The 72089-nt window shown below is 52.1% G+C and overlaps 1 long non-coding RNA gene across 1 annotated transcript; it reads right to left on the bottom strand.

Moving 5' to 3' along the window:
* Positions 1-32719: 32719 nt before the first annotated feature.
* On the bottom strand, positions 32720-38196 carry LOC146177182 (uncharacterized). Its single transcript, XR_014701271.1, has 4 exons — positions 37823-38196; positions 37076-37160; positions 35849-35957; positions 32720-33040 (listed from the first exon to the last, which is right to left on the bottom strand). It is a non-coding gene; the product is annotated as an uncharacterized LOC146177182 (long non-coding RNA).
* Positions 38197-72089: the final 33893 nt, after the last annotated feature.

Genomic DNA, 72089 nt, shown 5'->3' with positions numbered 1-72089 from the left:
TGCGCAAACTATTCGTCCCCCATTTGCTAGACTGAGTGAGAGGGCGGGTGGAGAAGCTCAACACCTGACGCAAGCAGAGTCGGTAAGACCCCCGACCTCGCCAAATGCCAAACTTCCACCAACGTCACACATCAGCTTTGCCTATAGAGGGCGAATACTTTGCTCATAACAACTGTCTCCCTCGACACGCCCTGGGATCAACAGCTGTAGTAGGCATCTCGCCCCAAAGACGAGACGCAAAATGGTTTATGTGGTGTAATGCGTAAACTACTCGTCCCGCATTTGCTAATCCGGGAAAGGCGGGCGGAGAAGCTCAACACCCGGCGGAAGCCGAGCCGGTAAGACCCCCGACCTCGCCAAATGCCAAACTTCCGCCAACGGTATTCCATTTCACCTATACGGGGCGAGTACTTTACCACCACGGGGGGTAAATGGACGCTCGCGCGCGGCGCCCAAACGGATCCCTGGCATCTCTCTTCTGAGTGGCACTCCCCATTGTGAGAGCAGAGGCGGGTGGAGAAGCCCAGAGACCAAGTGAAAGCCGAGTCAGCGTGCAAACCCACGCCCCCGACCGCAACAAATCCCAGACTTCCACCAACGTCCAACTCTCTCGTGCACTCTCCGATCGAGCCTCACCGTTCGGGCATCCCAAACCGCAGCGTTCACGTCAATAATAATATAGGCGCTCCCTCGACACGACTTGGGAGGCACCGGTGCACAAACTATTCATCCCCCATTTGTTGGCTTGAATCCCTTGAGACACTGTATCCCTTGCAACACTTTATCCCTTGCAGCACTTGAAATGGAGGCAGTCCCTTGTACACTTGGATCCCTTGAGACACTGTATCCCTTGCAGCACTTTATCCCTTGCGGCACTTGAAATGGAGGCAATCCCTTGTACACCTGGATCCCTTGCAACTGTTGGTAAACGCATGCACGTGCCCTCGGAGTAGTGAAACACTTGGAAGGTATAGAGAAAGATGTTCCTGTACTGTGACCGAAGTCGCGTAGCTCGGAACGAAAATGATAAATGTGACAGAAAAGATGTTCCTGTACTGTGACATATGTCGCGTAGCTCGGAACGAAGGAAGGATGGCAAGAGAAGAGACAGACAAGGTAGAACACCAAGGGAGGGCACATGCGCGTGTCTTCTTCTTGCGGCGATGACGAAAGGCCCTATCTTGCGGCCTTTCTGGAAAAGGCAGCGGCAGCAGGTGGGGGATGGGGATGGGGTGCGGGGGGGGGGGGGTGTCGGGCTCTCTCGTACAGCCCGTGCAGTTAAGGGAGGGGGGGGAAGATCTCTACGGCACCGACAAGGGGAAGCTGGCAAAGTAACTGTTTACGCAGTAATAGCAGGATGGTACGGAAGGTGTGGGCCAAGCCCTGTTGCATCGCCCGCAATGTGACGACACCCCGTGCCCCGCTTCATTGCGGGATCCTGCCTACCAGCCCCCTTCTTGTCGTGCGTACACACACACACGGTCCGACTTGCGCTCTCTCGTACAGCTCACTGCAGCAGGGGTATGCCATCTCTTACGGCCACCCCTGGCCAATATCTCGTACGGCCCCAACAGCAACTCTCGTTCGACCGGCGATGACACAAAGTATCACAGAAGTGGGATGGTACGGAAGGTGTGGGCCAAGCCCTGTTGCATCTCCCGCAATGTGTGACGACACCCCGTGCCCCGCCTCATTGCGGGATCCCGCCTACCGGTCTCGCGATCGTCACTGGTTGCAGTAGTCGGAGGACGATTGTATTGCAAGGTTCGCTACGGAGGGATACCGAAGCCGGCCGTCTCCGATAACCGTGCCCGCAAACGCCTTGCAATACAATCGTCTTCTTTGCAACATTGCTCAGCACTGCATCTTGACGCAGGTCAACACTTGACTTCTTGACGCATGCCTGTAAACAATGGCGTAACTTGATGGGGTTATTCTCGCCGGTGCGGCTGCGGCACTCTCACTGGCTTTGCAGCCTTTCACTTCACGTGCATCTTCACTGGCTGTGCAGCCTTCACTTGACACGTCGCCCGACCTGCGTTGTCCGCTAACACTGACTTGAATTGCGTTCATCTTGACTGGCCTTTCACCTGGGTTGCCCGCTAAGCACTTCACTTTCATTGCAGACATCTTCACAGGCCTTGCAGCATTTCACTTGACACGTGCAGCTTGACTCCTTTCACTTCACTTGCATTGCAGGCTTTGCAGCCTTTCACTTGACACCTGGCTTGTTCGATAATTCACGTCTATCGCAGACACCTGTGTTGTCCGCTAAGCACTTCACTTGCATTGCATACATTTTCACCGGCTTTGCAGCCTTTCACTTGAGACGTGGTCCACCAGATTTGTCGGCTAACACTTCACTTGCATTGCAGGCTTTGCAGCCTTTCACTTGACACGTGGTCCACCAGATTTGTCCGCTAACACTTCCCGTGCATTGCAGGCTTTGCAGCCTTTCACTTGACACGTGGTCCACCAGATTTGTCCGCTAACACTTCACTTGCATTGCAGGCTTTGCAGACTTTCACTTGAGACGTGGCCCACCAGATTTGTACGCTAACAATTCACTTGAATTGCGTGCATCTTCACTGGCTTTGCAGCCTTCACTTGACACCTGGGTTGTCCGCTGAGCACTTCACTTGTATCGCAGACACCTGGGTTGTCCACTAATTCACTTGCATTGCACGCATCTTTCACTGCCTTTGCAGCCAACACCTTACACATGGCTTGTCCGCTAAGGGCACCTTCCGCGCAAAATTACCGCATGCAAGGGTTGTTAGCTACCAGGCCGGCCTCCCGATAACCGTACAACGCCGCGCAATATGGCAACCTTGCACTGATCCATCACACTGCACGCTTTTTGTATTCTTGCTCCCGGAACGCTGTATGTGCGAAGTCGTTGCCACCGAGGAAAGGAGGAAGCGTGACTGTTGGGATTCCGTTTTCAAATCTCACGCCCGCTGTTGACGTCGGCCGCTTGTGCAGAGGAAATTCCGAGTGATTGCGCCGGTTCCGTAGAAGGGGGCTGTTCACATGACACCGAAAACATCACTGGTTACACTGGGGCGATGCGAAAGACGTGCACGGAGCGACGAGCGACGTGACCTGACCGCGTGGAAACTACCGGACGACTGGTGGTGGTGGTGGTGGTGACTATGGTTTATTTTTTGGGGAGGGGGTACTGGTCACGTCTTATGTTGGCCATCTTTGTGGCATCACTCTTGGTGACCAGGGGGAAGGGGAAGTTGGGTTTAGGGGAAGGTTGGGGAGGGGAAGGTTGCTGACGCCGACTATGTCGCCGCCATTTCCGCACGAAGCACTATGGGCCCATGCAGGCCTACAGAACAGAGCTGAGGCCAGACTCCTCCAGATAAATCAGGAGGAGCCGGTGAGCAGAAAGTTGGTTCCGAGATGGGAAGAGCAATTGTCCTTCGGTATCAGCAGGGAGACCAAGATTCCGATAGCCATTCAGAAGTTTCTGGCGATGGCCAGCGGAGGCTGGACACACGAGGAGTAAATGTCCCAGTGTGCCAGTATTGCCGCAAGAGGGACAGGCTGGGCTGGGAGCTCGGCCACAGGCATACATGCGGGACGGAGTCCACGTGCAGCCTATTCGAAGTCGTAGGAGGAGGGATTTGTCCTTCCGTGAAAGTTTGTCAGAGAGCCGTTGGAGATGTTCACCAGCGGCAATACGACGGTCAGGATGGAAAGACCTTATCGACCTTCTCAAGAGGGGTCTTGAAAAGTCAAAAGGTGTGACAGCCTCAGTGACTGGGGCGCCGTTGTCATGCGCCGCTTTGGCCAAGGCATCCGCCTCTTCATTGCCCTGGACTCCAGTATGTCCTGGAACCCAATGTAGGGCCAGTTGATACCCCGAGTCCTGAAGGGCTAGGAGACGGGCTCGGAGAATGTTCACCGAGAGGTTGGTGCCGTGGTAGATAGTCAGGAGCTGCAGAGCAGATCTGGAGTCGCACAGAACATTCACAGGTCCAGGAGGGACACTGGAAGCGATGAACTGTGCGGCTAGGTGTAGGCCGGCCAGCTCAGCAGCTGTTGAACTGGCAGGGAATGACAGGCGGCAGGACCTAGACTGGTCTAGCTGCGGTGCTGTCATAGTAGCAGCTGCTTGGAAGGTAGCGGGTCGAACCGAGCCATCCGTAAAGAGGAGTGTAGATTCTCTACACTCCTCAAGGAGGGCTGCAGTTGTCTGCTGGAAGGCAGCTACAGGGGTGTGACGTTTGGTGTGACCATCCGTATCCAAAAAGACAGGAATTGGGGGTCGATTGGGTGGAGGGGGTAGGACTGAGAAACCTGGGACAGGACCGATGATTTCTCTGTACACTGTATACAGCTTACCCATACGAGAATGGGATTTGCTGTGCAGCCGTGCTAGGAGTGAGGCACCATCTGGAGCATGGCTGAGACGATCAATGTGGGTCAGTCCCCTCTGGGCGAGGAGAAGATCCAGAGGGTAGATACCAGCTTCCGCAAGGGTAGCGGGAATCTGTGAGGATTGAGGGACTCCGAGGAATCTTCTAATCCAGCGCCTTCGAATCGTGTCGAGACGAATGACTCGAGTCGACCGAAGGGAAACGAAGGGAAGGGCATATAGGATGACCGAAGTCGCCGCTGCCTCGAAGAGCTTGATTGCCCAAGTGGAGGAGCAACCATTGCCATTAGCAAGGAGACGCTGGACTGCTCTTCCCACACGATCGAGATGGGGAATGAGGGCTTTGTCAGCTGGGATCCAGGTGAGACGGTCGTCAATTGTGAGACCTAGGTATCTCACCTGGCGTTTCCATGGAAGAGGGGTTCCTTCGATATGCAAAGTTGCAAGACGGCGGGAACTCCGTGCTCCTCTGGGATGGTAGACGAGGGCCTCAGACTTAGTAGCCGAGAGGGTCAATCCTTTAGATGATAGGAAGTACTGGACGCCGTCCAGTGCCTGTTGCATAGCCTTCCTAGCGGAGACAATACGTCTCTTTGGAGCTCGGATCCAGAGGGCTATGTCATCTGCATAGATGGAGCAGGAAACTTTGTGGATTCTGATCTGCTGAACGAACTTCGGCAGGCCAGCTAGGACGAGGTTGAACAGCCAAGGACTGAGGACTGATCCTTGGGGAACCCCAGATGTAACAGGACGAGGAGAGCTAAGTGTTTGCCCAACTCGAACTTGGAAGGTGCGATTGGAGAGGAACGCCGAGACAAAGCTACGCAGTTTCCCAGTCACTCCAAGGGCATCCAGAGCCTGCTCAATGATGGCATGGGGCAGGTTGTCAAAAGCGGACTGGACATCCAGAAGGACCAGGAAGACAATATCGCCCGCATATTTGGCTTCCTCAAGGGTGGAGACCACATCTGCTATAGAGTCTGCAGTGCAGCGGTGCTTCCGAAATCCTGTCTGCATCTCTGGAAGGAAGTTGGTTGCTCTGGCGATCCATGTGAGTCGTTCCAGGGCAATGAACTCCATGGTCTTGCAGGCTGCAGATGTAAGAGATACAGGACGGTAGGAGGATAGTTGTTTAGCCGGCTTACGGGGCTTAAGGATGGGAACAACGATGGCATTTCTCCAGTTGTCCGGTAGTATGCTGCTGTCCCATATGTCGTTGAAGACTGCGAGGAGGCGCTTCTTCTCCGGGGCATCCAGATTACGGAGCATCTGGAGTGTAAGTCCGTCAGCGCCAGGAGCTGATTTCTTCTTCGAGCGGTTGAGGGCACGTTGAAGCTCATGAGGGGCAATGGGTTCATTGCAGAGGGCAGAGATGGTCTGTGCCAAAGCTGCTGGTGGTGAAGGGGTAGCCCGAAGGGGCGAAGGGGGATTCGCCACTGGAAGTCCAGCGGATGGGGGGGGCGTGGCTGACTTGGAAAGGAAGTCGGCAAGTTGCTCTGCCAAGTCTTGAAAGGAAATGCCTCTTGCGATGGCTGCTCCCAGGACAGGTTGTCGATTGGAGGCAACCTGCAAAAGGGATTTGAGGATGCGCCAGGCAGCAGAGGACTGTCTGGCTGACTGTATGGACCGGCAAATGCTGGCCCAGCTTTCCCGGGAACGACGATTAGCCTGACGACGGCAGCAAGCATCAATCCTGCGGAAGGCCTTCCAATGTTCGGGATGGTGGGTGCGCTCGGCCACTCGCTCAGCCCTTCGTCTGGAGGCCCTAAGTCCGAGTAGACGTAGGTCCGGGACTGGTGCATGTAGTGGTACTGCGCAGGTGATTGTGGAGTTCTTGGCACAACGTCCAAGAAAATCCAGGAAGTCACCTGCAAGTGGGATGTCTTTCACTCGTTCTCTGAACTCGGCCCATTTGGTAATGGGGTAAAGCTTTTCCCTCCTCCTACCCCTCACAGAGGGGTTAAGGAAGATGGGAAAATGATCCGAGCCCAAAGAGTCAGGTGCTCTGGCCCACGAATAGTGGCAGGCATCAGAGATGAGAGCCAGGTCGATGAAAGAAAATCGCCCTGGCCGAATGAAGGTTGGGGAGGTAGGCTGTAGGAAACGAAGGCCAGCCGCATTGATGGCGTCCAAGAGCTTTTTGCCTCGGGTGGTGCTGGACTGGTTGCCCCATGCCCTGTGGTGGGAGTTGAAATCCCCGCAGATAAGGACATCCTTACCTAGACGGGAATGAAGGGCAATGAGGCAGGAGGGGTCCCAAGGAACTCCTGGAGGGACATATACTGAAGCAACTGTAGTGTCCGTGTCACCCATACGGACGCGCACGGCACAGATCTCCAGTTGTCCTAGGTCAGGTTGGGCAACATCCATCAGTGTGTGGGGTATGTCACTCCTCACATAGATGGCTGTGCGGGGCCTGTGTTGTGGATGCGAAGGATCCAGACAGGGGGCATCATTGCAGTCCTGGTTGGAGCAGCATGAGCGGCCAGAGTACCCGGTGAATCCTGGTAGTCGGAGGTTCTCCGCTGGGACTCGGGTCTCCTGTAAAGCAAAGACATCAAATTCCAGAGATTTCTGGAGGATTAGATCTTTGAGGTCCGCGTGTCGTACTCGCAGGGAGTTGGTATTCCACTGCAAGACACGCGGTCTCCTGGGAACAGAGGGCGGTGAGCGGCGAGCGTGTAGTTATTGTTACCTTTCACCTGCCCTAAATCTCCTCTCCCGTCCCTTGCGCGCTACAGGTTATCGCGCGCGCTTGCCTCCTCTCTTGTCCCTTACCAGTTATCGTTTTGGCGGGGCGCCTTCTCGCCCCCCGTCCGTCTCGCGGCGGCGCGCATCGGGTATCGGCGCCCATTCTCATTCTAGAACTTTCCATCGCGCCGGGCGGGAAAACAACTTTTGTTTGGGGTTGTTGCTGGCGCGTCGTTTTGCGCAAGCGCCTTCGCACGCTACACTCTTTTATTAATAATCTGGGTAGCGCTTTGGAATACGACAAATGCCGTTGTGCGCCGCGTTGTTGCAAATGGGTAACATGTTTACGCGCCGTAAGCGGAGGGCCTCGGAAATGAGCGACGACGAGGAGAACGGCGGGACGCCGCTCATGGACGATCCCGAGACCCCGGCTAGCAAACGGTGGAGCGATCCTCCGTCGCCTCGCGCCGTCCCCGTAACTGACGACGACTGCACGCCTCCCGAGAGCGAGACGTTGATGCTGTTGGAATCTCCACAGGAGGAGATATTAATTTGCAACTATACCGATGACAGCAATGGGAACAGCAGCAGCAGCGATAGCAGCGGTACCGAGAACGCTGGCCCGAACTATGGGCGCGAGAGCGAAGAGAACGACTTGTCATACTTTTACAAATTATTGGAGAGCGCAGAGGCTGACATTGAATACGAAGCTGTTTCCGGGGAGGCGGAACTCACGCCGGCGACGTTTCGTGTCCGATAGATTTGGCAAAGTCGATGACTCCGGTGGATCCATAGTACGAGGGGGCGGGAACTTTTCGACGAGCTCGAATTCCGGAGGTTGGACAATGCATTGTTGAGGCAAGCGCGCGCTCTTATAAGGTTGCGCAGTGGGCGTGTCGGTGCAGCTGCCACATGCGGAGGAGGGGTCGCCGCTGCGTAGTCTTGCAATGTTGAAGACACAGGTTTCTAGGGGGAGGGTGAAAGACGTTTGCCTATATAAAAAGGAGTTCAAGCCCCGTGTCGCCACTCGCTGCGCCGCGTGCGCCCGGACCACTGCTCCGCTGACGGCCACCCCGCCTCCGGCATCTCCGGGCGGTACCGCCCGGTCTCGTCGTTCGCTGGTTCCTCGGTATCCGTACTCGTTAGCTAGGTTCGTACTCGTTCGCTAGGTTCGTACTCGTTCGCTAGGTAGGTACTCGTTCGCTAGGTTCGTACTCATTCGCTAGGTCCGTACTCGTTAGCTAGGTCCGTACTCGTTAGCTAGGTTCGTACTCGTTCGCTAGGTCCATACTCGTCTCTTTCACCTACCAGCTGGCTTACCGACGGCGTTCCTACGGGTGGTCATCGCATACGGGCATCATATATGGTGAGTGTTATCATTGTTACCTCTACCCCAGCACCCACCCTGCATGCATTTTCACCTCATCCTACCTGCTCACTTCCTTAACCTCTATTCCTTGCACATTGCACTTCTCCTGTGTGTTGTCCTGCGCGCGCTCCCACCTCTCTTCTATCTCTTCTTTCGTTCCGAGCTACGCGACGTATGTCACAGTACAGGAACATCTTTCTCTCTGTCTCCCCTACCCCTACCCCCTTTCGTTTCGAGCTACGCGACGAATGTCACAGTACAGGAACATCTTTCTCTACTATCTTTTCTCTATCCCCCCTTTGCATGCTGCGCTGCTTTGCATGTTGCTTGCTTGCATGTGTGTGTTTGTCCCTGCGCGCGCTCCCACCTCTCTTCTATCTCTTCTTTCGTTCTGAGCTACGCGACGTATGTCACAGTACAGGAACATCTTTCTCTCTGTCTCCCCTACCCCTACCCCCCTTTCGTTTCGAGCTACGCGACGAATGTCACAATACAGGAACATCTTTCTCTACTATCTTTTCTCTATCCCCCCTTTGCATGCTGCGCTGCTTTGCATGTTGCTTGCTTGCATGTGTGTGTTTGTCCCTGCGCGCGCTCCCACCTCTCTTCTATCTCTTCTTTCCTTTCGAGCTACGCGACGTATAGGAACATCTTGCTCTACTATCATTTCTCTATCCCCCCTTTGCATGATGCCCTGCTTTGCATGTTGCTTGCTTGCATGTGTGTGACTGTGTTTGTCCCTGCGCGCGCTCCCACCTCTCTTCTATCTCTTCTTTCGTTCCGAGCTACGCGACGTATGTCACAGTACAGGAACATCTTTCTCTCTGTCTCCCCTACCCCTACCCCCCTTTCGTTCCGAGCTACGCGACGAATGTCACAGTACAGGAACATCTTTCTCTACTATCTTTTCTCTATCCCCCCTTTGCATGCTGCCCTGCTTTGCATGTTGCTTGCTTGCATGTGTGTGTCTGTGTTTGTCCCTGCGCGCGCTCCCACCTCTCTTCTATCTCTTCTTTCGTTCCGAGCTACGCGACGTATGTCACAGTACAGGAACATCTTTCTCTCTGTCTCCCCTACACCTACCCCCCTTTCGTTCCGAGCTACGCGACGAATGTCACAGTACAGGAACATCTTTCTCTACTATCTTTTCTCTATCCCCCCTTTGCATGCTGCGCTGCTTTGCATGTTGCTTGCTTGCATGTGTGTGTTTGTCCCTACGCGCGCTCCCACCTCTCTTCTATCTCTTCTTTCGTTCCGAGCTACGCGACGTATGTCACAGTACAGGAACATCTTTCTCTCTGTCTCCCCTACCCCTACCCCCCTTTCGTTTCGAGCTACGCGACGAATGTCACAGTACAGGAACATCTTTCTCTACTATCTTTTCTCTATCCCCCCTTTGCATGCTGCGCTGCTTTGCATGTTGCTTGCTTGCATGTGTGTGACTGTGTTTGTCCCTGCGCGCGCTCCCACCTCTCTTCTATCTCTTCTTTCGTTCCGAGCTACGCGACGTATGTCACAGTACAGGAACATCTTTCTCTCTGTCTCCCCTACCCCTAACCCCCTTTCGTTCCGAGCTACGCGACGAATGTCACAGTACAGGAACATCTTTCTCTCTGTCTCCCCTACACCTACCCCCCTTTCGTTCCGAGCTACGCGACGAATGTCACAGTACAGGAACATCTTTCTCTACTATCTTTTCTCTATCCCCCCTTTGCATGCTGTCCTGCTTTGCATGTTGCTTGCTTGCATGTGTGTGTCTGTGTTTGTCCCTGCGCGCGCTCCCACCTCTCTTCTATCTCTTCTTTCCTTTCGAGCTACGCGACGTATAGGAACATCTTGCTCTACTATCTTTTCTCTATCCCCCTTTGCATGCTGCCCTGCTTTGCATGTTGCTTGCTTGCATGTGTGTGACTGTGTTTGTCCCTGCGCGCGCTCCCACCTCTCATCTATCTCTTCTTTCGTTCCGAGCTACGCGACGTATGTCACAGTACAGGAACATCTTTCTCTCTGTCTCCCCTACACCTACCCCCCTTTCGTTCCGAGCTACGCGACGAATGTCACAGTACAGGAACATCTTTCTCTACTATCTTTTCTCTATCCCCCCTTTGCATGCTGTCCTGCTTTGCATGTTGCTTGCTTGCATGTGTGTGTCTGTGTTTGTCCCTGCGCGCGCTCCCACCTCTCTTCTATCTCTTCTTTCCTTTCGAGCTACGCGACGTATAGGAACATCTTGCTCTACTATCTTTTCTCTATCCCCCTTTGCATGCTGCCCTGCTTTGCATGTTGCTTGCTTGCATGTGTGTGACTGTGTTTGTCCCTGCGCGCGCTCCCACCTCTCATCTATCTCTTCTTTCGTTCCGAGCTACGCGACGTATGTCACAGTACAGGAACATCTTTCTCTCTGTCTCCCCTACACCTACCCCCCTTTCGTTCCGAGCTACGCGACGAATGTCACAGTACAGGAACATCTTTCTCTACTATCTTTTCTCTATCCCCCCTTTGCATGCTGCCCTGCTTTGCATGTTGCTTGCTTGCATGTGTGTGTCTGTGTTTGTCCCTGCGCGCGCTCCCACCTCTCTTCTATCTCTTCTTTCCTTTCGAGCTACGCGACGTATAGGAACATCTTGCTCTACTATCTTTTCTCTATCCCCCCTTTGCATGCTGCCCTGCTTTGCATGTTGCTAGCTTGCATGTGTGTGACTGTGTTTGTCCCTGCGCGCGCTCCCACCTCTCTTCTATCTCTTCTTTCGTTCCGAGCTACGCGACGTATGTCACAGTACAGGAACATCTTTCTCTCTGTCTCCCCTACCCCTACCCCCCGTTCGTTCCGAGCTACGCGACGAATGTCACAGTACAGGAACATCTTTCTCTACTATCTTTTCTCTATCCCCCCTTTGCATGCTGCCGTGCTTTGCATGTTGCTTGCTTGCATATGTGTGACTGTGTTTGTCCCTGCGCGCGCTCCCACCTCTCTTCTATCTCTTCTTTCGTTCCGAGCTACGCGACGTATGTCACAGTACAGGAACATCTTTCTCTCTGTCTCCCCTACCCCTACCCCCCTTTCGTTCCGAGCTACGCGACGAATGTCACAGTACAGGAACATCTTTCTCTACTATCTTTTCTCTATCCCCCCTTTGCATGCTGCCCTGCTTTGCATGTTGCTTGCTTGCATGTGTGTGTCTGTGTTTGTCCCTGCGCGCGCTCCCACCTCTCTTCTATCTCTTCTTTCCTTTCGAGCTACGCGACGTATAGGAACATCTTGCTCTACTATCTTTTCTCTATCCCCCCTTTGCATGCTGCCCTGCTTTGCATGTTGCTTGCTTGCATGTGTGTGACTGTGTTTGTCCCTGCGCGCGCTCCCACCTCTCTTCTATCGCTTCTTTCGTTCCGAGCTACGCGACGTATGTCACAGTACAGGAACATCTTTCTCTCTGTCTCCCCTACCCCTACCCCCCTTTCGTTCCGAGCTACGCGACGAATGTCACAGTACAGGAACATCTTTCTCTACTATCTTTTCTCTATCCCCCCTTTGCATGCTGCCCTGCTTTGCATGTTGCTTGCTTGCATGTGTGTGTGTGTGTTTGTCCCTGCGCGCGCTCCCACCTCTCTTCTATCTCTTCTTTCCTTTCGAGCTACGCGACGTATAGGAACATCTTGCTCTACTATCTTTTCTCTATCCCCCCTTTGCATGCTGCCCTGCTTTGCATGTTGCTTGCTTGCATGTGTGTGACTGTGTTTGTCCCTGCGCGCGCTCCCACCTCTCTTCTATCTCTTCTTTCGTTCCGAGCTACGCGACGTATGTCACAGTACAGGAACATCTTTCTCTCTGTCTCCCCTACCCCTACCCCCCTTTCGTTCCGAGCTACGCGACGAATGTCACAGTACAGGAACATCTTTCTCTACTCTCTTTTCTCTATCCCCCCTTTGCATGCTGTCCTGCTTTGCATGTTGCTTGCTTGCATGTGTGTGTCTGTGTTTGTCCCTGCGCGCGCTCCCACCTCTCTTCTATCTCTTCTTTCCTTTCGAGCTACGCGACGTATAGGAACATCTTGCTCTACTATCTTTTCTCTATCCCCCCTTTGCATGCTGCCCTGCTTTGCATGTTGCTTGCTTGCATGTGTGTGACTGTGTTTGTCCCTGCGCGCGCTCCCACCTCTCTTCTATCTCTTCTTTCGTTCCGAGCTACGCGACGTATGTCACAGTACAGGAACATCTTTCTCTCTGTCTCCCCTACCCCTACCCCCCTTTCGTTCCGAGCTACGCGACGAAAGTCACAGTACAGGAACATCTTTCTCTACTATCTTTTCTCTATCCCCCCTTTGCATGCTGTCCTGCTTTGCATGTTGCTTGCTTGCATGTGTGTGTCTGTGTTTGTCCCTGCGCGCGCTCCCACCTCTCTTCTATCTCTTCTTTCCTTTCGAGCTACGCGACGTATAGGAACATCTTGCTCTACTATCTTTTCTCTATCCCCCCTTTGCATGCTGCCCTGCTTTGCATGTTGCTTGCTTGCATGTGTGTGTCTGTGTTTGTCCCTGCGCGCGCTTCCACCTCTCTTCTATCTCTTCTTTCCTTTCGAGCTACGCGACGTATAGGAACATCTTGCTCTACTATCTTTTCTCTATCCCCCCTTTGCATGCTGCCCTGCTTTGCATGTTGCTTGCTTGCATGTGTGTGACTGTGTTTGTCCCTGCGCGCGCTCCCACCTCTCTTCTATCTCTTCTTTCGTTCCGAGCTACGCGACGTATGTCACAGTACAGGAACATCTTTCTGTCTCCCCTACCCCTACCCCCCTTTCGTTCCGAGCTACGCGACGAATGTCACAGTACAGGAACATCTTTCTCTACTATCTTTTCCCTATCCCCCCTTTGCATGCTGTCCTGCTTTGCATGTTGCTTGCTTGCATGTGTGTGTCTGTGTTTGTCCCTGCGCGCGCTCCCACCTCTCTTCTATCTCTTCTTTCCTTTCGAGCTACGCGACGTATAGGAACATCTTGCTCTACTATCTTTTCTCTATCCCCCCTTTGCATGCTGCCCTGCTTTGCATGTTGCTTGCTTGCATGTGTGTGACTGTGTTTGTCCCTGCGCGCGCTCCCACCTCTCTTCTATCTCTTCTTTCGTTCCGAGCTACGCGACGTATGTCACAGTACAGGAACATCTTTCTCTCTGTCTCCCCTACCCCTACCCCCCTTTCGTTCCGAGCTACGCGACGAATGTCACGGTACAGGAACATCTTTCTCTACTATCTTTTCTCTATCCACCCTTTGCATGCTGCCCTGCTTTGCATGTTGCTTGCTTGCATGTGTGTGTCTGTGTTTGTCCCTGCGCGCGCTCCCACCTCTCTTCTATCTCTTCTTTCCTTTCGAGCTACGCGACGTATAGAAACATCTTGCTCTACTATCTTTTCTCTATCCCCCCTTTGCATGCTGCGCTGCGCTGCTTGCATTCTGTCCTACTTGCATCGTCATCATCTCATGCCTACCATCGGTCATGCTGCGATAGAGGTAACTCATCTAGTACACTGTGTATGCTGGTCGTGTGCCATGGCTGCCTCGGGACGCCCGTCGGTAAGTATTAGGTTCGGCGTCGTCGCTAAGATTGTTATGATCGCGCGCGCGAACGCATTGGGTTGCTCACGAGAGATGTCGGTGACCAGCCTCCCCGGTGCTAGTTAAGATGCGAAATGCATTTCTCGTCGTACATGAAACAGCCAGATTCCTCACACGTTCAGTTGTGTCAGCCTTGGTGGGTGAAAGAGTAGAGATCCTTATGGTTAGGATATATAGAGATGTTGGAAACACCCCCTTAGCTGTAACGCTTAGAAGTCGGGCGAGCTCGCTCGCAATACGTGGTGCTATGTAAGGTTCGCAGTCCCCTATTAGCAGATGCCTAGATGATTTGTTTCCCCGTGGTTGATAGCTGTAATTGTAATTGCGCACGTGTACACTTGCACCGTGTACACTAATGGGTAGCGGGATGGATAGTTGCTTGGTTGAACCTGAAGTGTGTGATGGCCCTGTTGTGGGACAGTCCACACGACTGGCAGTCTGGTTGGTTGATGTACGACGAGTCTTGCAGTGCGGATCTCATCTCGGACCACAAAGACATCCAGATAGCGCGTGCGGTAGTTAGGCATAGATTGAGGATTATGCGCGGGGAAACGTTTGTGCCAGCAGCAAGTCGCCGGCGTTGCCTAGAGTAGGTTACCGTAAGGGCGTACGGGAAATCGCCCAGAAAATAGAAATGTGCGAGGCCACGCATTAACGATAGGGATCCGCCGCTTTGGCCCGGCGCACTGGCACAAGCGTGTTAGGAGGTCCGCAGCGGTATAGGACGCGTTATTATAGCTTGCAATAGTGGACCGTCCTCAGGTGTGGGTTGGGCTTTTAGGAATACGCTGTAGCATGTGGTGTCTCCAGCCACGGGGAATAATTGAAGGGGGTGGTGTAGCTGCCGCAGAATTCGCATTGCTCGGCGTGCTATTGGGGGAACCATCTCAATTCACGGTGGAACGACGTCCATCCATTGGCAAATTATGGGCAGTCTTTCCCAGCACGTAAAGTCGGGCAGTGCGGATTGTTAGAGACCTCGCGAGTCGTTTGTGGTCATCGAGGCGACAAACGTCCCGACCGCTCCGGTCGTGCTCGTGTGAAGGGATCTGCGCCCCTTTCACTCTGGCACCTAGGGAGCAGAAAATGGATTGGCATTTAATTCGGCACACGTGCGCCTTGCACGCCACAAAATTATTCCAAAGGTAAAGTGAACGTGCGGTGGGACTGTGGTTGTGGACGTTCACTTTACACCCCCTTAAGGATGTTTGAATAAAGAGATTGAAAATTGAACACCTGGTGTCGTTTCTGGACGAGATGCCAAAACTTGACGCGCTAAACAATAGCGGCAGCATGTCAGCCTCCGGGGACGTTAGAGCGCCAGACGCTCATTTGTGACAATGATTCCTCCAGACGAAGTGCTGCGGCGTTGTTCGGCCGAGCGCCGAATCACGTTTGGCAGCGAATGGAGCTCGCACTTGGCAGACGCACTCTCAATGTGTGGCTTCTATCACACGGGCAACGGCGGCGGCGTGCGCTGTTCGTTCTGTAATTTGACTCTTGCCGAATGACTGGACGGGATGAACCCCGTTCGCGAACACGCACTGCGCCGCCCGTATTGTCCCGTGGTTACCGGGAGCGTGAGCGGCATGGAAAACGCCATGTGTAAACGTTGGCGTCACATTGCTAGCAAGAGGGCATTTGTGGATCCCGAGATGCGGCGCCGAAGCTTTGGCTCCGTACAATTGTGGAGGGCCTCGTGGGGCGATCGCACCGTCAAGCTGGAGCGCATGGTGTTGGCGGGATTCTATTACTACGGCTTCCGCAACCACGTGCGTTGCTACAGGTGTGACTTGGACCTAAACGACTAGCGTTCCGAAGAGGACCCGCTCGAGCGGCACGCCCGGCGAAGACGCGGATGCTCGCACGTGCAATCGCACCCGCGCTGGCCGGCACTGCGAGAGGCGCTATATTACAAGCAAAGGGAAGACGACGACGACGAAGAGAACGGAGGCACCCCGCTGCTCGACAACAGCTGGGAGCTGGAGCCTCGCGTATCGGGCGCCTGCGAATCGTTGCCCTTGTCCCTGTTGTGTAAAATTTGCATGGATGCCGCGATGGACATGTTATTTCTGCCGTGCGCGCACTTGGTTGCCTGTAGTTACTGCGCGTCTAAATTGGGCAGGCGATGTCCGGTGTGCAGGGGAAAAGTGCAGAGTTGCCTGCGCGTATACATTCGTAATGCTGGGAATAAAGAGAGTGACCAGGAAGGGGAATTGCATTACTCTTTATTGAATCTCATAGTGGTGTGGTTGGCTAATCGTCCGACAAGATCGTTCGATTCCTGGAAGGAGCGGAGATGACGGCTTCCTCGTCTTCATCTTCTTCGCTGTCGCTTGGCACGGAGGACTCAGGTAAGGCGATGCTGCGCTGCTTCTTTGCGGACGCGGAAGTACCGCTCTTGGCTCGCTTGGCAGTAGCTGCGCCAGAAGAATGCCGTTTGGGCTGGTCGCCAAGCAGGACGGGCGAATGGGCATACACGGTGAAAGCGCGGGCAGTTCTGAAAGTTCCGCGTACGGCCGGGCACGCTGGATCGACGAAAGCGCCGTTGCGATAGCATCTCGCGACATAGAGCAGAAGTTGCCTAAGCTCGTCGACAATCTCGACCGAGACCCTGGGGCCTATTCCGGGAACCTCGTGCATGTGCCTGGTGTCGGGCATGTCCATGCTTCCGTCGGGGCGCAGCGCGGCTGCCACCTGCTGAACAAAGGCTTGCTGCCACTGGCGCACGATTCTTGCAGTGGGCACGGCATTGTGGGCGGTAATGTAGATGACGGCGTTCCAGACAACGTGTTGGAAGAGCGCTTTGACGAAAGGGTTGTAGAGGTAGCCAGAACAGAGGGAAATCGTGTTCGTAAACAGATCGCGCTCGAACGCGCCCTCGACGTCGCTCTCGGCAACCGCCGCAACATGAGCCGCCGCCGCAACCAGATGCGTGAAAGCCGGCTGTTTGGAAACCGGAACGATGGGCGAAAGGGCGAGTTCTGGCTTGGGCGTTATGTCTGGGTACTCGTTCAGCGGCATCGAGTTGCGCGGCTGCTGTTTACGATGATGAGTCTGTTGTGTCTGCCGCTGCTGCAGTAGCGGTTTGCACTCGGGTGACATTCCCTGCAGACGCGACATGTTGTGGCTGGTAGCAAACGGCAACGATGGCTCCCCGAGTTAAAAAAACGCCCGCTTAGGGTAAGGTAAAGCGGTATTAGGCAAACAATAGCTGGCTAATGGCGCTGGAAATGGACACCTCGGCGGCCGCCGCCTCTCACTGGGCCGTCCGTTGCGACGACTCGGTCGTGCACCTGGACGCAATAGTAGATTTCATTCAAGGCCAGAGCACACTGAGCGAGGCCGAGGCAGCCTTTGCGACGCAAAACGTGTCCATGTCTACGGGCAAGGCGCCCAAAGAGCTGCCCGGTCGCAATTGGTGGTACTCACTAGCGTCGGTGAATTTCGATGCCATCATTTACGGGTGGGAGCGCAAGGGCTGGCAAGAGGTGCAGCGACGGTTGGCCGCCCAATATCCCGAAGACTGGGTGCCGCGCGCCATGCGAATCGTGATCACCACGATGGCCCCCCCGCGAACTGTGCACGCGCCTTCTCGCGCCCGGGGAGTCGGCCACCGACAAAGAAACGGAGACCTTCAAGGCGTTGGCCGACGCGGCTCATCAGGCAGCGCCCGAGTCGCTGTTTTACGTGGTGGACAAAGCAAATGCCTGGACGGCGAACGCCAAGAAAGTGGCGTACGCGTATCTCGTGGACGCAGACGAGCCCACGAACGTGCTCTGCTCGGTGGATTGGCTGATCGCGCGCTCGGGTAACAACCCCGTCTCGTTGTCCTCGCCGTTCGCGGTGCACGCGACGCACCTGCAGCACGGGCCGGCCAACTGGTACGAGAACAACGTGGCCGAATTTTGCGCGCGCGCGCTAGCGCCGTACCACAAGAGTTTGGACGGCAACAACACGGACCCTCTGCCCGTCGGAGGCAACAATCCGAGACCTCCGCCCCTGGCGTTTTCCGAGCAGTTGCGCCTCGAACTTTTTCGGGGCGCGCTGCAGCGGGGGCTCGAACTCAACATGGAGCCAACGGAATGCGTGGCGTTTGGCGAAGCGGTGCTCGACCTGCTCGAGGCCGCGGCGCTGTACGCCTCGGCAGCCGCTCGCGCGTCGATAATCGAGTGCGCTAGCGGTGCCGCCAAACAACACGCGGAACAGGCAATGCCGGCGATCCCTTCGCCGATGGGCCGCTTCCGCGGGACCGCCGACAATTGGATGGCGGGGATCGAGGAGCTGATACCGTTCGAGGGATTGGGCGCCGTAACGGATCGAGAGGCTGCTCGGTTCCTGGCCGAACGCACGTCGCACCTGTCTGCGCTGCGCTACGTGACCACGAGCGTGGACCTGGTGACCGAGGTTCTGCTCTGGGCGATTGGCGCCGAGGGCGCGTGGTGCGTGTTGGAGGCGAAACACAGGGAAGCGCGCGGCGCCCCCGAGATATCGGTGCCCACCCTGACGGCCGTGGCGCCAGGGTGCGACGTTTGGCTGTTTGTGCAGCGCTTTGCGCCTTACTCGACCACCAAGGACAACACGAGTAAGAACATTATCGAGCCCTGGACGCATACCGTGGCCGCGGCCCAGCAGAGCTCGCCCAAGCGCGTTATGGAATTGCCGACCGCGGTCTTGGACGACGTCAAGAAGTACGTTTCGAACGACGAGTTGACGGCGTTTCAGGGCTGCCGCGACGTGTACGATAAGCTGGTGGAAGAGCTTCGGGCGCTGTGCTTGGACGACCACTTTAAGAAAGAATTCCAAGTGAGCACGGCCACTCACGTGAACGTTGCGGAGCTGAAGGTGGGGGCCGCCGCACAATTGGTCGTCGGAACTCTCGGCTACAAGAGTCGCGGCAACGCGATAGCCGCGATCCCGCCGACGCCCGGGCCGACGCCGGTGACCACGCTCTCGGAAATGATGAGTCCGGACGCGGGCGCTACGCTGGCGTGGCTGTACGTGTCCGCGACGACACCGCCGAATAAGGTGGCGTGCACGTGGCACTTTCGCGCGTCTTGTTTGGGGGGCGTGGTGCTCAAGAAATTGCTGGACGCTCACTTGCAACAGGCCGCAACGCAGCCCGCGGCGCCCCCGACGGGCGTGTGGGACGACGCGCACGAGTGGATGGACGTGGCGCTGCAGCACCTGGCGGATTCGATGGACAACGCGCTGCTCGTGCTGCTGACGGGCAACGTGCAGCCGAACGTGCCGCACGGGCTCGAACAATCGAAGCACCCGGCGGCGCCGTTTCTGCGCGACACCCTATACGCGCGATTGCCCGGACCCATCGTCGAGACCCTGCTAAACGCCCGACTAACGGTGGTATCGCACGTGAGCGACCGCTCGCATTCCGACCCGCGCGGAACCGTGGCGGCCAACTGGAACACGATGGTTACCACGCTGGCAAACGGGCCGGCCGCCTACGACGTGACTTCCGACACGAACAGCGAGTTCAGGCATTCGGCCGCGGCATCGGGGATGGATCGCGTGCGCAACACAATTAGCGGCGGCGTCGGGGCGGGCTCCAGATGGGAGCAGGCCCGCGCGCGCTACCACGCCGAAAGCGACTCGCTGATTCTGCTCATTCGACAAGAGAAGCCGCCCGCGTACGTGGTTGTGCGCGACTACGCGCCGGGACAGGGCACGGCCGCGGTGTGCTACCTGGACCGCCACCCCAACGACTACGCAATGCTGGAGCGCGCGTTCAATCGCTGGGAGAAGGACTGGAATGGCGCGGCCGCATCCGCGTGTCTTCGCTGGAACCTGCGGCAGTCGAACCGGGGAAACGCGGCAAAGGAAATGCGCGACCAGTTTGCAGATTCCATGGGCATAACGCAGGAAGACCGGCAGCTGTTGGCCATGTACGAGAATGCCGACGGCATGCCGGGCGGGCAGGCGCAAGCGCAGCGGGTGCTTCAATTCCTCGCGGACGCGGTGGTGCTCATCAACAAGAACGTGTGGAACGACAACGGCCCCGAGCTCGTGGCCGTGACAGACCCGATGTGCGAGGGCTCGGCCATAGAGTACAATTTCGGCTCGGGGGGAAGCGACGAGGGCGCCGAAGAAGACGTTGTGCGTCGCGCCGGCGACATCGTGTTCACGGGCCGCGAGGGCAAGCCGCAGGAGTGCGACGAAAACGAGCAGGTCCGGCGCCGGCTGCAGTCGCGCGATCTTTTCGAAGGAGGCAACCGCAACGACGATACGGCGATGCGTTACTGCACGCTCTACTCGTTCGGCTTCAGCGACGGCAACCGGCACCGGCGCCGCACGCGCAATCCCAACGCACCGCCGGCGCCGCGCAATTTCGCCGAGGTTGCGCGGGCGCTGAACGTCAACGAGATCGAAGTCGGGCTGCGCTACGAGCTGCTAACGCGAGCGTTCACTTGCCTCTGGGAGAACGAACACGAGAAAGCTGCGGGCGCCCGAATTCTGAACATGCAGGCGATGATGGCCGGGCTTGTGTCCAACAACGCGGCTTCGACGGAAACACGAGACAAGTGTGGCGAGCTCTTGTTTGGCGCCGAATGGTGGCGGCGGTGGAACGACCGGCGCGAGCAGAGGCATCGGCACCAGAGCGCGGTGGAAGTGGAAGACGAAGAAGAAGAACGGGGCAAAAGAGGTGGCGCGCGCAAGCGGCCGCGCGACGACTGTGACGGCGGCGACGACGACGACGATGAAGAACGCGCGGTGGCCGAACTCGAGGCCTCGCTGAGCGACCACGAACCCATGACTGCCAGCGAGACGACCGTGTGCAAAGTCAACTCGCTATGGAAGTACATGTGGGGTCTCGGCATAAAAGACGATGAATAAATATCAATAAATATAAATAAATAAATTTCGGTGTATAAAATAAAAAATAAATCTTTGTACCGTAAAAAGTGAAAAAAAAAAAACAACAACGGTGTGTGTGAACCGCAATTGAGCCATTGTTTTAACGGAGGAGTCTCGCAGTTTTGCATCGAATGCTAACAAGTTCCGCTGAACGCGCACAGGGACTCGTAAAGTTTCAAGAGGCGGCATCAAAGTTTACTGGTGATATTATTGCCCGGCAGGCTATAAGGAAACCAATAAAAGCAAATGCGCACGCATGTTTAACTTATTATTCCTGTCTTTTGAAGTTTCCTGAGCAGCAGAGGACACAAATCTGTTGAGTTCACCGGTTTATGTGTGCACCGAGCGCGGCTTCATGAGTACGCGGTTACGCTAGAAAGAGTGCCACGCGTCGTCTGCTAGCGCTGCTCCTGGACCCCTCGAGAGGGCGCTGGTTTTCCCTCTGAATTTAATCCTAGCGCCAGCGGAAATAATCTGAGCGCCGACTGATATAATCTAAGCGCCATGTAATTTATTTCGAATGCCAAGCATTTAATCATAACGCCAGCATATTTAATCCAAGCGCCAACTCGAATAATGTCAGCGCCAACCAATTTACTCCGGGTGCCAACGCAATTAATACAAGCGCCAGCGAATTTAATCCGGGTGCCAACCAATTTAATCCACATGTGGAAAATGAATGTGGTGGAGGGCTCCAAAGCACGAAACATGAATTCCAGAAATAAATAAAAATTGAGATCACATTCCAGACCATGCGACGAGTAAGCGTCACATCTGCATGCACTATTTCGCTTTGTTCTTATATTTTTGCAAAAACCAAGAACCGCGTGCAGCTGAAAAAATATGCAGTTTATGACACGTCTCTTGCAGTCTTAGCTTAGACGCATGACAAGTGAATAAATATACCTGTCATCTTCTAATTGTTTGGTTAGGCAATGCTTATCATGGGTTGCCATATGCACTGAATCTGCATGCTGATGGCAAGTGCGGCCTTCACACAACAGCCAGCTTTTTTAAAAATTGCAACCGGTGCAACTCCGACCACCCGCGTCCGCTTCGGCGGCCGCCACAGACGTGGGGGCAATCTCGGCTTCTCACGCGCTCTACAACAACTGCTCAACGACGCCAACTATATCATCGGCGCTCAGGACGAGGCCCGCAGGCTGCTGACGGCGGCGCAGGGAACCCCACCAGGCAGAACCCCCAATGTCAACACGGAGGGGCAGCACGCAGACGCTGCCACTTCTACGCCGCTCGCCCGAGAGCCGCCATCACCACAGCGCACCGGCGCAACCGCCCTTCAGTCCGCCAGCCAGCACCACGCGGAAACGGCCGCACTGCCGCCGCAGACACCACCAACGGTCTTCACCACCATAGCGATCGAGGCGGGGGAGATGAGTTCAGTCCTCTTCCACAGGGACTTTAAGGAAAATAAAGGAGATAAATGAAATGAAATGTGCCTGTGTAAATGTTCAGTATGTTATAGAGTCCTTTTTCTGAATAGGCAGTACTGCTGTTTTATATTTTGTTGCAAGTTTCTGCAATTAATAATTTACTAAAGTGCCATGTTTGTAAAACTGAAGTTGAGGGACATGCACATTTTAAAGCTATGTTGATGAGTTTAGTAACTGTTGACATTATTTGTGCTTCCTGTTCTTGAGTAGCCAAATCGGCTGTGTGCAATGTATGATTGTTGCAAGTTTCTGCATAAAACGATTGTCTTGAAGTAAATGTCTTACATCTGTGAAACTAGCTGCTGTATGTTAAGCTAATGAGTATACTGGAATCAAGCTTGCTGTTAGGCTAATTGAATAAATTCTTGACAAATAAAATAGCGCTAAAAAACAAATGAGGGTTATTTGTAATCCACATGCATATATATAAATCATTCTAATTGCCAGAATAACCACTTTCAGTGCCATTTTCAGGTCAAAGCAGCTTATAGCATCTAAATGAGCACTGGTACAGAGCTGATGAATATTACATTTAAGGTCTCATTCAGAGCAAACGGCTTGAAAAGTGGGAAAAAGCTGTGTTGTCCAGTGCAGCCTTTTAGGTATTCGTACTCCTCTGCACCGCACTGCCGTGTGGCAACGAGTAATGTTCAATTTCTCAGTCTTGTGACCTTAAGCTACCATAACCTTTGTGGTACGACGATACCATTGCACATGGTTTAGCCTTTCACAAGATAAATTTATTGAACAGCAAGCATCGATAGCTAGTGGCCATCAATGCGGCAGAATATTTCAGTAGCTTGGAATGCTGCCTGAAAGTTTCTGAAACATTACAGTAGCTTTGCAGCAATATTGCACTAATGTTGTTATGGGAATGTTGCCTGTGTGCAAATAAAAAGTTGTACCAATATTAAGCAAAGGTTGCAGCCATGTTGCATTAATATCGTCTTCAGAGGTGGCCTAAACATTGACTAAAGGTTGTAACATTGGTGCAATGTTGCTTCAATGTTGTCTTATGCATGTTGCATCAACGTGGCAAAAAGAGGACAGTAGCCACGTTAAGGCAATGTTGAAAGCAAACATTGCGGCTATATTGAGGCAACAAAGTGTGTTACTAGGGCGGCCTGGGTTCCTACGGGTACGGCCGCTAGACGAGTACGGCTGGCGCGTTGTGTACGGCCCGGGGTTCTACGAGCACGGCTATTTACGATGGCCGCGTGTATACGACCTGGGTTCCTACGGGTACGGCCATTCTCCGTTGTTACAATGTGTGTTACGCCGCAAAAAACCATACTGTACACTGCGGAGCGCTCGTCCATTCAGGTATGGGGACCGTTCGGAAATTACGGCTGGCGCGCTGTGTACGGCTCGGGGTTCCTACGAGTACGGCCACTTTGGATTCTCCATTGTTACAATGTGTGTTACGGCGCAAAAAAACCATACTGTACACTGCGCGAGCGCTCGTCCATTCAGGCATGGGACCGTTCGGAATTCGAGTACGGCTATTTACGCTTGCGCACTGTGTACGGCCTGGAGTAGTACGGCCGCTAGACGAGTACGGCTATTTACGATGACCGCGTGTATACGGCCTGGGGTTCCTACGAATACGGCCACTCGATACTCTTAGTTACGCCGCAAAAAAATCAGATTGTACAATGCGCGAGCGCGCATCCATTCAGACACGGGGACCGTTCAGAAATTTATTGTACGAGCGCGCTCATCCATTCACGGGCAGAAATTATTTATTGTACGAGCGCTCGTCCATTCCGCGCTAGACTTTCTCTTGTCAGGTGCTAGCGAATTGGGTCATGCAACGCGCAACGGAGTAGAAGCTAGCTGGAGTAGGACAGTGGCATCTACTAGCGTGCGCTCTCAACAACAGAAAGAAATGCGACGAGATGCGCGTGCTGCCGCTCGCGAGAGGAGCAGGCTCTAAGAGTGGTATGCGGCGCGCACCTGCAGCGCCGGTGCGGGGAAAGCCCTGAACTAACTTGCCATGTGCACGGCCGGTCTCGAGGGAGAGCGCGTTTCTCTCTTCTCTTACGGCCTCTCCAATGGGGTCTGTTTCCACCGCCCGCAGCGCCTCGGTGGGGTCGCCACCGCCCCACTGCTGCTCCTCCGCTACAGCCGTTCACGCGCAAGGGAAACGCGCGTTCGCTCTTCGCTCCGCCCGCATCGGTTGCACCGGCAGGTCCTGATATTTCACCCCATATGGCTTATAGGAAGAAGCCGTAATTAGCGTCTGATTTATCGTGTATGAGCAATAAAATTGTCAATAATGCGCGTGCGCGCGAGAGCGCGCGCTCCTTCGTCAGTGCTGTCGCGCATGGTCGAATGAAGTTTCGGGTGCACTTACATCAACACTTTTTGCCCCTAAATTTTTCACAAAACTATATGTACCATTTTATGCACTGTGCCTTTGAAAGCTGTAAGCATGTAGAGCGCGACCTGACGCTAGTGCATGGCAAACTGTTCGGTGGATTCTGTCAACCGCTGCCGTTTTCGTTTAGAGCAAAAGAGGCCCTGACGAAAATTCATAGCACGTCTCAGATTCAGAGTAAGGAACAAAAATTTACGCATACAGTTAAAATTTCAGTTGTCTAGTGAAGTGGGCTGTTCTAGCTTCGTTTAAAAAAAATCAGTAGGTTGAAAGACAGCAGATGTATACGTAGTCTCGCGACTGACGCACACGTAGACAGTCGTAGTCAGTTTAATACAGTGATAAAAAACATTTAATCAAGGAAATGGGCACAAACAGATATGCATAATTGAAAAGAGCGGCAAGCAAATAAAAAAAAAAAAATGTCCTTCAAAGTTAACACATTGCACTCATTCATCAAAACAGTACATGCAGCTAGAAAATTAAAGTCTCAAAATCTTTCTGGACGGTTTGTGCACATAAGGAGCTGGCCTTTCGTTCCTGTCTGTCACTTTCTTAGCATAATTGACAAGAAGGATTCTGAGAAATTTCTCACATATTAAAGAAGCGGACCTTATAGCATGGCTATTGTCAATGCCTTCCGGGCAACTCAGCAAAGGTGAGTTCTCAAGTTCTGGCTGGTTTAAGATTTGAAGGACTTCAAGGACATTTGTGTGTGGTAGGTGCACGACAGCTTTTTCAAAAAAAGACACAACCTTGTCCAAGAGGGCTACAAACTCTGCTTTTGGATAATGTAGTCCGCTAGAATCTTGTCCTCGCAGAATAGTGTACATGGGGCTGCTTCTTTCGCTGGTTTCAAGAAGGATAGCACAAGCGTCACACCCGAAGTCACTGATTAACTTCACAATGTATCCAGCGACGTAAGCTAAACCAGAATACGTGACAGTGGGTAATGGGATGACAGGAGATACCATCACTTCTTTCAATTCCTCAGTTACTGATTGCGGCAGAGCTGAAATGATTTCGTCGGTGTCGACACTAGATGCCTTGATTTGGCTCCCAGATGAAACTTCCATCTTGACAATGTGGTCAAGTGCCGCTGTTACGGCTCTCGCATCTAGCATGTCGTTCCTTCCGCACATTTGCCTTAGTTTTCCGAAGAGAGCCTCAATATTATGCCATGATAGGATCTGCCCCACTATATGCGCAGAAGCAGATCCTATCATGGCATAATATTTGAAAAAATTTTATTCGCGATTCGTTATTACGGACAACTCATTTTAAGGACAACCCGAGAACAAAACTGTCCATATTAATGAGGCACTACTGTAATTAATTTTTTTGTTCTCCTCCATTTCGGGCCAGCTATCGCTCAAAATATTACAGTAGTGTTCAATTTCAGTTTTGGTCAAATGTTATTTCGGTGTTCCTAACGTTCTTTTTTTTTTAACGCCTAATAGAGCTATAAATAAACGTTAGCATAACCTTTCTATAAATATTTTAACAACATATATCTAATATATGTGCAGCATTATACTAGCGTTCTTGAAAATGATAAAACAACCCTGCACGAGCATGTAGCCTACGTACCATTGGTGACGGTACACAGCTACGCAATACAGCGCGACATTCAACTCCTATAGTCACCTCTGAATAAATAGCACAGAGAAAAGTTTTTATATCCATTATTGAGGAGTGTCCCTTGAGTAACAGTGCCGAATGTGTAATAAGCAAAGCATTCTACCAAAATAATGGGACAGCGATTGCTCTCTAAGGCAGGCATTACTGCACAGATAGTTACAAGAAATTATTAGTTCAAAAACATACTAGAAAAAGAAAGAAAATATTGCTAGGAATTAGTGCTTGAAATAGATTTCCTGTTCTTTTTTTTTTTCATGAAATAGTTATGATATCATGCAAACATTTCATTAAACCAACGTTTATTTGCAAAATTAAAATAATGTTTATAATACAACATAAAACATTTGCTGGTCTATAAATTATAGCAAAATTGATAACAAAACTTAAAAGCGTTTTATGTCATGTAAGCATTGTGCAACTTACATTACATTTTTATAAAATTATTTTCATCTTCGGTGCTACATCAATGGTTTCTCATCTAGTGCTGAAAGACGGTTTTGCTATTGTCGCTGTTATGTTTGCCTTGAAGAAGCTTCGATGTGATCACTGCTCATTCATTTTTTTTTATTCATCTTCTTGTACAGGCTTGGGAAAAAATTCAGATTAAAATGAACAAAAGTAGATACCATGCCGCAATACATGTCATATATGCTTGTCGAACGTTTGCTGAGTGACAGTGTTTTTTTAATATAAAGACTCCATTCACGTGTGTAGCACGTTGACAGGATGCCGCTGCAGCATCTACCTTCTGTAATCTTTCATTTAGGGGCTGCACTCACCACGAAACCCGCGGGCGACAGCGCGAAATCAGGCAAAAGCTACCCGCCGCCACTGAAGCAGATGCGGAGCGAACGGTGAGCAGGTCGCGCCCCTTGCGGCGGCGGAGAGCGTGACTCAAGGAGAAAAATTCCCATTGTTCACGCGGCGATTGAGAAGGCCGTAAGAAAGAGCGCGCGCCCTCTCCTTCGAGACCGGCCATGCCATGTGCAACAGTTGGAGGAGCGCTCGGTGGCGGCAGCTAGGGACGGCGCCGGCTACTAGCGTGCGCTCTCAACAACAGAAAGAAATGCGACGAGATGCGTGTGCTGCCGCTCGCGAGAGGAGCAGGCACTAAGAGTGGTATGCGGGGCTAAGGCTCCTCTATTTTTAAAGGTAGCGACAGGTCTTGATCCAGCCGCCCCTCCCTCCGATAGGCCGGTTGGCTGCACGTGACCTCTTCTCCGCCAAGCTCCGCCCAAAGGGTCCAGCGGTGCTCGCTGCGCCGCTGAAATGCATGGCGGCCTGCGCTTGTCAGCGTGATATTGGCCGATAAGTTAAGCCAAAAGTACTTCACATGCCTCTATCGCATCATTAGGAGTCTATATGCAGTACTTAGTGTTTAACCGGACGCAAGAATTACATCTCTGAACTCAAATCTTGAAGCGTGCGCGTGACATGCGGCTGCGTCAGGCTGCTGTGCTTTCAGCTGCCGGTACAGTGCGGAAGACGCAAAAAAGTCATTTTCCATTCTTCGCGGTGACGATAATAGCAACAGAAGGAAGCTATCGCCTCAAGAAATCGGGCGTAAGATTTTCATGGCCACGGAAAACACCCGACTATGCGAAGTGATTTCTGTCTGCTTAAAAAGCCGTTCGCGTACGTGGGATGGCCTTTGTTGGGGCATGTGCTATTTCACGAGCAAAATATCAAGAACGCTATGACTATGTAGTCATTACTTGTACTGTGGATGTCTAGTGAAAAGTCACTGCCGTTTCGAGCCTCCTTACTTTCCCGAACAGATCAGGACTGCAATATTACGCGTGAAATCAATGCTGTCAAAATGCTCAGAATGAAAAGCCAATGCTTGATAATGCTTATTACGAAAATTTATTCCGTACAATTGATCAGTTAATTGATATAAATGAAAAATGAAACATTGGAAAAAGAGGAGATTGCGAATGTGTCAAAGTGATCGAAATGGAAATTCAAATTTTTCCTATGCTAAATATCGGTGTATAAAATAAAAACTAAAACTTTGTACCATAAAAAAGTGAAAAAAAAACAACAACCGTGTGTGTGAAACGCAATTGAGCCATTGTTTTAACGGAGGAGTCTCGCAGTTTTGCATCGAATGCTAACAAGTTCCGCTGAACGCGCACAGGGACTCGTCAAGTTTCAAGAGGCGGCATCAAAGTTTACTGGTGATATTATTGCCTGGCAGGCTATAAGGAAACTAATAAAAGCAAATAAATAATAGAAAAGTCAGAAAACATTATCCGTGAGCTTTGTATCACATCATACCCGATTTGTTTTGTATTTGTTGGAAGATATACATGCGTTGGTAATGCACAGCTGCAAAAAAGCTGACTTTTTCTCCAAAATAAAGCTATTGGAATACTGTAAACGAAATAAACTCGAGCCAAAAAAAGAGTTTGTACAACGGAGTATACCCGAACAGTTACAAACGCAATGACTCCCTTATTTCATCAGAGCTCTGTGCGCAACGATGTTTTCAAAAGTTGCAGAACACTCGCAGTCTACTTATTTTTTAGTAAGGAAACGAGCCCAATAATTTACTGAAATATCGTTTCTACTTCAAGTGTGCTATTAATTTCAAAGCATAATTAATGAACAGTTTCCTAGCTGCTGTACTGAGTCGAAAATGGTTCAGAAGAATGAGGTTGCTCATTTAACGCACGCGTTTTTTTTTTACATTTATGCTGCGCACGCATGATTAAGTTATTATTCCTGTCTTTTGAAGTTTCCTGAGCAGCAGAGGACACAAATCTGTTGAGTTCACCGGTTTATGTGTGCACCGAGCGCGGCTTCATGAGTACGCGGTATACGCTAGAAAGAGTGTCACGCGTCGTCTGCTAGCGCTGCTCCTGGACCCCTCGAGAGGGCGCTGGTTTTCCCTCTGAATTTAATCCTAGCGCCAGCGGAAATAATCTGAGCGTCGACTCATATAATCTAAGCGCCATGTAATTTAATTCGAATGCCAAGCATTTAATCATAACGCCAGCATATTTAATCCAAGCGCCAACTCGAATAATGTCAGCGCCAACCAAATTATCCGGGTGCCAACGCAATTAATACAAGCGCCAGCGAATTTAATCCGGCTACCAACCAATTTATTCCACATGTGGAAAATGAATGTGGTGGAAGGCTCCAAAGTACGAAACATGAATTCCAGAAATAAATAAAAAATGAGATCACATTCCAGACCATGGGACGTGTAAGCGAAGCGTCAGCTTATGGGATGACTTTCGTCAATATCATGACCTGGATTACGCAACCGAGAAGACGTTCATTTCCTCGCTCCGTTCGTGGTCCCATCTCTTGGATTACGCAACCGACAAGACATTCATTTGCTTCCTCCGTTCGTGGTCCCATCCCATCCCATTCCTCCCCGCTTCCTCTAATATAATCTTTTCATAACTCTCTTCATCTCTTCAATTCACCTATTTATTCATTTACTATTACTATCTTTTCCCTCTTTCTATAACTCCTGTTTTTTTTTTCTTCTTTCCTTTTCCTTTTTTTTATTATTATTACTATTATTATTATTGTATTTCACTGTGTACCATGGCCTTCCGCGTTCGTTTTCCGTTATCCCTTCGCGTTTGGCCTATTCGACACAGGCCCCGCTAGGCTCGCTCCATTTATAGAATGGATGAGCAAGTGTTCGATATTGCAGGCATCCGTGCCCGCATCAGCAGCCACAGACGAGCAAGAAGTGTGGGCTGCTCACGCGCCCTTCAGCAGCTTCTCAGCAAAGCGTCCAGCATCTGCAAGGAGCATGAGGAGGCTAAACGTATGCTCAGTGCCACCCAGAGGCCAACTGGCATGGAGGGAGCTATGGATCTCCGCACCTCCCAGGAGAGCTTCACATCTGCACAAGAACAAACAGGTGATGAACCTTTTGACTCCTCCATTCGGGAGGCTGATGTGTCGTTCGTATATTCATCTATTGAGCTACCGTCAGGGTACGCGTCCTCCCCCGCTGAGGGCTCAGATCCTCCACCCGTTATGAAGCCACAGGGCGCCGCTCAGTCAGGTACTCCACCCGTTATGAAGTCACAGGGAGCCGCTCAGAATAGTCCCACCAACTCAATCGCAGAGAAGGTGGCACAAACTGAGTCCGCCAGCCACGACGCTTCTGCTCTTAGCGCAGCGCCTGCAGTAGAGGCTAACCTAACCGCTAGGGAGCAACAACTCACCATTGTAGATGCCTTTAGCGGTGAAGAATATGCTCGACAGGCGCAACGGGGCAATCCTCGTCTCCAAGGGAACTCCGTTACAAACGAGGGTCAACCGGGCCATGAAGAAAGAGGCCAGCTTCCGCCCTGTTCACAAGGAAGCAAAAGCGGGCCGAAGGAGCGCAATGTGATGCAGAGCGTTAATCCCCCTTCGCAGCGCCGTCGACCGCGTTTTCGCCCCTTTGTACCACCCAGGGAGCCGTCTCCGAATCGCCGCCCCAAAAACAGGACCGCGCAGATTGAGACAGTACTATATCGGCCAGTGGGCAGAAAGGCCAACTTCTTGGCTCTCACACAAGAACGCATTGCAGCGCATTTTTGTAAAATGCAAGACGTTAAACAAGTCAGAGTGAACTTCCGTCGCAACATTGTCGCGGTGGACGTGAGAACACCTGACCTCAGCCCTTTTCTCGCGGTGAGCAGCATTTGCGAGCTGGCGGTCCGCGCCAAAGCAGCGAAAACAAACACCTGCTCAGGTCTACTTTTCGGTGTCGATCAAGACCTCATGTGTCGATGAGATTGCAGCCTCAGTTGAGAGCGCCGTACCTGTAGTGGGATGCCAGCGCAGTGGCAATGCAGTCGTTATTCACTTTGAGGGCACGCAGCCGCCTGAACAAGTGGCTCTATTTAAGCTCCGCCGTGCGGTCCGCGCTAGACGGCCACGCCCCACACAGTGCCTCAAGTGCGGATTGCTGGGGCACGCAACAGCTGTTTGTCGGAATGACAAGCGCTGCTTCCGTTGCGGAGATATAGAGCACGCCATGGCGGATTGCACAGCAGAGAAACCGCGCTGCGTCAACTGCAACGGCACTCATGCCGCAACAGAACCTCGCTGCCCTCGCTGGCAGTTAGAAAGGAAGGTAGCCACTCTCCTGGTTACATCAGATAAGCCGCTCACGCGCCGTCAGGCAGTGCAGATCGCTAAGGGTACGGGGAACGAAGCAGAACCCGCCCAAACAGAGAGCGTCGCACGCGCTCGTACTAAGCAAAGTACCGCACGCGGGACTTCCGCGCAAACGATTGCCCCTGCAGCAAATAAACCTCGCGCCGAGACAAATGCGGGAAAACCACAGCCTTATAAGGCAGCTCTGACGGGCAACACCGCAACTGCGTCCGAAGCGCAGAAAGATATCGTGATCGCTGCCCTCTCAGCAGCGGTGCAAGCCCTACTGGAGCACCTCCCCGTAAACTCGGCAGCGCGTCAGCTCTGCCAGGCGGCTCTGGCTGCGCAACAGTCTCTCAGCCACAATGGCTAACCAGCTAAGAGTCAGGCCGCGGATATTTCAATGGAACTGCCGTTCCCTCCGCCGCCGGCAGGCAGAATTAGCTCACATCCTCCCGCTTCGCACATATGATGTTCTCGCGCTACAAGAAACATTTGTGCGAGCGGAGGATTTTGCGCTTCCTGGCTTCGTCGGGTACAGCAGCGCAACCCAGTGCAAACTGGATTCGTGTCAGGATTCGCCCTGCCTCGACAACTCCCACCCGCCCGGCGCACCGCGCGCGGCTATTTACGTTCGATCTGCTCTTCCGCACGCGGTTATCTCGCTACACACTCTAAAAAAAAAGGTGTGATCTTAGTCTTTTTGGGGGGTAGACTGCTTGTCGCTGAGCTAACACCTTTTTGGGGTAAGGTTACGCTGTGTCTTGGAAGACTAAGTATTTATACCATTGCATGTAGTGTAACATTACGCTTCTGGTAGCATAAACTTGCACCTTCACAAGCAGTGTAACTGTATTCTACCTAGGCATAACGTTGCACCTTTCATAAAGGCCTATGTTTTAGTCTGTCGATGGCATAAGCATACCCTTGCATCAAAGGTGCAAGTTTGCACCTTGACAACGTAAGCTTATCCTGTATGTACAGGTGCAATGTTACCATTTTAGAGTATAAATTTATATTACGACAAAGAACGCAAAGTTTTGCACCTTTATGGTGTAAGCTTATACCACCAGGAGAAGGATAACGTTGCCCTCCAAGCAGTTTAAAGTAATGCCATATTACATAGGGTATCTAAGCATCATCTTGTGGTATATATATGCTATCCACACAAGAGTACTATTACCAATCTGCATCGTAAACTTGGTCACTGGAAGCAGGAATAAAGCTAACCAATACATTTCAAGATTTTCTGGAAGGAAAGATTATGTTGAAACATTGCAATATCTTTGTGTCGTCTGGAGTGTGACAGTGAGCAATGTTTCAGGTGAGGTAGGCTGTGTCATGTTGTATTCAAGCCGTAAGTTATGTTGCAGAGTGAACAAAAAGAATTTACAGAACAATCGGTTAAGATAACATACCATGGTGTTTATTTTACCTCATTATACACCGAAGTTGCAGCAAGGGACTGGATAATCTTCTCCGCACAGTCAGGGCAGGGATGTACCACGTATTTGACCTGCATAGAAAAGAGAACTTGTAATCAGTTACTCACGAAGAAAGTCTCACAAAACATGCTTATGGAGTAATTAATTCACATATAAAAATAACACTGCACAAAGGGCAAGTAAAAAGGAAGACAGATGGAAATAGTGCACCAGTACAGGCTTCCAAGTGTTTATATAATGAGAATTGTGAAATCCCACAATATATAGATCAATGAAAATTCTCCAAATCTGAGCTTTACCTGTGCCACTAACACACACATAGAGAACTAGCACATTGCAATCTCAGAAAAAATTGACAATATGCTTAATAAGACACAATATACAATGAGACATATTCTTGTTAGGAGCAGGGTCAAGCCATAGGCATCACTGATGTTGGACTACCCAGAGGGTTATTTAAAGAAATATGAATGAAAACATATTGATAAAATAGAAGCTAGCCTAATAAAGGCAAAGGATGTGATTTAAAAAACCCCTCCCTCTACTCGTTCATATGTGCAGTTCTCCTTTTTTTTTATCATTAGCTTTTTATGTTAAACTTCGTTTTATCACCTTCACTTTCACCTTTGTTGTTTGCTGGTTTCCACTCCAACACCCAAACATTATAGTTTGCTTTCACACCTGACCATACCAGTGGTCTTGTTTCTAGTCACTATGGTCTCACCCTCCTAGAAAACACTGTCTCTGGTCCTTCATGACATTATCTTATGTTGCCTATAGTGTTAATGTTTTCCTGAGACTACACTGTCTTTAGTCATCTGATCATCCATCACAAGTGACAACTGCAAATCTCTTCTTCTTCTTTTTTTTTGGGGGGGGGGGGAGGAGGGATGGGGGGAGGTTCTTTTGTTCTTGCATTCGTTGTCATTTCTCATGAATATAACGAATGAAGCTTGTTCCTGCAGAGCTTGCTCCTGCAGGGGTATGTCTAAGGCCATTCTATTGTTTCTGCCTTTAGTGCAGTTTACATTCCTGGAAAAAGGCATGAATATACCACAGAGGCTATGCCTTATAAAATGCGGGATACCACTTCTGAAAGATGGAACATTTCATGCTAAAAGAGCAATGATAGCAAGGCACATCCAAATCACCTTCTGCACATGTGCATTACTGCAGTGATGTCACAGATGCAGAATTATGTAAAGCATGACAATAAAATGCAACTTTTACATAAGTTCATTGCTAGTTTCACACCACACATCAGCTTATGCCGATGCCAAAAACTTCTCGAGACTGCCATTTCACTTCAAAACTACATTATCTTGCTCAGGAGGCAAAAAACAATACACTTCAATACCCCTATAATTCCTTGAACAAACCACAAAGCTTGAGATTCTATGTATTGCTGTTTCATGTATTGCTCGCAGCACATGCAGCAGGAATAAAACTTCTCATAAACTGCAATTTGCCAGAACTGTCAACTGCTTATCTCTTTAGATGCCTAACTAATGAAATTGTAAATGCTGACCAATATTATACAAGAATGATTATTAAATGTGTTTACAACAAATTTCTCGAAGATTATGTTCTTTACCTTTACAGATTGCAAATCATAAACTATGAAGAGACACCCGTGCAGTCTCTGCCCGGTGGGTTGTGCAGCAATGTGGACTTTGGGTACCTGGTACAGCTTCAGGATTAGACTTAATTATCTATTCTTTTTGTTTATAAGAGGCAATATGAAAACTGCAAAATTGAAGGCTATTAATGAGTGAGCCTAGGCCTAAAACCCTCCTAATCATCTATGTGGTCTAACATAATGAGCATCAAAAATATTCCTTTAAAAGCTTTGTAAGTTGGTTTTTCCACATTACATAACTAAAAAAAAGGGTGTTGCTGACATTTCTTATTCAGATAATATAGACATATTTTGTGTTTTTGATGATGCAGAAGAAGCTAACATGATTCTGGCAACAATACCAAGTGCAGCAACATTTTTTACATGCAATGTGGGAAAGCAAGACAATAGTTTTCAAATACGCCTTTCCTTGTTCAGTATTTTGAACTACATTGCTCTTTCAGAAAATTTAAGAACTGGGCTCACCTATAATATTGGGGACCCTCATTTCTGGTATATAATACTGTCCCCTAAAATTAAAATGCAAAAGTTAAGTCAATTTTGGTTGATTAGCCATTCAACCATTATCCTCTACCACAGACATGTCCACTGTGCTGCACAATCCAGTTCTAATTGTACTGCAAATTTCATTTCATTCATTCTCCCTTTATAGGCCCATAGACATGACATAAGGGGTGGGGGCATATATATATATATATATATATATATATATATATATATATATATATATATGTTAAATGGTAGTGGTGGAACACAAGGAAAATACGCTGAGTACAAATGGCACAAAACAATATAAAGAACACAAAAGAAACAATAAAGCTGAAAGTGCTAAAATACCGTCCATTACATATCACCTGCAGTACTTCATTTTTAGTTTCATTCTATTGTGGACATACCTAGCAACATAAGAGCATGTGAGTTGTTGAAAATTACACCCATCAGAGAACATAACCTTACTGCTGAGAACCAAGTGCAAACAATTTAAATATTAGGTTTTGAAGAAAAAAAGAAAAGAGGCATACATTAACAGCTCACTCAATAAAAAGAAGTCAACATGTTCAGATCGATTACATACTGAAAAAATTCCTCCCTTGCTAACTTGCTCAATAGCACTGAATGGTTCCAAAATCAATGTAATGCCAGGGCTATTGCTCCTCAGCATCGAAAAATATGCTCTTTGATAGACATAAAGCAACAATGAACAGACCACAATGCCACAGCTATGTCGAAAAATACATACCACACAAATCTTGCCGTAAGTAGTCGTCCAGCGCTGAAGAAAGCAGGTTGATCTTTAGAAGCAGGAGTAACAGCACTTCTACACCGTATTCCTCCTACTGGCAGGTACGCTGCAGCAAAGGTATCATTCATAACATTAGCATGATACTTGTAACTAGTACATACATAACTATAGTACAAAAAATAATGGCACCACACATGCCACAACAATGACTCAAATATTTTGACAATGAGCTTAAGAGCTACAACTCCTGTTCCTAGATATATCTGTAACAATATCTGCCACCTCTTTAGAGTCGAAATAACTGCTTAAATAAACTAGAATAGCAGATTTATGACAAACTGCTAGCACAATGACAATACACATTAACTTCAATGAGGGAATGTCTCAGTACCAGTGAATTGTAGTAATGAGTATAACACAATGTCTGACAACAGAAACTACAGAAGGAAAAGAATGTGTTGTTATTGGTCAGGCATAGCCTCCTTTCTATGGGTCAGGAGGCTGAAAAGTTCAGAATGGAAATAGCTGAGTAGAAACTATAGCAAATCCCCAAATGAAAAATATTAGTGATATAAAAATTTTCCTTAGCTCGCTAACGAAAATTAGCACATTTAATCAAAATAGCTGTTTGGGCCAGTTGGTTCATACTTACACCCTAAAAGACCAGCGAAAAAAAAAAAGAAAACAGGTACAAAGGAACACAAAACGTATTTCAGTGCCCGTCCTGTCATTTTTTGTTCCTTTGTCCCCGTAATTATTATTTTTTTTTGCGCTGGTCTTTTTATGTACCGATTACAAAAAGAAAGTCAGTCTTAAAGCAGAGAAGGGGTGACGCATGGTTTGCTTCAATGCTGAAGACATCTGATCACCATCTAACCCAGATTTTTCACTTGTTAAGTGATTTGATCGAGTCCAATATTTATTATCAGTTTTTAACATAAGTGATCAGCAAGTTAAATAACACCATTTACTCGCACACGCCCTCAAACACAATGAAACTCAATTGATAAGTCACTGTCTGGGCGTGCACCATATTGCACGGCATGAGCGAAAATGGCAACACGCAAGGAGACACACACATGGCACGCGACATAAATATTCTCCGACAAGAATCCCAAGCAGTATACATTGAGGCAGATGTCAGTGATCAGCAATATGTGCCACAAAAGTTCGCGTGTCAATTTAAACGCCCCTTTCTGGACGGAAACAATGCTTTGGACTTACCAGCACGGATAGCAGAGACCAGTTTCAAATTCTTTGAAGAAACGACAGTCTACGTTCTTGCGCAGACGAGACGAAGGACTTGAGCCTGCAGCGAAAAAAAAAAAAAAGCGTGAGAAATGTCTTTCCTGCACATTGCGTCACTGCGACAGTATACATGTACACGAATCGGCTCGGTCCCACCTCTGGTCTCGACGCCATCAGCTCAAAACTGCGGGGTTAAATCGGCGTTCTGAAAGCGTGACTTTAGGATATCAAGCGCGCTGCCTTCGAACGTACAAGTTGCTGGCAAAAGAACCGTAAACTTAACCCATCACCCTGCATGCTCTCCCGCATTTATGGCAACGTTCCCGTAAAGCAGCAACAACAGACGATCAAAATCGATTGTGGGCAGCGAGCAAAAATAATGCGGCATGCAAACACGTCAATGCGTATCACCGGGACTGCATTAGCGCTCGTCGACGCATACTTTCGACCGCGGGATATGCTTGTGAGCGTCGTAGACGACTAAAAATGCACCATTAACATCCCGCAAAAAGGTCGTGACCATCTAAAAATTTTGGGATGCGCCGCTCCTCCAGTCTGAACTAAGGGAGTGGTATGCTCAGGTTGGGATCCAAGACGTCGTGCTCAGAGGCCGTTTCACAGACAAACAAGCAGCGTCGCGGACGTAAGCAATAACAAAATATGTTCAGGCCAAGTTAAATAGCAGAGAAAAACACGTAAAACGAAATGTAAAACGTCACTTACATGCGCGGCTGAAATTTGGCGCCAAGGATCCGTTGGAACGCCACCACCGCGACGACCAGCCATCCGCCGTTTCATTCCGAAGTTCACACTTTCACGAAGTCGTTTCATAGTGAGGCATCGATGAGCGCACTCGATGAAATAATCGCTGAGAGCAACCGAACTTTTCTAAAAACACAGATGAGTACCAACGACAAAGAGCACGAACGCTGACTCGTGCGGCAATCGCCGTCGTCGTCTTCTCGGACTAGCAGAGTCGCAGGGAACGCAGGCAGGCTCAAGCAACTACGAACACGTGACGCTGCGTTGAGAATAAAAGCAACAAAACTAAAAAGCAACTGCTTCGCTTCTCGTCTCACCACCACTCCCCCCTCACCTCCCCTTTCTCCCTGTTTTGCAGCGTACACACTTGTCTGTCCACCCTTGTTCTGAGTTCGGCCTTGCTCTCTCCACGGTCAAGCTCGCGTAGGAGTCAAAAGACGGGACGGGTGTCGGGGGGGGGGGGGGGGTGAAGGGGGGAGGCACCGCTTTTTGTAAGAAGATAAGATGCTCCCAACTTTCGACGATTCCCCACCTCCTCCGGGGAAAAACGAGGGGTCCTTTTGTGGTAGCTCTTGAAAGGACATCGGACGGGAAGTAGGAACACAGCCGCACCCAGCTTGAAACCGGTTACCATCATAAAAAAAAAAGAAGAAACAAGCGGCAAACTTTTTTTTGCTTGAGCTGCAGGGACGAAATGGTGTAAAGTCATGCGAGAGAGACTAACGTCTTCCGTGCGGGTGATTGCGCAGGGTATATTTAAGCCATGCGGTTTCAGATAGCATAAATCCCGAAGTTACCCTCCTTTTACACTCTTTTTTTTTAGAGTGCACAACATCGGTACGGATAGCATAGAGTGTGTAGCGGTCAAGGTCCGCCTCGCTGGTACCGACACTTCTGTGGCATCAGTGTATGTTCGCCCCCTCTCCCAATGGGATGTACGCTTTTTAAACCGCCTCTCCGCATGCTTATCATCTGATAAAATTATCTGCGGGGACTTCAATGCCCATCACTCTGAATGGGGCTGCAACAACTGCACAAAGCAAGGCCGCGATCTGCTAGATGCAATTCGGGCGGGGGGTCTCACGATACTTAACGACGGCAGCCCCACCCGTGTTAGTCCGAGCACCACTCCCACTGCCATAGACCTAACTCTGGCATCACCGCGCTGCTCCTACAGCTGGAAAGCCAGTCCGGACACACAGGGCTCCGACCATTTGGGGATCGAGATAATTCCAAAGGATGCTCCCCCGCCAAGCAGAAAAGTCTATGCGGTTGTGCGGTGGTCACGATTCCGCGAACTTTCATCTAGGGAATGCGGAGACACTGACTTCTTCTCGCATATAGCCGAGTGCGCGCGGGCATGCTACCAAAATGTGCTCCGTTGCGTTTGGGGCCCCGGTCCCGGACATCAAACTCCTCAATGTACGTGCCGCCAGGCGCAGAGCACAACGCAGGGCCAGACGGACTGGCAAGGCAGAACATTGGACGATATATAACCGCTTAGACGCGGTTTGTCGCCGCCATGCGAAACGGCTACGCCGACGTAGCTGGGCTCGGCTCTGCAAATCACTTGACAACAATATCTCGCCAGCCAAAGGGTGGCGCATACTGAATGCGCTTCTTCGGCCTAGGACCCCCCACCACCCTGTCCTTGCTATAGCTGTTTCTAGGGGCATCACCAATGCCGATTTGGCTGAGGTCCTAGCTGACAGCTTTCTAGGCGCTAGGAGTGGGCAGTCAACGACGACACCGTCGCCACCAGTGCTCACTATTGTCCCAGCCCATCTCGCACCCGATGTTCTAGCACTATGCACAGAGCAATTCTCAATGCGGGAACTCGAGGCCTGTATCGCGGGGAAGAAAACTAGAAGTGCGCCGGGTCCCGACGGCGTCACGTATCAAATGCTAAAAAACCTGGACACCAATGAACGGTACCGTTTGCTCAGCAGCTATAATGCCATATTTAGGGACGGCAACCTTCCTGAAATGTGGCTAACAGCAACTGTCATACCGATTCATAAGAAAGGGAAGCCGACGAATAATTTAAAGGCATATAGACCTGTCTCGCTCACATGTGCACCTTGCAAAGTCATGGAAGCAATGGCGCTCAAAAGACTGCAATGGATCGCAGACGCAACCCAAGCCCTCGCACCGGAGCAGAGCGGATTCCGAAATTCCCGCTCTACTATCGACGCCATCGCAGATGTTGCGGCTTTTTTGGAGCAGGCGAAACATAATAAGGAGGCCGCTTACCTCTTATTATTGGATGTACAGAGTGCCTTCGACTGCCTGTCACATGAGTCCATACTCGCGGCAGTGCGTTCAATGGGAGTGACGGGCAATCTGTACAACTTTGTAAAGGCTTTTCTTTCTGGGCGCACATTTCGTGTCAAGGCCGGCGGACATTTCAGCGCTCCCCGTCCGATCACTGCTGGTGTGTCGCAAGGCAGCGTACTCAGCCCGTTTTTATTTAATTTAGTCATGGCTAAACTCCCCTCACTTATACCGAGTATTTGCACATCTCCAGTTCGCGTATGTTTATACGCCGACGATATTGCACTTTTTTGCCGCGGCCCCACGCTCCAAGGGCGAACCGTTCGAGCAAATTTGCAACATGCTCTCAATATAACACAAGACTTCCTTAAATCTGTCGGGCTGGCACTATCTGTCAACAAAACGGTAGCTCTGGTCTTCCAACCACGCTCTGCAGCAAGAAGCCTTATTCCCCCCCTCCAGCTAAACGGAGAGGCTATTTCATGGAAGAAAACAGCCAAATACCTTGGCCTGACATTCGACTACCTACTAAATTGGCAACCAGCGGTTAAACAACTTAGGAAGGAGGCCGGGCAAGTTCTCGCGGCAGCCTCTAAACTCATGGCCAAAGGCGACGGCTGCTCCCCTCTGCTGGCTCTTCGCTTCTATGAGGGCATCGCCGTAGCCAAGTTTCTTTACGCTCTCCCGTACTTAGACATTCGCCCACGACTATGGGATTCCATAGACGGCGACCACCGCAGCGCTATCAGGCGTTTTTTGCGGCTCCCCAGCTATTCCCAAGTCGCGGCAACCTATGCTGAGGCAGCGGCGTGGCCAGTTTCTTTGCGAGCCGAACGCGCGGCACTGAACGCAATCGAACGCATTAGAAGGGCGCCTGGAACAGGGCCCCTTATAGCGCGCCTCAAAGCGGCGCCAGAGTCCAAGATGGGGCGCGTGCTTAACCTCTTCGACGCACACATTGCTGAGCCTCCTCCCCGAGCTCCCATGCCCACACCACCGCATCGCTACTGCTCCCTGAATGTCAGGCTCAGCATTCCGGGCATTAAGAGCAAGCGCAGCACCCCTGTCTGCGCTTTAAGGCAGGAAACCGCGGCAATAATCTACGAGGAATTCAGCGGTAAAACGCTTCTATACACCGACGGTTCCGTCTCGCGCGACGGCGCTTCTGCAACAGCGGCGTGCATTGTCCCAGCTCTAAACTTGAGCAGGCAGTGCAAAATCCCCTATCGCGCGTCCTCCACAATTGCAGAGCTAGCGGCCCTGCATTTGGCGGCGGATATTATCCTCGAAAGACAGGATATTAGCGACGCTGCCATCCTAACCGATTCTCGCGCTGCTCTTATGCAGCTGAAGAATGACAGGCCACTGCCAGCAACTCGCTCACTGGAGGCGAAAATCCGCGCAGCGGAAGCCTACGGCAAAAGCGTCTGCCTGCAATGGCTCCCCTCCCACGTTGGGATTGCAGGCAACGAAGCAGCAGACGAACTGGCCAAACGGGCGCATAACAGCAATGCCCCCGATTCTAACGCGATCACACGCTTTGATGTGGCGCGTCTAAGCATATTCTACAGGGCCAAACAGAAGCACCCTGATAGCCGCGTCGCCTCAGGCAATGCGCCACGGGTCCTGCATCACGCGGATTACGACGCCACTGAGCGATCGAGCATCCTCAAGATGCGAATTGGATGTGTTTGGACGGCAGAGCGCCTGAGCAGACTACGGGGAATCGGCTCCGCTCTATGTCAGGATTGCGGAGCAGTGGAAACACTCTCGCATCTGCTATGTGATTGTCCCGCACTGGACGCACACAGGCGTACTCTTCAGGATGCCCTCGGCAAACTCGGGATGCCGTCGGCTTCCTCAAACGATATTTTATTCCCTAAGGCATCGCGAGAAAAAACGCGACGCGTACACGGCTATGTCCTCAAATTCGCCGAGGACGCGCGCATTCTTGCGCGGCTGTAAAGCCATGTTTACCTTTTTTTTTTTTTTTTTTAAATCTATCCTACTGTTTTTTTTTTGTTTTTTTTTGTATTTTCTACTTTGTCTTACTATTCTCTGTCCTACTCATCTATTTCCAACTGAAATGCACACCTTGTGCCTCTACCACGCGTCCCAACGCGTGCTCTCAGCCCGCTTTACGCCGGCTCCAGCATTCTGGCGACCTCCCTCGCCCCTCGGGGATTGGCGCTCTCAACGAGCCAATCAGCTCTTGCGCTCCCCATAGGTCCGCGCGCCGGTCATTCGGCCGTCGGCTCTTCCGCAAAAAAAAAAAAAAAAAAAAAAAAATTATAATGCGTCGCAGAAATAGGCAGCTAAAAGCAACGCAAAATGCTGATTAAAGATGTCGGATTCGCCGCATGCGTTCTGTAAGTATTCCTTTAATCTTCGCGCGCGCTTCGCGCGCGCTCGCTGTTCGTCGCTCGCCTCTGAAGGGAGCGGCCGCACGCTCCGTTGCCTCCCGACCAGGCGCGCTTTCGGAACCTTCAGCGAGAGCGGACCTCCGTCGCTCGCTCCCTTCGATTTCGTGCGCTCCCGTGGTCGAAGGAACCCCTCTTCCATGGAAACGCCAGGTGAGATACCTAGGTCTCACAATTGACGACCGTCTCACCTGGATCCCAGCTGACAAAGCCCTCATTCCCCATCTCGATCGTGTGGGAAGAGCAGTCCAGCGTCTCCTTGCTAATGGCAATGGTTGCTCCTCCACTTGGGCAATCAAGCTCTTCGAGGCAGCGGCGACTTCGGTCATCCTATATGCCCTTCCCTTCGTTTCCCTTCGGTCGACTCGAGTCATTCGTCTCGACACGATTCGAAGGCGTTGGATTAGAAGATTCCTCGGAGTCCCTCAATCCTCACAGATTCCCGCTACCCTTGCGGAAGCTGGTATCTACCCTCTGGATCTTCTCCTCGCCCAGAGGGGACTGACCCACATTGATCGTCTCAGCCATGCTCCAGATGGTGCCTCACTCCTAGCACGGCTGCACAGCAAATCCCATTCTCGTATGGGTAAGCTGTATACAGTGTACAGAGAAATCATCGGTCCTGTCCCAGGTTTCTCAGTCCTACCCCCTCCACCCAATCGACCCCCAATTCCTGTCTTTTTGGATACGGATGGTCACACCAAACGTCACACCCCTGTAGCTGCCTTCCAGCAGACAACTGCAGCCCTCCTTGAGGAGTGTAGAGAATCTACACTCCTATTTACGGATGGCTCGGTTCGACCCGCTACCTTCCAAGCAGCTGCTGCTATGACAGCACCGCAGCTAGACCAGTCTAGGTCCTGCCGCCTGTCATTCCCTGCCAGTTCAACAGCTGCTGAGCTGGCCGGTCTACACCTAGCCGCACAGTTCATCGCTTCCAGTGTCCCTCCTGGACCTGTGAATGTTCTGTGCGACTCCAGATCTGCTCTGCAGCTCCTGACTATCTACCACGGCACCAACCTCTCGGTGAACATTCTCCGAGCCCGTCTCCTAGCCCTTCAGGACTCGGGGTATCAACTGGCCCTACATTGGGTTCCAGGACATACTGGAGTCCAGGGCAATGAAGAGGCGGATGCCTTGGCCAAAGCGGCGCATGACAACGGCGCCCCAGTCACTGAGGCTGTCACACCTTTTGACTTTTCAAGACCCCTCTTGAGAAGGTCGATAAGGTCTTTCCATCCTGACCGTCGTATTGCCGCTGGTGAACATCTCCAACGGCTCTCTGACAAACTTTCACGGAAGGACAAATCCCTCCTCCTACGACTTCGAATAGGCTGCACGTGGACTCCGTCCCGCATGTATGCCTGTGGCCGAGCTCCCAGCCCAGCCTGTCCCTCTTGCGGCAATACTGGCACACTGGGACACTTGCTCCTCGTGTGTCCAGCCTCCGCTGGCCATCGCCAGAAACTTCTGAATGGCTATCGGAATCTTGGTCTCCCTGCTGATACCGAAGGGCAATTGCTCTTCCCATCTCGGAACCAACTTTCTGCTCACCGGCTCCTCCTGATTTATCTGGAGGAGTCTGGCCTCAGCTCTGTTCTGTAGGCCTGCATGGGCCCATAGTGCTTCGTGCGGAAATGGCGGCGACATAGGCGGTGTCAGGAACCTTCCCCTCCCCAACCTTCCCCTAAACCCAACTTCCCCTTCCCCCTGGTCACCAAGAGTGATGCCACAAAGATGGCCAACATAAGACGTGACCAGTACCCCCTCCCCAAAAATAAACCATAGTCACCACCACCACCACCACCATTTCGCCTCCAGCTCTCGGCGCGTTCGGACGCGTGCGCGGCTCGCTCCGACGAGTACGCGCGCGCTCATCGCGCCGCTCGTTCCCCGGCCGTGCTCCTCGGCGCCGCGCTGCCTCGGAAGCCTCCCCTGTGCTTGTGACGCGTTGCGCGTGTGCTGTGTGAGTGCCGCGGGGCCCCTGTGTGCTCCCTCTGTGGATTTTCACCTGGATTAATTACCGAGAATTCCACCACTCGGATTTTCACCGTGGTCCACTGAGGGAGCGCATCGCCGCCGCCGGCCCCTTCGGGGTTGTGCCGGGCTTCCGGCTGCATGGTCCCGCCTTGCAGCTGGGACCAACTCTTTGTCCTACCGTCGCTTTCAAGGTGAGCTTAAGCGCACTAATTTGCGGTTTCGGCCGCTTTTTTCGCTTGTAGTTTTTTCAGGTTTTTGTTGCTATGGAGCAACATGCCGCTCGCCGCGGCGGTCCCCAACCGGTCCGCCGCCGTACTCGCAGCCTCGGCCGAGATCCGGCATCCTTTCGTGCCGACATCGAGTGCCATGTCCGGGGACAACTTGAAGACTTCTACGACAGTCTTCGGTTGCTGACAACCCCCTCCATTGAGGAGTCCCGTCGCAACCTTGTCCCCCCTCCTGCCTCAGGGCCTCCACCGCCCCAGGTCTCTTCATCTCCGACCGGTAGCCGCAGCCCATCCCCCCCTGTGACCCGGTTGAGAGCGGCGCAATTCCTGAAGGATCCTGCCGACAACCCACCTCCCAAGCCTCAGCGCAAAGGAAAGGCCAAGCGCCAACAGCGCAAAGTCACCGATGATGCTGCTGCGACAGCCGAGTCGTCCGACTCGTGCCGATCACCTGTTTTGCTCCCTACCGGACAGCCAGAGGCGTCTCTCCAGGCACTCGAGGCTGTCATATCTGGTGAGAGCAACACTTCATCTACTTCCTTTCCAGCTGGAAAAGAAGACCTTGCCTCCCAGCTCAAGGCACTGGACGAGGTACTCGCAACTGCGAGCCGCCTCCGCAAGCCTCGTTCCTCCGGACCCTCGCAAGAGCTCACTTCCCAAGGTGAAGTAACTCTGCATAACTCCTTTGCAGCCTTAGGCGAGGATCTTGAACATCAAGATTCTGACAAGACCGCTGCCCTACCATCCTCCGGTTCGCCTCCGGAGGTTCCCTGGTTTACCTCCTCTGATTTAACTCAGGACCAGGCTAACTCCACCACGGCACAACAGCCTTCCCGCTCCAACCATCCGGCTCCTGATCGCGATCGGGATACCGGTGGTTGGACTACGGTCACACGCCGAATCAACCGCCCCAAGGTGACTCGTGTGGCCACGGTGCTGTTCACCCCTCGAGAGAAGAACACTTCTTTCAGGGCAACCATCAAGGAACACATGAGTGCCTATCGGTATGGCCAGCCAGGGGTCATCGAGGTCCGGCTCAACCGGAAACGAAACATCGTGGCTGCTGATGTGTCATCCCAGGAAGCCCGCGATCACCTCCTGACCCTCAAGTCCCTCCTCGATATTCCCGTTCGCTCGTTCGAGGCTTCCCGCATGGACTTCCATGTGGGCACTATCTTCGGCGTCGATCGCGAGGTCCGGGAACAGGACATTGCCGAGGGCATTGAGGCTGATGTTGAGATACTCGGCGTCCGTCGTCGAGGCCACCCTGTCTCCGTCCGCTTCGCTGCCCCTCCACCTAACCATGTCTACATCAATGGGATGAAGTTTGCTGTTCGACCACTGAAAGCTCGTCCCCTCCAGTGCACCCGCTGCGGAGCCTTTAATCATGTCTCCGCCGCTTGCACCAGGCCTGATCGCTGCTCCATCTGCGGCGGATCACACCACACTCGGAAGTGCACTTCTAGCACTCCCAAGTGTTTTCATTGCGGAGGTCGGCACCGGGCTGCTGATCCCTCGTGTCCCAAGTGGCGACACCAACAGCAGCTAACCACGGCTCTCCGCAAGACAACAACACCTGAAGATCGGCGGCAAGTGCTCAACGAGCTCCGCCCTCTTCAGCCCACTGGGTCTGGGTCTACCCAGTTCGAATCCTACTCAAAGGCCCTCCAGTCACGGAGTCCCAAGCACCCCAGCGTACCAGCTAGGGAGCCCCCTCAGCAACCTGTGGCGGTGGATATCCAAGCCACACTCACTTCGATAACCGAAGCGCTACGACTTGCTGTCCAAGCGCTCATGACCCAGCTCCCACCCAACTCTGGCGCTCGCCGATTGGGAGAAGCTGCTGCTCTCATTACTGGGAGCCCTACCACTCGCCATCATGGCCAGACGTAGGAACAGACGCAACCCTGTTCCCAGGAGACCGCGTGTCTTGCAGTGGAATACCAACTCCCTGCGAGTACGACACGCGGACCTCAAAGATTTAATCCTCCAGAAATCTCTGGAATTTTATGTCTTTGCTTTACAGGAGACCCGAGTCCCAGCGGAGAACCTCCGACTACCAGGATTCACCGGGTACTCTGGCCGCTCATGCTGTTCCAACCAGGACTGCAATGATGCCCCCTGCCTGGATCCTTCGCATCCACAACACAGGCCCCGCACAGCCATCTATGTGAGGAGTGACATACCCCACACACTGATGGATGTTGCCCAACCTGACCTAGGACAACTGGAGATCTGTGCCGTGCGCGTCCGTATGGGTGACACGGACACTACAGTTGCTTCAGTATATGTCCCTCCAGGAGTTCCTTGGGACCCCTCCTGCCTCATTGCCCTTCATTCCCGTCTAGGTAAGGATGTCCTTATCTGCGGGGATTTCAACTCCCACCACAGGGCATGGGGCAACCAGTCCAGCACCACCCGAGGCAAAAAGCTCTTGGACACCATCAATGCGGCTGGCCTTCGTTTCCTACAGCCTACCTCCCCAACCTTCATTCGGCCAGGGCGATCTTCTTTCATCGACCTGGCTCTCATCTCTGATGCCTGCCACTATTCGTGGGCCAGAGCACCTGACTCTTTGGGCTCGGATCATTTTCCCATCTTCCTTAACCCCTCTGTGAGGGGTAGGAGGAGGGAAAAGCTTTACCCCATTACCAAATGGGCCGAGTTCAGAGAACGAGTGAAAGACATCCCACTTGCAGGTGACTTCCTGGATTTTCTTGGACGTTGTGCCAAGAACTCCACAATCACCTGCGCAGTACCACTACATGCACCAGTCCCGGACCTACGTCTACTCGGACTTAGGGCCTCCAGACGAAGGGCTGAGCGAGTGGCCGAGCGCACCCACCATCCCGAACATTGGAAGGCCTTCCGCAGGATTGATGCTTGCTGCCGTCGTCAGGCCAATCGTCGTTCCCGGGAAAGCTGGGCCAGCATTTGCCGGTCCATACAGTCAGCCAGACAGTGCTCTGCTGCCTGGCGCATCCTCAAATCCCTTTTGCAGGTTGCCTCCAATCGACAACCTGTCCTGGGAGCAGCCATCGCAAGAGGCATTTCCTTTCAAGACTTGGCAGAGCAACTTGCCGACTTCCTTTCCAAGTCAGCCACGCCCCCCCCCCATCCGCTGGACTTCCAGTGGCGAATCCCCCTTCGCCCCTTCGGGCTACCCCTTCACCACCAGCAGCTTTGGCACAGACCATCTCTGCCCTCTGCAATGAACCCATTGCCCCTCATGAGCTTCAACGTGCCCTCAACCGCTCGAAGAAGAAATCAGCTCCTGGCGCTGACGGACTTACACTCCAGATGCTCCGTAATCTGGATGCCCCGGAGAAGAAGCGCCTCCTCGCAGTCTTCAACGACACATGGGACAGCAGCATACTACCGGACAACTGGAGAAATGCCATCGTTGTTCCCATCCTTAAGCCCCGTAAGCCGGCTAAACAACTATCCTCCTACCGTCCTGTATCTCTTACATCTGCAGCCTGCAAGACCATGGAGTTCATTGCCCTGGAACGACTCACATGGATCGCCAGAGCAACCAACTTCCTTCCAGAGATGCAGACAGGATTTCGGAAGCACCGCTGCACTGCAGACTCTATAGCAGATGTGGTCTCCACCCTTGAGGAAGCCAAATATGCGGGCGATATTGTCTTCCTGGTCCTTCTGGATGTCCAGTCCGCTTTTGACAACCTGCCCCATACCATCATTGAGCAGGCTCTGGATGCCCTTGGAGTGACTGGGAAACTGCGTAGCTTTGTCTCGGCGTTTCTCTCCAATCGCACCTTCCAAGTTCGAGTTGGGCAAACACTTAGCTCTCCTCGTCCTGTTACATCTGGGGTTCCCCAAGGATCAGTCCTCAGTCCTTGGCTGTTCAACCTCGTCCTAGCTGGCCTGCCGAAGTTCGTTCAGCAGATCAGAATCCACAAAGTTTCCTGCTCCATCTATGCAGATGACATAGCCCTCTGGATCCGAGCTCCAAAGAGACGTATTGTCTCCGCTAGGAAGGCTATGCAACAGGCACTGGACGGCGTCCAGTACTTCCTATCATCTAAAGGATTGACCCTCTCGGCTACTAAGTCTGAGGCCCTCGTCTACCATCCCAGAGGAGCACGGAGTTCCCGCCGTCTTGCAACTTTGCATATCGAAGGAACCCCTCTTCCATGGAAACGCCAGGTGAGATACCTAGGTCTCACAATTGACGACCGTCTCACCTGGATCCCAGCTGACAAAGCCCTCATTCCCCATCTCGATCGTGTGGGAAGAGCAGTCCAGCGTCTCCTTGCTAATGGCAATGGTTGCTCCTCCACTTGGGCAATCAAGCTCTTCGAGGCAGCGGCGACTTCGGTCATCCTATATGCCCTTCCCTTCGTTTCCCTTCGGTCGACTCGAGTCATTCGTCTCGACACGATTCGAAGGCGTTGGATTAGAAGATTCCTCGGAGTCCCTCAATCCTCACAGATTCCCGCTACCCTTGTGGAAGCTGGTATCTATCCTCTGGATCTTCTCCTCGCCCAGAGGGGACTGACCCACATTGATCGTCTCAGCCATGCTCCAGATGGTGCCTCACTCCTAGCACGGCTGCACAGAAAATCCCATTCTCGTATGGGTAAGCTGTATACAGTGTACAGAGAAATCATCGGTCCTGTCCCAGGTTTCTCAGTCCTACCCCCTCCACCCAATCGACCCCCAATTCCTGTCTTTTTGGATACGGATGGTCACACCAAACGTCACACCCCTGTAGCTGCCTTCCAGCAGACAACTGCAGCCCTCCTTGAGGAGTGTAGAGAATCTACACTCCTCTTTACGGATGGCTCGGTTCGACCCGCTACCTTCCAAGCAGCTGCTGCTATGACAGCACCGCAGCTAGACCAGTCTAGGTCCTGCCGCCTGTCATTCCCTGCCAGTTCAACAGCTGCTGAGCTGGCCGGTCTACACCTAGCCGCACAGTTCATCGCTTCCAGTGTCCCTCCTGGACCTGTGAATGTTCTGTGCGACTCCAGATCTGCTCTGCAGCTCCTGACTATCTACCACGGCACCAACCTCTCGGTGAACATTCTCCGAGCCCGTCTCCTAGCCCTTCAGGACTCGGGGTATCAACTGGCCCTACATTGGGTTCCAGGACATACTGGAGTCCAGGGCAATGAAGAGGCGGATGCCTTGGCCAAAGCGGCGCATGACAACGGCGCCCCAGTCACTGAGGCTGTCACACCTTTTGACTTTTCAAGACCCCTCTTGAGAAGGTCGATAAGGTCTTTCCATCCTGACCGTCGTATTGCCGCTGGTGAACATCTCCAACGGCTCTCTGACAAACTTTCACGGAAGGACAAATCCCTCCTCCTACGACTTCGAATAGGCTGCACGTGGACTCCGTCCCGCATGTATGCCTGTGGCCGAGCTCCCAGCCCAGCCTGTCCCTCTTGCGGCAATACTGGCACACTGGGACACTTGCTCCTCGTGTGTCCAGCCTCCGCTGGCCATCGCCAGAAACTTCTGAATGGCTATCGGAATCTTGGTCTCCCTGCTGATACCGAAGGGCAATTGCTCTTCCCATCTCGGAACCAACTTTCTGCTCACTGGCTCCTCCTGATTTATCTGGAGGAGTCTGGCCTCAGCTCTGTTCTGTAGGCCTGCATGGGCCCATAGTGCTTTGTGCGGAAATGGCGGCGACATAGGCGGTGTCAGCAACCTTCCCCTCCCCAACCTTCCCCTAAACCCAACTTCCCCTTCCCCCTGGTCACCAAGAGTGATGCCACAAAGATGGCCAACATAAGACGTGACCAGTACCCCCTCCCCAAAAATAAACCATAGTCACCACCACCACCACCACCGTCAGTCGCCTTTCAGCTCTCGGTGGGGGCGGGTGTGTGCGGCGCTCGCTCCGGCGAGCTCGTGCGCGCCCGCTCTCACCGAGCGCTCGCTCGCCTTCGCCTCCCTCCGGCGCTGGCTCGCCCTGCTCGCCCCGTCGCAACTTCCGTCCTCCGGTGCTCTGGTTGTTACCGGCGCACCTCCCTGGTCCTTTGGATCATCCCTGCTGGTTCTTCCAGCCCTCCAGCCGAAGCGGAGCCCGGACCCGTCTCCCAGCCCAACCCCCGACCCTTGGGCGTGCGAGTGCGTCCCGTGCTGCGGGCGTTGCCAGGTCTGTCCCTGCCAGCACACCCTCCTCCCTTGAGGAGTTATCGGTGCGGCCCCCTTTGACCTTGGTCTTCGCCTGTGGCGCACCGACGTCGCCCTCGCCCGAGGCGAGCCCCAGTGCTGGAACGGACTCGTGGTTCTTCGCCAAGGCTCCCTGCTGCTCCTTCGGGGGCACAGTCCTGCTGGCCCATGCCAGTTTCCCGCTGACCGCAAGGTTCGCGGGCCTCGGCGCATCCAGCGTCACCTGCCGCTTCTGCGGCCCTCCCTGCTGCTTCGGCAGCAATCCCGGGATCTTCCTGCTCTCGGGCCTCGACGCGCCGCCCTTCCCGGCGGTCCTTCCAGCGTCACCCGCCGCGCCTCAGCCTTGGCTGAGGTACCACTGCGGTCCCTTCCGCTGCCTCAAGGATTTCCCAAGAGACAGTGTCCCGTGTGCCTCTCGCGCACGGGCCTAGGAGTGCCATCTCCCGAGATGCCCCTACCCGCCGCGCCGCTGCCAAGGCAGCGGTTTGCCAGCGGTCCTCCCAACTGCCACCCGGACTTTCCGACGTGACAGCGCACTGCAGACCCTCTGCAGTCACCCCGGCGTCCTGATCTGTTACAGGAAAAGGACGCTTGCCGAGCAGCATGCTGCTCGCACCAAAGCCGAACCTGCACTGTGTGGTGACTTACCTGTGGTGGCTGTGCTTCTTCTGTGTGCTACCCGTTGGGCGCCCAGGATAGCCCTCTGTGTTCTGCGGACCTCGTCGCAGTGCTGCCGTTCTTCGGCCCCCGACTCTGCGGACTTCCTCGCGCGTCCTCCCCCCTCCCCTCCCTACCCTCCCCTATCCCATTCCCCTGGGCACCAAGAGTGCCGCCGCTAGCTCAGGCTGGCATACGTCGTGCCCAGTACCCCATCCCCCATCATCATAGTATCCACCACCACCACTTCGTGCGTGCGCTCCTGGCGCGGCTCTGCTCTTTTCCTTGTCTTTGCCCTCTTAGCCACGACCACCCCTTCTTTTTCTTTAATACCCATTCCCCGCATGGTGCAACGGCGGTGATTCCCTCAATAGAGGAGACAGTTGAAAGCACCACGTTACCCCCCTTTCTCCCATTCCAAACTAGAACATCAATCCTCCTCCTCCTCCAAACGCACTTTCTCGGCAGTGAAATACTGAATTGTCCCAGAGCTGTGGCTTACTGGCTCTATATTCCAAGAGGACAATTTATCCCACAAATGTGCGCACTGATGATTACAGAATATATACAGAATTAAAATGTCTTCGATGAAACACACAATTATTTTATCACACAATAAAAAAACGTTTTAATCAACCGTATCTAATTTAGCTACATGTAATTTCATCAGCCAAACATTACACAGCCAATGCCAAAAAGTTCTAAAGCAGAGGACAAGTTTTCCGCCTCCGTTTACTCGGTGCCGAATTGTCGTCTGTTTTTGCGCTATGTTAGGAGAATGGATGAAAGCACAGACACGTGAATTCACTATTAGAAATAGGTGTACTTTCTTTTGCAAGAAATATAAATGTTTTCTCAAAAGCATAAAACAAAAACCGCTAGAAACGCAGAAGACAAGATATTTCAAAGCAGGCGGCAATCTTCGCGCCTCTGTTGTGTGTGCCGCGTTGTTGTCTACATTTGCACGACGGAGTAGAGCCGCACGGTGGTGGTGCATGCTCGTATACTATAGGCAGGTCATTAATTTCGCATGAACTTTAAAGGGACACTAAAGACAGCCAAAGATGGTATGAAAATCTAATAAACTACATTTGGTGACACTTTCGCCGCATATCCGGCAGCAAAAAATCGAATAATTGCTGAGATATTGCGATAAGAAGTTGAGGTTTTTTCTTGTTCCCGCCGGTCGAATTCAAACTGTGGCCTCCAACTACGTAGTTGGAGTTGAGTGACGCACACTATGACGTAAGCAGAGACTCTGTGATAGCTAGCGAGCCGGCGCGGCCCGCGGCGTCGCATCCCTCAAGGGCCAACTTGGCAACGGCGAAATAAATAAAACGATGAAGGCAGAAATTTACCGAGCGATGGGCCCATAAAGGAAGAAAAAAACAGCGCTTGTAATGCACAATACTTTACATGTTTCTCAAGCTTTTGCGCTCCTTCTTGCACTGTGTATAAACAAACCGAGCCCTCGGTCATCGCAACGCTTCCTAACAAGTTTACATACAAATAAGATTTAGTTACCAGCAAAATAGTGTCCTCGCTGCTGCGCTTGTCAGTTTTGGAGCTTCGTCGCACTTTTTTCCTTCAAGGTTTGTGCTACAGCTCCGTGTTCAGCGAAAATTACGCCCACGGTAGCAGAACATGACCGAAGGGCCGGCGCCACAACATTTGCCAGCGCTGTGAAATTCCACATGTTAAAATGATTCCAGTGCACAATATAGTGCGCATAGGCATCCAGAACATTAGAGAGCAGGCAGCATGCGCCGATGAGCAAGAAGTTGTAATCTTTAGACCGGCAGCAGTAACACTTTATTGTAAATGGGGTCATGACATAAAAACTAGAAATATTTCCAAGGTTCTTGTGGCGCAGCGTAGCTGAGCGGTTAGCGCCGAACGTTACGGAGCAAGCAGTGGCGAGTTCGAGTCTTGCCGCTTGTTTTTTTTTACAAATAGATTTTTTTTAACCTTTTGTAATGTATTTCTGGTGCTTCGTTATTTTTAGTTTTTACTTTTTACCCGAGGCCCTTTTTTTTCGCCGGGCGACGAGCGCAATATATCGACGCTCTCCTTGGTATGAGCGGTAAGTATGCCCCTTTTGTTTACGACGTCTGAAAATTGCACGTTGAAGGTCTTGTTGACGCAGTATATGTTGGTCAGATGTGCCATGATTTAGTGAACAATTGAGTGATAATGCGTTTTTCCTTCGGTACTTAGCATATGTATGCTTTTCGTGGCGTACGTAGCTGCAGTCAAGCGGTCAGGTCGCAGTCGAAGCGGCAACGGCGGCGATATGTTGGCGCAGAAGTGTGAACGAAGGAGTGTGTCGGCGGTAGCGGATTTCGCTCGCTCGTGTCTCCGAATGCTCAAATGGGAACCATCGAGGCGCATCTGCTGCCCCAAGCTCGTAATTCAGGCGCTGCAGGTTCAAACAAACTATCCGAGTGCGCACGAAATGCCTGAGCCGAAACATAACCAAAACTGAAGTGGGCGCCTGTGGCGCCTCCAAGTATATTTTTGTATTTGCCTTGCAACGTTTACGTCGTCTTTTCACCGTCGTTTACGTATGATAAAAGCGTATTATCATCTTTGAGAAAAAACGTACTACCGCATTCAAACATGCAACGTAATTCGCATTTGTCAGCCTCCGGGATCCCTAGCGCGTCACGTGATTTGTAGTTGCGAGCCTCGGCCGTTTGGCTGTGGTGGCGATACCTGTATTTCTGTTATTCTTCTTTACTACCTTATAACAGCTCTGTTTTCAGTAAGAGTAGTCTTTTTGTAATCAGGAACTGGCATTATATCGATGTAAACCCACTTCCTTTCTCTCTTTAGTGTCCCTTTAACGCGCAATATTTTCTTCCATGGAAGCTGACGAGCACTGTCCTGACATCCTAATCGGGCACCAAAAACGGGGACCACCGTTCGAGCCTCCAGGGGCACCAAGAAGAAAGAATAGCAAAGTCTCCGAGCATGACAGGGCCAGAATTCTCGAAGTGTCGAGGCGTGGAGGAGATGTGAAAAATTTGGCAGACGCGCAGGGCGTCAATTTAAAGACGGCGAGATCCATTGCAGCGAGCGATAGAGATGCGTTGAAGAAAGGCGGAACATAGAATAAATTCGGAAATACGGTAGTAACGGCTCTAAAGAATATTGTATATAACAACCCTGCTTTCACGCTAAAGCAAATAAAGCAAGCAATGGAAGAAGAATTGCCGGGAATCGCCATCAGCACACCACCAACGGTCTTCACCACCATAGCGATCGAGGCGGGGGAGATGAGTTCAATCCTCTTCCTGACCCCCCCCCCCCCCCTAACCCCATAACACCAAAGCTCCGCCCGAATAACAAGACAGAAGCAGAATCCACGGCCCAACAATGTCCCCCGCAGGCCAGCACCACGCCGTCGGCGACAGAAGGGTCTTTATCCGACCAGCCAGCAACTCCTAAAGCGCCGCCATCGCTGGATGACGCCGCTCAAGCAGTCCATACAAAGGAGCATGGCAACAACCCAGCTCCAGACGCCCAGGCAAGAGCAGGCACGTCCACCATGAACGCCCCACCCTTCCACACCCACCAAGGCACGAGCGAAAAGGCAAAGCGGATTCAAAACTCGCGCCTGAGCACGGACGCCGCCCCTGCTCAACAGAGTCGCCATCATGCACCCGAAAAGGACACATATGCGGCGCCGCTTCCCCGCGACGACGTCGAGGTCTCCTTTCCCCCTCTTCCAAAAGAAAAAGGCAACAACACAGCTCCAGAAGCCCAGGAAAGAGCAGGAACCACCAACAACAAAGCCACACCCCCGACAGCCAGAGAGGCACGAACGACAACCCAAAGGGAAAGCGGGTTCAAAATGCAAGCCTGAGAGCGGACCCCGCCCCTCCTCGTCAAAGCGGACATTATGCATCCAAAAAAAGCGCCCATGCAAATTCCGGGGACAAGGCCCCGCCCTCCAGCGACGCGGAGGCCTCCTTTTCCCCCCTCTCCGCTCCCACCGTGCAGCAACAGGCCGACCGGCCTCCTCCTCCCCCGGAGCAGCGGCTGCAGCGCCACCAGCGGCCGCATTCCATCGCGTCGTCTGCTACTGCTGCAAAACATCTCCTTGCACCGCCGGCTCGCTTCGCGGCGCCGAAACATCACCGGTCGCAACAGGCTGGCCCCAAAACGATCCTTATCCACCCGGTGGATCGACGGGCCAACTTTGTCCAGACGTCAAGGGATGCGATCGCCGCCGAGCTCTCCAAACAACCAGGAGTGGCGCACGTTCGCGTCAACATCAGGCGCAATGTGGCGGCGCTGTCGCGCACGGTCGAATGAAGTTTCGGGTGCACTTACATCAACACCTTTTGCCCCTAAATTTTCCAAAAAACTATATGTACCATTTTATGCAGCGTGCCTTTGAAAGCTGTAAGCAGGTATAGCGCGACCTGACGCTAGTGCATGGCAAACTGTTCAGTGGATATTCTGTCAACCGCTGCCGTTTTCGTTTAGAGCAAAAGAGGCACTGACGAAAATTCATAGTGTTTTAAATCATGATTTAACACCGCTAGCAGAAAAGAAGGATTAGTGCAAAACACATTTGGTTCGGGCGGGAAAACTTAAAGGCAGAGAAACATTACCTCATATCACCGCTTTTTCAACTTTTCATTTCACGGCCACTACCACGGAAAGAGAGAGCGCGCCCCTGCATTTAGTCTGGCCGCCACACGGTAGAGTGAATAAAACTTCTGTACCGTGGAGCTTACAACCGAGGTCAGAAATAGCTACTGGCCTCTCACTATGGTCACCTTAGCAGCTGTACTTAACTTGCCTTGGCGGCAATCCTAGCGGCGTAAGTTGCCAACAACCAATAGGCACGTACAAGCACAGACGTAGCCGATTTGAAATGCAGCTTTATTTTCTGGGAGACATTGGTCTATGTGTAACTCGGCACTTTTTACAAATCTTCATGCAAAGCTGCCCGTATAAAAGTTATGGCGGTCGAAAGCAGCACACTCTACCCTTTGTATTTGCTGCATATATCGGGCAGCGTCGAGCAACAAACTGCGCCGAGGGTCCTTTTCAGCCATTCCGGGAGGGGTGGTTAGCACCAGGCCCCTCCGCTCGCTGAGGAAAGCTATGACTTCCGACTTGAACTTCGAAAACACTACCTATATTATAGGGTTGAAAAACGGGCTGTAAAGAGGCAGCCGCTTGATCGAGTGCATCTGACTAGCCGAGCTTGCTTCCGCACGACTGTGAGCTGGAGTGTTGTCGAAAATAAAAACCGCTTAAGAACCAGATTCACTTTCAACATGGGCTGATATGTTGCTCAAAATGTCATTGAACACGACCAAGTGAACCTTGTCGACGGCCGTCCAATGTATGACACCATTTGCTGACATGCAGGCGATGAAGAGTAAGGTTTGCTCCTTTGGTGCCAGTGGTCGTCTTCCCCGCAGGCTGTCCCATAACTGCACGGCCGAAGCTCCTTGAACACCGTATGTTATAGTTAGTCTCATCAACGTAAACCCTGCACAAGCAAGGTTCTTCACACTGCAGCCATTGCGCGTATGTTTTGCGGCTGCGTTTCACGTCGTCTCTATTGCAGTCTTGGCCTCTGAGTCACCAATTTCTAGGAGTATTCGTGCGAATCCAGTAGACGATCAACGCTACTTGTGTTGATGGCGATTCTCTTCAATCCTTCTTACACCGCTTGATTTATTTGCTTTAGCGTGAAAGCAGGGTTGTTATCCACAATATTCTTTAGAGCCGTTACTACCTCATTTCTTCGATGTTCCGCCTTTCTTCAGCGCTTCTTTATCACTCGCTGCAATGCAACTCGCAGTCTTTAAATTGATGCCCGCGTGTCTGCCAATTTTTTCACATTTCCTCCACGCCTAGACACTTAGAGAATTCTGGCCCTGTCATGCTCGGAAACTTTGCTGCTCTTTCTTCTTGGTGCACCTGGAGGCTTGAACGGTCCCCGTTTCCGGTGCCCGACTAGGATGTCAGAGCACTGCTCATCGGCTTCCATGGAAGAAAATAATGCGCGTCAAAGTTCATGCGAAATGAATGCAAGTATGTAGACTGCCATGTGCTTACAGTATACGAGTACGCACCATCACCGTCCAGCTCTAATCCATCGTGCAAATGCAGACGACAATGCGGCACACACAGAGGCGCCAAGATTGCCGCCTGCTATGAAATCTCTTGTTTTCTGCAAGATTTTTTTTATGCTCTTGAGAAAACATTTCTATTTGTTGCAAAAGAAAGTACACCTATTTCTAATAGTGAATTCACGTGTTTGTGATTTCGTCCGTGCTCCTAACGTGGCGCAAAAACAGACGAAAATTCAGTACCGAATAAACGAAGGCGCAAAACTTGCCGTTAGCTTGGGAAATTTTTGGCATTGGCTTTGTGATGTTTGGATGATAAAATTACATATAGCTGAATTAGGCATGGTTAATTAAATTTTTTTAATTGGGTGATAAAATATATGTGTCTTTTATCGAAGACATTTTAATTCTATATATATTCTGTAATCAGCCACGCCCGCATTTGTGGGCTTATTTGTCAGTAAGCCACACAATGCCCTCAGACTACTTTCTTTTTTTTCTCTTCCTCCTCTTCTTCTTTTTTTTATTTTTGTATGTTTAGTATCATCAATTCTTCCTTTATATATTGCATAAGGTCCCATGCACCTTCTGCAAAGGCCCTTCCTTCCCAGCCTATCTCTTGCATTTTAAATAATGGCCTCAGACTACGTTTTTATTATTATTACTATCTTATCTCCTCCTATATTATCCCACAAGGCTCTTTGCCCCTTCTGCAAGGCCCCACTCCTCCCCCCGCGCGCATCCAATTGCTCCCATAAGCCTCTATGACATTCCAAATCTCCCTATCAGCTTTTCCTTTTTTTTCTCTTTCTTTGTTTTCTTTTCCCCTCTCTTTAAACCTCACAATTATCTCTACGCGCGGCACGTCCCCGCTTCAAAATCCACCACTCCTTGTTGCACGAATGTTTACCCTTCAATGTTTGGCATTTTTTCTCCAGGGGTCTTCGACATCGACTACCCATATATATATATATAAATTATTTATTTATTTCAAAAAGTTACATACAAATACGAGCCTGCCCAAGCCAACAATGGGCTTGTGGGGCAGCGCTCGGCATAATGGAGCAAACCCAGGGGCGGCACAGTAAGTCAATTGCACAAGACTCAAACTAAAAACTAAAGAAAGGCAGTAAGCGGTCGCGTGGACGTAATGTTCTGGCGGGGACATACACGAGGCAACTCATTGTTCCATATATGGGAAAGGATTACTGTTTCTTTGAATAACAGCCTGAACGAGGGCATGTGCGAGGATGAAAAAAGACCGGGATTGTTAGTAATGTGAACACCATACATCACCGCCCGAATTATGGATTTTAGTAAAGAATCAACTTTATTGCGCCAAAACACTGAACAGAAATAAAAAGAACAAATTTCATATCTCAGCACACTGTACCGCAATGCATGTGCTATTGTTTTCCTTACGTAAATTGGGCATAGTGCTTTAATAGAATACAGCAGGCAGGCTATTTTGCGCAGCCTTTCACAAACGTTAGCCAAGTGAGTGTTCCAGGACATGTTAGAATCGAAATGAATACCGAGGTAATTGACACTTGAGAGGTATGGAATAGGAGAGCAAGAACAATTGTTACACAGAGGAGAATGAAGAAACACTGGAGTGATGACAGGAATAGATTTCAGCGGATCGTGAAAACATACTAATTTAGGTTTAGTTTGGTTAATCGAAATTAAGCTATTACGGTACCAACTGATAACATTTGTAGTGTCAGTTTGTAATTCAGCCACGGCTTGATGGTAATTAGTATGACGAGATACGAAAAGCGTGTCATCTGCATATTGAAACACCCGACAGTGAAAAATTGCTTGACTAAGGTCATTACCGGGCAAGTTGAATAAAAGGGGAGCTAAAATCGACCCCCGGGGTACTCCAGCGCTCAAGTGCCTAGGTTTGCTTTAATAATTTCCGAAAACTACTACTTGGATTCGACCGTGCAAATAATTCTCAAGGAAAGTTAGGAAAGGCCCTCGGAAGCCATAGCTATGAAGTTTACGAAGTAAAATTTTATGGTTTGCGGAGTCAAAAGCTTTTGATACATCTAGAAATAATGCACAAGTGAACGCACTAATTTCAAGAGTACTGTTAGGTTATCGGTCAATTCATCTAATGCTAATCTAGTGCCACGCCCACAAGTAAATCCGTACTGCTTAGGCGACATTATGTTGTGCGCATCAATAACGCTCTGCATTACGTGAAAAATATGCTTTTCAAGTATAAGAGCAATGCACGAAAGTATCGAAATTGGCCTTTCGCTCCCGCTTCCTCTCCACTCTTTCATTCAACCTTCCCCTATACTCGGCCCCGTTGCGGTGTATCCCTGCACGTACAGGAGACAGTTATAGGGCCGTGTAATCCCCCCTTCTCTTCCCCCCCCCTCAACAAGAATCTCATTATTATTATTATTGGAGGAGCGCGCGGTGGCGGCAGCTAGAGACGGCGCGGGCTACTAGCGTGCGCTCCGAACTACAGAAAGAAATGTGACGAGACGCAAGTGCTGCCGCTCGCGGGAGGAACAGGCTCTAAGATTGGCATGCGGCTCATAGCTGCAGCGCCAGTGCGGGGAACTCCCTCAACTAACGTTGCTATGTGAGCGGCATGCAGGACGCAGCGCCAGTGCGGGGAACTCCCTCAACTAACGTTGCTATGTGAGCGGCATGCAGGACGCAGCGCCAGTGCGGGGAAAGCCCCCAACTACCTGTGCTATGTGAGCGGTGTGCGGAACGGAGCGCCACAGCGGGGAAAGCCCTGGCGCTGTGACGTTGGCGCTGGGAATAAATGTCAGCGACAGGCGGAAAGAAACACCTTGGATACGAGCGCCGTGGAACAGACGCGCTCCGGCCAAAACACAATGACATCCTCCGTGCAATATGCCACTGACGTGTTTACGCGACACAGCCGATATATGTCTGTAATGGGGGGCGACGCTCGGCCTTTGCATTGCCGTATTAACGGCGACACGGCAGTTGTAGGCAGACACTACAAATGGGGCAGCGTGCGCATGCCCCCTTTTACGCGCATGTTCATTAATGCTGCGCCCTACTCGACGCCGCAGATCGTGGGCTTCACGTTCCTGGACGTGCCCAACATGATAGAGTCTCCCTGGTTGGGGGCGGCGTTTCGTTTGGACGTTGCGCCGGGCGATGCGCGCACCCCGAAATTGAAGGTGGCTCACGAAGAACATTGGAAGCACGCCGAGCGCAAATACGCGGCGTGGCGTTGGCGCATTCTCGACGACGAAAATCGCAGGGAGGTTACGTTAGCCAACCGAGTTGCAGCCGAAAGCGTGGATGGAGTTCGTATGATTTCCTACAGGCCAGAGAACGCCCGCGTTGGCTTTACGACCGTGCGGCCTCCCGAGGGGCTTCCGCGACGACTGCGCCCGGTTAGCTCAGAGGAATCCATATTGCTCGGCCTACGAGTGGCGGCGAACCCGTGGGGGTTGACGTGGGTTCCGTGCGACGGAGCGCTGCATGCGGTGCCGCTTTTTGGGCCTCTGGCGGCGGTGGCCGAGCGCCGTTTCGTCGAACTGGGTGGAGACAACGGTCGGCGTAGACTCACGCCCGGCTACGCAGTGTGTCGCCGTCAATTCGTCTTTAGCCCCGAAGACGCGCCGCATCCGACGCACCTGATCGTGCCGGGCCCACTACGCACCAATTATCCCCTGACGGGGGTGGTGTCATTTGATCTGTGGGGCACGATGAAACACGGGCTGGTGCAGATGGGCGAGTACGCGCGGGAATTTCTCCCCGAGTATTGGGCAGCTACTGCGTTGCCCGGCGGCAGCTGGACCGAAGCGCCCAACGAGCACCTGCTCCCCTATTACGACGTGAACGCTTGGCTAGGCGACTCGATTTTCCCATACGATCCAACGCAGCCGCTCCCCACGGGATACCGCACGCAAATGCATTTGTTGGCCAACCCCAATCTGGCCCGCTTCGTGTACTGGCTGCAAACGAGCAGGCCGGCATTGTGCACGCAGTCCATCAAGGGTCTGTTCCCGGATTGCGATGTTCCTGTTTGCGGTGTGCGCGAAGCGGACCTGCGCTCCACAATACTGGTTGTCGCGTCGCGTTTCGAAAAGGACAACGCCAAGGCGGCCGCCTGGTCCAAGCGTATGACCGACGAATTACCCGGGCCAAAGCGCGTCGCGTTACTTTCGGGGGTGGGTGTGCCGCGCGTAGCTGGCGATACCGTCAATCCCCTCGTGGGTGTGCACAATCACGAATGGAAAGAATGGATCGATCGTGACAATGTGCCCGAGTTCAGGCCGCCTCCGTTGCGCTTTGTGCGCCACGCAGAACTCGAGTCGCGCGCCGAAGAAGAAGCCTGGCGCGTGGTCGAGATTTGCCGGGTGCGAGCCCGAACTGTGCCTCCTTCCGGCGACAGCGGAGCCAAGGCCTGGTTGCGGCGCATACTCGACGAGAATGCGCCGTTCTGGAAAATGTACGAAGCGCTGTTCTACGCATTCGGATCCGAGGAACTGTACGACGCGAGCCCGTACGAAACAGTGGCTCGCTATTTGCGGCGGGAAGAAGCCGTGGCGTTCAACGCCGTCGTCGACCCCCCCGTGAAGTCTCATGCGTCGTCCCTCTTGTCCATGTCGACGACATGCGGAGTCGGTGCGATGGACGTGGCCATGCAGCTCGCGCATCAATGCGGTCGCTTCGGCGCGCCGCTCATTTCCAATAAAAATCACGGCTTATGACTTCTCCGTGCGTCCCTTGATTCATTGTGAGTCCGCGCACGCCCAATGGCGGACACCGAGACAGTGTTGGGCTCTCTACTGGGAGCTGGCCAGCCTATAATTGTGATTCCGGGGGCGGCGGCAAAGCCTTCCGCCACCACTCCCACTGCTTCAACAAAGCCAAGCCAGGCTACTCACGCCGCCACGCAGACACCCTTAGATCAAACGACTGCCTCGGCACAGACAACGTCGGGTCAGCTCAAACAAGATCAGGAGTGGTCTCGTAAAGTGGCCCTCGCGCCGCGAACCTCGTGCGATGTAGCGGCCGTCACTCGGCTACGCTTGCCGCCGCTTTTCTCGGGGGAACCCGACCGATCCGAGACCGAAAATCTGTACGGCCAATGGCGCGGTTCGGCGCACGACTACTTACCCACGGCCTTCTCCAAGACCTCGGGGATTCTCCCCACGCCCGATCATCTCTTGCCGCTGGACATGCTCGTGTCCCGCAACGCACTCGGTAAATGCGAGCGGCACGCGCACGTCATTATCAAAGCGTACCAGCAGGTGCCTCGATTTTCCAGTACGTATCCGTGGGAGCGTGCCGACGACGAGGCCCGTCGAAAGCAATTGGAGAAAGCGTGGGAGAAACGAGAAGACGAAAATCCGCTTCCTTTACTGGACGCGATCGCGAGCGCCACGGGAGACTCCTCGCGCGCGTGTTACGCCCTGCTCCAATGCGCCCGCGAACGAGACGCTGCGCACGCCGAGAAACGCCTTATTTCGGATCCCTTGGTGGACCGCATACGCTACGTGCTGGACCAGCTCAATACCGCGCTACCCATCGCAGTCGCGCCAGCCGTGTTCCTTGCGCTGTGCGAGCTGTGCTACGCGTATCGACACGAGCCGCACGTGGATTCCGACTTTGTGCTACAGAAGCTTCGCCGTGGAGATTTGACGGGCTACGGCGATGGTCGGGTCCGTATGCTACACAGACTTGTGGCCGCCATCGAGCTAGCGGCCAACGTGGTCCTTCTTTCGTTCGCGTGGAACGAGACCGTGTTCCGAACGACGCCAACCGCCAACATCGTGGCTATTATGTACATGCTCATCGTCACCGAGGGCAAGTTCGAGGCGCTGCACCCAATCTACAGCGTGTACGCATTTACGAGCGGTGACGTTGCTCAGTGGCACGTGGCTTCGACCGGCGGTGCCTCGGTCCAACTGCGCAACGTTGCGCTGTCCGCCCAGCCGTACGGCCGTTACGTGCCCCGCGTGTTCCGGGTGCTAGACGCATACCCTTCGTATTCGTGGGACTCGGCGTATCTGCCTCCGCTCGTGTCGCTCGCACTGGACCGCGTTGCCTTTCGAGCGCGCGGTACCCCCCATTTCCTCATGGACGTGGCTCTGCGCAACGCCTGGGAAGAGGTGCGCTACACCCCCGACTACGTACTCATTAACGAGCGCAATCCGCTGTTCATTGCCTGGGAGGCTCTCGTCGAAGCACTGAAAGCCGTCGCCAAGCACGACAAGTCGATGCTAGAGGGACCGCTGATGGATCCGACGGAGGCCGGCGATGCCGTGCGCCAATACGTGCGGTCCATGTCCCTCGTCAACAAGCACATCGTACCGCAAACTCGACTCTATCGCGGACACGCTCACCTAAAGCGAGCTTGGCGTTGCGCCTCCGATCCCGCCTACAAGGCTACGCAATTTGCGTTGGGCCAGATTATACAGGGAGTCGCCGATGGGCGCGGATCCGACAACGCCGAAACGTTGTTGCACCGCGTGCGCGCACTTACAGACGGAGCATGGGCACGCGTCAACAGCAACGGTGACATGCTTTACGATTACATCAATTGGATACGGCACTCATACCCGTCCGTGTGCGTGGCCGGACGCAATCCTCTGCGCGAGGCTCTCGACGACGGGATATTGATGGGTCGCGCCGAGATATTGCCCCGCTACTTTTGCCCGCCACACGACATCATGCTCGTGGCCAACATGGACATTAGAAGCCTGGCCTCCAACAACCAGGCACTGTACGATAGGCTGGCGGACTTCAAGCGAAAGGTGTGCGTGGAATATTTGCGTGGGCTCGGCGTGTACATGTTTCTGTTGCGCGACGTCAAACATCCACTGACCGAGCAGTGGGGTGAACGGCACAATGCATACAACGTGCTTTTGCGGGACCTAGACACACTAGACGTGGGAGCCACGGTCGAACGGCAGCGCACGGCAGAACTCAGACGAGCGCAGCAAGCTTGTTTACGGCGAAAACGGGAGGGCGAGTATGCGTCGCAGGGCAGAGGCGACAACGCTAGGTCCAGGCGCCGTAACGCCAACGACAGTGATGTAGCCGACGACGATGATCCCCGGGGCGCACTTCCTACGCGATTTCCACAGGGCTTTCCTCATAACAGAGGACATAGACCGGGGAGGCGTAGGCGCTGCGTTAATGTCGCCCAGGGTGGGCAATGTTACGTTTCGTGCGACGAAGACGACGATGAGAGCGATGATGATGAGAACAGTCGTACACGAAAAGTGCATCGCACCCCGTCACGAAACGGGAAAAGGCAGACACAGCAGCCTATGGATACGATCTGCAACCCGGAGTCATCGTTTTCCCTGATGCACCCGAGCGCCTTTGGGTCCAACGTTGAGCAAGCATCACACATGTTTCCCCCGTCCAATGCTGCGCAGTTTCCGAACGCCCCGTCCAACGCTGCGCAAGCATCACACATGTTTCCCCCGTCCAACGCTGCGCAGTTTCCGAGCGCGGGGTCGAACTTTGTACAGACATTGCAAGCCCCGTTTCAAATGGCACCGCACGCCCCGTTTCAAACACCGCTGTTTCAAATGGCACCGCAAGCAACGCACGCCCTGATGCCCCCACCGCAAAGTATGGACACTACCCCGCAGTACATGCCCCCGCCAGAAACTCCTCTACAACAACCGTATCAAATTCCACAATTTCCCCCGCCACAGATTCCTCCTTCGCAAATCCCCCTACCACAGATGCCTCGTCCGGAAGTGCCCCCGCCACGGATGCCCCCTTCGCAAGTCTCCCCGCCACAGATGCCTCTGCCCTCGTCACAAATGGCCCCTCTAAATTTTGCACAACCATATTCAGTTGTACAGCCACAGCTCCAACCACCCCACGCACAACCGGTGCTTGCACCTTATGTAGCACCGGTTCCGTCTAACCAACCCTACCTGCCCTATATGCCGCCAGGCACTACGTCGGCACCGTCCGCACTGGATGGCTATCGTTGCCATGTTACTTGTAATCGCAGTTGGCCTACGCACGAAACCATCAATATTCCTCTGTGTGCCGATGTTTCTTTTCGTACCCCATACGGACAAGTGCAATTTCCGTCACACAACGGAGACACGGTGCGTCACCCTACATACTTTACCATAACGCACTCTGCACAACCTGGATACACGCAGCAACATTCTATGCAAACTGGATACACGCAGCAACCCCCTACGCGAACTGGATACACGCAGCAACCCCCCATGCGAACTGGATACACGCAGCAACATCCTATGCAACCTGGATACACAAAGCAACTCTATGCACAACCTGGGTACACACAGCAATACCCTACGCAACCTGGATACTCCGCTAACACGATGCATCAGTATCACCCTACACAGCCGCCTGACACGGCACAGCACTCTGGCGAGCCCGCTGCAGAGTTGAGTACCAACAGCGAGGAATCGAGACTCCACCTGCAGACTCGATGAGTGCGACTACGCGGCCAAGTGTGGTGCAACAGGGCTCGGCGGCCTATCCTTCTGAGAGGCATCTTCACGATACAACAACGGGGCCGTTTTCAGAACCCCCAGTCGTGGGTTCCGCGGGTCCAGGACAGTTTCCAGAACCTGCTCCCGCAGGTCCGCCAGGGCCGTTTTCACAATCCTCTGCCGTGGGTCCCACAGCTCCAATTGCCGGCCCAGGAGAATCGTCTACGTTTCCAGAATCCCCTCCCGTGGACACCGAGTCAGCAAGGCAATTTGCGAGTGCGCAACAACAACACCCTCCCATGGACACCAAGTCAGCAAGGCGAATTGCAGGTGCAGGGCAAACCACCGAGAATGTCCAGGTTGCTGAACCCGAGTTAACTTCTGAAGATAGCGAGATGCTGATGACAAAGCACGGATATACACTGGACATGAGAGAACACCCAGAGACGATGAGTATGCGCGATGAATCTCTTCGCAGAGGAATACTGCAATACTATGGCGATATGATGTACGATACCCTAGGCAAATGGTACTAGATACATCATTATATGACGTCTTCAACACACCTTATGAGGAGCAACCTGCACTCCCTCCTTCTGAGGAGCAACCTGCACTCCCTCCTTCTGAGGAGCAACCTGCACTCCCTCCTTCTGAGGAGCAACCTGCACTCCCTCCTTCTGAGGTTCGTCAGGCACTTCCCAGCCCTGCTGACCGCCCTCAACTTCCTAGCTCTGCTGTCTACCCTCAAATTGAAGGCGCACCAGTTGTTGCATCTGCCCCGGCCCTAATGGCGCCTCCTCTTACGACGGAAACTTCTCCCTTGGCGATATCGTCTGCGAGTGAAATCCTGGCGCTACCGCCTCCAGATCCTCTTGTAGGACAACCACCACATCCCCCAATGCAACCGCCTCTAGGCATTCTTGTAACACAGCCACGACAAATCCTAGTGGAACCGGCTCCAGGTCATATCGTCACATCCACACCACACGAAGCCATGGATATCGATCTTGGACTAGGATATAAGAGCACCATGGAAATAGCTCCGTATCAACCAACTACGTCGGCAACAGTTGAGCTTTCTAGTGATATAACAAATCTCTTTTTGCAATCTGTCAATTTGCGCGTGTTGGAAGAGCAACAGCGACGACTGTTGGAGGCATTAAAGTAACAGCAGCAGCAACAGCGCGAATTATTGCGGCAGGAACAGAAGCACCGCCAACAGTGGGCACAGCAGCAATCTTTGGTTCTACAGCAACAGGCAGAGTCACTGGAAGTGTCGCAGCAACATCAGCCGGCGTGGTTACAGCGGTTGGCGCAGGATTCATTGTGGGAAGAAGAGCGAAGCAGAGCATTAGGAGTCCTAAATCAGATGCGTATAATCGTGAACAATACGTCCACTGTACCCACAGCGGGAATTGTCATATATCTTACAAGAATGCTTAAATTAGACAAAGACGTGATTGAGAGTGTGAAAGAGGCAATGTTTGCTGTGCAATTATCTGAACACATTGCAGCATGGAAGGAAGCGGGTATGGACCCCTGGGTAATGGTGTCCTGTTATATACAATAGCCGTGTCGTTGATGGCATACAGTGTGATCATGTCAAAGCAAGACGACGAGTTGGTGCTCAAAGCAATTAATAGATTTCTTTCCATCCTACCGCGCTTTGCCGCCCAAGAAGAAATTGCAGCTATCACGTGGCCAGATGAAATTCATGCGCAGGAACTTCTCACGTGGCCAGAACAAGAAAGGCAAGTTCTAGCGCTGCCAGGGCAAAGACAAGAGGCTGCACAACAGCTTATGGACACTGCCACAACTGAACCGCGCCTGACTATTCCACCAGGCATCCAGTTAAGTACATCGACAATGGATGTATTGCGGTCACTGCATTTCAAGACAACCCAAGCATTAGATTCAAATATGTTATCTAGTATAAGAAGAACGATAGACAGAATCCGTAACATTTTCTCTGCATCGGAACAGCTCATGGAAGAGACATACAAACAAGACGTCCTGACTATATTACTGGCAATCGACGAAAAGTGTGCCGAACTAATGGCATACCATCAACAGCGTAGCGGTGTCATTAATGCGAAGAAAGTTCAGGCTGCTGTGAATTATATTCAGCATAATGCAGAGTCTTTAGAGAACCGGATGAATGCGTATTTACAGACGCGGCGGGAGACGCTTGGAAGCGACGAGGAACATTTTCCTAGTCGTGATCGTTCAATATCCAGTGTGGATGTTACACCCGGGCCCATAATACAGTCAGCCTCTTCTTCCGACATCACTGCCATGGATAATGACGACGACAGCTCTTTGGAGGATCTCGAACAAGCGCGGGCCATTACAAATCCCGTACAAGGAGCGACCGCAGACTCTCAAGCTTTATCCCTGGTACCACGGAGAGTCCAAGCTATTGAACAAGCGCACGCCTTAGCCCCCGAACAGGCCTTCGAACAAGCACGGCTAGAAGAACAGCTCGAACAAGAACGAGAACGACTCGAACAAGAAAGGCTCGAACAAGAACGGCTAGAACAAGCACCGGAACTCCAGGCCCCCGAACAGACACACTCTCTAGCCCTCAAACAAGTGCATGACGTACAAGAACAGAGAGTCATCACAGATCCCTTAGCCGCCCTCGTACCACTAGGAGTCCAAGTGCAAGCACAGGAGGACATTCAAGCTTTAGTTCCCGTATCACAAGAACAGAAGGATTCAGATATTTTCTATTCGCAACCTCATCCACAGTAACCAGAAGGCCTTTCGTCGCAACCGCTAGTAGAAGGTCCTGTACTACAACCACCGTCAGAAAGTGCCTCATTGGAGTTTGAAAGCCTTCCACTCCAACCACCATTACAAAGTGCGACGGTAAGGCCGCCCCCGCTTTCACAACCAGAGGGCCCTCAGCCATCGCTGTTGCCACCAGAATATCTCACAGGCTCGGAAGAAGGCTTTGCACATGCGAACTCGGCACAAGTGGTAGGGGCCTCTACATCTGAGGTCATTATGCACTCGCCGCAGCAAGGCGAGAGCTTTACAGCTCGATCGTCTAGAAGTAGGAGTAAGCACTGGTCTATGGGTTCAGGTCGGCAAACTCGGTCTGAGAGCGAGGGTCCGTTACGGGGCATAAAAGGCCAAAAAGCTGGCAGAAAGGGTAAGACGAAGAAAGAAAGCGCAAAGACATCATTAGTCAAGTTATCAGAGGTTGAAGGAAAAAGAAAGTCTAGCAGGAAGTTCTTTACTGAGGCACACGGCGGTGATTATCAATTGGAAAGTGATGTTAGCGATGTCCAAGATATCGATATTGAAGATGAAGGTCTGCGAGAAAGCGGGGATACTGCAAGGGTGGTCGCTCCGTTTGTCGAAAGAGTGGCTACTCCTTTGGCGGCCCCAGAAGAAAGAGTCGGCGCTCCTTTGGCGGCCCCAGAAGAAAGAGTCGCCGCCGATACGGAAGCGGTCCCCCCGGAGCCCGTTGCCGCCGCAGAGTCTGCATATGTCGACGCTTTCGCACTGGAAGAGAACAAACAAGCGAAGGAGCTTGTCAATTTCATCTTGCTCGACTATGCTAATCCCAGTGGCATGGTTGTACCCGACACAGACATCATGAAAATTGTCAATGGCGAATCTAATGCGAGTCATTGGCGTCGAGTTCGAGAGAATCATTTGAATATGGTTCAGGACGAGGCACCGCCCAATGCCACTATTTCAAGATATTCTCATCACATCTCTCAGATTACGGGTCTAACACCCTGGGTTGTCGAGGTCACGGGCCACTTTTGCGGCGTATATACGTCGTGGTATCAAGATCATGTCACATCAGTGACCATGAGCAAACTATTGCTCGAATTCATGAAGAGCGATAATTGGCCCCTGCAAAGCCGTCTCTTGGATCCCGTGAAGCAGCTGGTCGGAAGAGATGCTAACGTGGTAGAGCAGCCTGACCGCAGTCGTGCCACCGGCTGGGTGCCACCCGAGTACATGACTCAAATAGCGGAATTACGAAATGTTACCAGAGAACAGCACGCATATGATGCAATTTTGAGACACGTATTCGACAAGTATAAGGACAACCCGCAGATGATATGCGAGGCAATGTTTCCTGTGAACCAGTCGATGCACAATTGGCATACGGAGAGCTGCAATCTGCCTGCACCGTGGGTGCCGTGTCCTGTACATTCTTTGCGAGATTCCAGCTACCCGCCGCCGCCAACAACGTACCTGCCGGCCCTGCTCTTTCGCTATTACTTGCACACGTGGGATCGTGAGAACGGGGCCCTCGTAAGAGAGTACATAGACAAGCTTGCATACGTTCTCTTTGGTGGGATCGCGGATTGGTTTCCAGATGAAAATATTTTGGAACATCCTGTGAAATGTCTGCCGTTGTGGGAGCAATATTTAGTATATCGTATGCAGCTGCTGGAAGATGTCACTGCAGTACAGAAGCTCAATTTGAAATTCCGCATGGAGTTTGGCGAAACACACCCCGTGTGGGATCTGCACCAACCTGGACTGGATAACAACGACGAAGTAAAGACAGAACGCATGCTCTATCAACTCGCGTCATTTCAAAGAATGGCATTCGTTGACACGTTGTCACCAAATGCGCACATTGCACCACACCAATACTTTGGAATGGTACTTTACGTGTTTGGGTCACATGCAGCGAGGCAGGTTTCCAACAGCTATCTGCTCTTTGTACGGGAAGCGATGTCATACATAACACGGCCGCAAGAGCATCATCAAGAGCCGGAAGCCGAATTTCACATAGGAAACCAGTTGAGCGGAAGATTGGAGGACGCATCACAGCGAATAGCCAAGAATACACGTCGCGGGGCTGCGTGGCATGATATGGATATGGAACAGGTGGTTAAGCAACGCGTAGTTCGTTTGGATGACGGGAGCGTGCTCTTGGAAATGGGAGGAAAGCGGCGCAAGATCGAGGCTGCAGCGGACTTTGCACCCCCGACGTCGCCGCCTCGAGTTCGCAAACGAGCGTCGTCGAAAATGCAAACGTCAAGAACCCCGGTCCCGTCGAGATCGCAAACACCAGCGCCGTCGAGGGCGCAAAGTCCGATGGGGGAAACTCCGTCGGTGTCGCGTTCCGTACTCAGAAAGCGAAAGGCGGAACTGAAGGTTGCTGAAAAGAAGCGTCCCGGAGTACACTTCAACATTGCCGTCCCCAACGAGCGCCTTATGCGCAACCCCGTGAGACAGATTACCGGAACGCTTGATCTAAGTAACATGTGGCTAGAACAATACACAACGCGGATTGTCGTGGATACGGCGACGTCGTATTCCAACAACAAAGCCATAGTGGCTACTACGTATAGGATTGTACCACGAGTTACGTTTTACGCCAAGCAAATGCAAACCATGTCGTTCGACCAACCACGAAGCTACGTCCACGAGTCGTTCTCCCGGCTGATGCCAGTGACGACATACGTATATCCCGCCGATTGCGTACCGCTCGTTCCAAAATTATTTGCGACGGCATTTCGACCACAGCACACAATCAGTGTACCTCCCGATTATAATCCGTGGTACATAGCCGCCGCATTCAATTCTATCCTGTACCCCTTTCGCATAAGTTTCATCTCTGCCAAACCCAACGAGTTACTGACAGCAGGTAGATTCGTACTCCACTTTCACGAGAACCTAATCGAGGTGCTGCCGGTGTGCGTCGCTGCCTTTGTTCCGCCCGTGTGGTTGAAATTTTTCTGGACGAATCAAATAGAGTTCAACGTAATCGATGCCATGGTGTACGAACTGTGCTACATCGATTCGCAGTACAGCGATTACGACGAGGAAATTGACGTGATGCTTCGTTCGTTGGGCTGTATTTTCAAGTGGGCCTCGATGATGCATTACGACGAAGCTCGTTGCATGTTCCTCCGCAGCACCTACGAGGTGCCGCCGAATTATATTTGTGTGTTTCGCGAGTTCCAGACTCGAACATAGGGGTATCT

This window comes from Amblyomma maculatum, chromosome 10 (genome assembly GCF_055883805.1).
Source record: "Amblyomma maculatum isolate TAMU_Amacu chromosome 10, ASM5588380v1, whole genome shotgun sequence".
NCBI lineage: Eukaryota > Metazoa > Arthropoda > Arachnida > Ixodida > Ixodidae > Amblyomma > Amblyomma maculatum.
This window is presented reverse-complemented; position numbering and strand designations above follow the sequence as displayed.